This window comes from Malania oleifera, chromosome 5 (assembly GCF_029873635.1).
Source record: "Malania oleifera isolate guangnan ecotype guangnan chromosome 5, ASM2987363v1, whole genome shotgun sequence".
In the NCBI taxonomy this organism is placed as follows: Eukaryota; Viridiplantae; Streptophyta; class Magnoliopsida; order Santalales; family Ximeniaceae; genus Malania; species Malania oleifera.
Window position 1 is genome coordinate 29129543 of NC_080421.1, and position 72089 is coordinate 29201631.

Consider the following 72089-nt stretch of genomic DNA (forward strand, 5'->3'; position numbering starts at 1 on the left):
GATTGCTACTTCGTCAAATCGGCTCCCTCCACCCAGTGAACTTGGGAGTTGCATCCACTCCGAGCACAGTTTGACGGTATCCACACACTATCTGAGATATGTGGTTGTACTCTATTCTGTAACTAGCAACGGTACCGGGCTCTGTAACTGTATCTGTCTGTAATATTTTCTCAGGGATCTGATACTGTGTAAATATATATATATATATATATATATATACTATAATTATATTTGTTGTTTTCTTCATGTTTTCAAAATAGCCATAACACTATAATTCTGTACTGTAAATACTGTAATATCTGAATATCATAATTGTAGCATCTTGATGCTTATTACTGTATATCTGATTGTATAATCTATTTGTATAATCTGTCTGTATAATCTATCTATACAATTTGTTTGTATAATCTGAGTGTTATGGTATTAGGAAACCTGACATTCTGTAAAACTGTAATATAATGAATTGAATAAAATCTGGCTATATTTGTCTATATAAAAATATCTGTGTATATCTATCTATGGCTATGCATACTATAAATCATGATATACTGAAAAAAGTTGTATAAATTTTATATCAAGTAAATATCTACTCAGGCCATATAGACATTGAAAACTCTTATTCTATAATAACTGGATAATAAACTGGAATACATGGATATACATAAAATCTCTGATAACATGTTTAAAACTCCTAGCATAGCATATTTCCCTTACCTAAATTTTGAAAAGTCCCTACTATATCCTGGCTTTGTACCCGCAGGGTTCCCCGCTCAACACCCTGAAAACAATATCTCCCAGAATAAAATATCCTTATTTTCACGTGTACAACATTTTATATAACTATGGGAAAAGCAAATTCTAAATAAAATGCCTTACCCTGAAATTGTGATGGAATTCGAACCACTCCCACCAACGATCCGCTTGGGAAGACTTGCAGAGAACTTTACCAGGAGTGTCGTGGTGGTCTCAGATCGTCGATCTGGAAAGAAACAGGGTCGAGTTCGAAGTGAGAAGGAGAGGGAGACATTTCGAGAGAGAGAGAGAGAGAGAGGAAGGGTTTTGAGCCAAATTTCACTAAAAAAATCTGAGTTTTAACTATTTATAGCCCTGGATTCATTGATGAGACATGTCATCTCATCGACGAGTCCCTGAAGAAGTTTGTCGATGAACCTTCACTCCTTGTCGATGAATTTCAGACTACCATAAACCCCCTCTCGATTTCTCGTCGATGAGATCCTCATGTACCCTCGTCGATGAATCCCCTGTGTTCATCAACGAGGCCTTGATTAATTTCTAGGGTTATTACAGTAGGCAAATCGTACTTGCAGATGAGTTACTTTGACTTAGCTTGGTGGTAGTCCAGCGAAGGTTAAGTCTAGTCTTCGGACCACACAACCCGTCATGGAGGTTAAACACGTCATTAGTCCAAATGAGGAGTGTTGACTCTACAAGTTCAATCCGGTTTTGATAATGACAAATCACTTTGTATTTGATCTGTGCATTGAGTTTGTGAACATGACCTATATTAAGCATGCATGGAAAGATAACACGTCATGGAAGCCATAAAGTAAAGCTGACATATCTTGGCAAGATCCATGGAACTCAAAGAGCACGAGAATCAAGATGCAAGTGGCAAAATTCAAGAACATCTTGGGAATGAGTATTTAGAACTCAGGTACTTACATTTTCGTATGATTTGATTTGAGACTCAACATAACTTAGAATGACTTTAGGATTTATGCATTTCATGTATATCATTAGGGGACTTTCATGGACTTAGAAATACTTTTAAAATCATGGAAAATATGTTTTATAAAATACCCAAGAAATAGAAAAAAATAGATTTTTAAATTAGAAAAGAAAAATTGAGAAAAGGGCACTTCGGTAGCCTGAACTCAACTTCAGTTGCCTGAAGAATTTGTTTAGGAGCCTGAAGATTAAGTTCGGTAACCTGAAGAAATAATGGGAAAAACAGAATCTGGTCGAGGCACTTTGGTTGCCTGAGTTGGAACTTCGGTCGCTTGAAGTCACCACTTTAGGAGCCACTTTAGGACCCTGAACTTCACTTCGATTGTCTGAAGTCGCAAGAAAGTTTAAAATTCAGATTTTTATTAATAGAACTCGCGACCTTTTTCTTTGATCCAACGGTAGAGATCAATCCTAAGGGTAAGACGCTATAAATATTGAATATCTAAACCCTAGAACGAGGCTGAGACACACAAGAAAAGTAAAACACATCTTATTGAAAGAGAGTAAAGAAACTTGAGCTGATTGATATACGATTGCTTGCACTTCATTCTACATACATCTACTTTGGTCAAATCTACTCAGAAAACTAAAAAGGATTTCTCTTATACATCTTGATCTCATCTTAGTATTGAGGTTTGATGATTCAAGTTATTTTTGTTCAAAAGCTTCTCATCTCATTACTTGCGATTGAATATCTTTAGAGAATTTTATCTTAAGCATTCTTAACCATATAGAGATTTTGTTTGACAAGTTCATTACTTAAAAAATTTTACTTTGTCATTGAAATATATATTTTTCAAAGAACCACTCATTTAGAAATCTATAGTTAAATTGTGCTGAGTGATAAAGAGTAAGTAAATGTTATATCTAGATAATCTCACTGCTTGGTAAAAGATTTGTTTTTCTTAATTGGTTAAAAAGATTTGATTCTAGTGTGTGGTTGTTAAAGGATCTATATTTTAGATATATTAACGTTTGATTAAATATCCTTGGTTGTTATAAATATACATTTTGTTGAGGGATATTTTTCTGAACAACAATATATTCAATTTGTGAGTGTTGAACATCATTATATATATGCATACTTGCATATAATAAAGATTGTGTTGAGATTGAATATTTGAAAGGAACCTTTTTGATTGTAATTGATACAATCTTCAAAGCTTTTTGATAAGTTCAGAAAATATATATTTGTGCATTTTAGCAAAGTGAACTCGAACCCTAATATTCTCCAAAGTATTGATTTATAAAAATATTTTTGGGAGATTTGATAAATTGGAATTTGTGTGTTGAAGCATATCATACATAAACGATTGTATTGTTTTCCTACATTCTGAGTTTCAAGTTATATCATATGATTATGAATTAGGAATTTGAATTGTACTCATGAGCTTTTGTTTGAAAGCATTTTTGAGTGTTTTTACAGATTCTATTGTATTCACGGTTCGGTGTGTGAACCAGGGTTTGAGAAGAGAGCTGTATCTCTTGTAAGCAGCGGAGTATAAGGGAACTGTGCCTTTTGTAAGCAGAGGATTGTAAGGGAAGCTCCATCCCAATTTAAGGAGCAGAGATTTTAGTGAAATCCTTGAGTGGTTGCTCAAGGCGAGGACGTAGGCCGAGTTGGCTGAACCTCGTAAAAACTGCGTTTGTCTTCTCTCTTCCCTATACTCCTTACTTTCAACATTACATTTAAATTGGTTGTATTGCATGTGTAGGTTGAATAACATTGCACACAATTAATTAGGTAATAAGAACTCATAGGTAAATTAAATTTAATTTTGTAATAAATCCCTGAAGTTGATTAGTTAAATATACAAATAGGGATTAAGTGGTAAATAAATTCAATTTTTTTTAAAAAAAAATACCCAATTCACCCCCCCTCTTGGGATTACACCTAATTCAACAAGAAGTTCTTCTATGCATATTTGTAGGTTTTTTTAAATGGGCTATTATTGAGATGGAAATTATGTTTTGAAGGAAAAAATGTACTTTTAATTATATAGGTGTGAATTACAATTTATAAACGCAGTTTTATTTAAAGTTAAATTAATGGTTGTATTTTGCTTGCATTAAAACTCTTATTAGCCACACACTGATAATAATCTATTCTGTCTTACTGAGAGGTGTCTCACCCCAATAAATATTTCAACTTTTCAGGACCTACAGGAAATCAAGCTTAGCTAGCTCTGGGAAGGGGTTAGATATTATAGTTTAGAGTAAGTGTTTGTAAGATACTGTATTATATATATGTTTTATTTTTACTTATTGGATTGCATTATTGTTATTTGGAGATACCTATATGTTTGTGGTAGTTTAGTACTTTGGTATAGTATTAGAGTTTAAATTATTTCCGTTGTTTGCATTGAGTTGATTTTTAGGAAGTCCCACCCTAGACCCCACTAGGTTCGGGGTGTATGAATTGTGGTATCAGAGAATATATTTATTCTTATGTGGCACTCTAGACCCCAATTTTGGGTCTAGGGCATTACAATTGTGGTATAAAGCCAAGGTTAATAGGTTCTGTAGACTTTAGGGATGATTATTATCAGAGTATAGGTATGAATTATGATGAAGGTAGGAATCAGTAGACTAGGTGTTGTAAGGTTGATTGGGTATAGGATGCATTGGAATTTTTGAATTTTGTCTCGTAACCTGGAAGTAGAAATCTAATGATGGCTTTCTATGATTTTTTTGAAGCAGTCGACGGTTTCAGAAAAGTCATGGCAAACCAACAACGATTTTGTTTTGGGGCAGTGAGATTGAAATGCAAAATTTAAACTTGAACTTTAAGTTGATTAAGTTGTGGGAAGAAGTCCCTAAAGGAAAGTCTATGTAACCTTGTATAGTGTGTTGAGTACTTTATAAATTCCTAGTGAAATATTGTGCCGATCATGTTACGACATTAGGATTCCAAATTAGTTGTTTGTCCTATCTTCAGGATGGATCCTAGAGATAAGAATGTGGACGCTGGAGGAAGTAAAAATTTGGGGGCTTTCAATGAAGAAGGTAGTGATTCTACTTCATTGCTACGTGGGCTAAACCAGCGGGTTATGGCAGAGATTATGTGGAATTCTAGGAGACAGAACTGCCCGCCCCTTGACCAGGGTTGCACTATCAAGCAATTCACCCACATGAACCCTCCAACTTTTACGAGAGGAGTTGATCCAATCATTGCGTGTAATCATGATTCGTTTCATAAAACTATATAGGACATAAGCTATACATAATTTTGAAAAAATATCTGCTAGATACTAACTTGATAAAAACCAGCGTATCGTATCTGTCATAACTGGCTCGATAAAAATTGACATTTCATAAACTCAGAATTTATCCGTCATATCTCATATCTTGGCATATAGCCATCATATCTCACATCTTGACATATAGCCATTACATTTTAGTATTACACGAAACCTACTCATTTAATGCCAATTAAAAACTATACTAATGCCACACAATTTTCATCTGGTAACTCATAAATAAATCATCCACTTGAGAACGCAAATACTGCTGTTAAAACTGGGGTATGAATATCTACAGGTTGTTATTTTACTAAATATAGATATATAGATCAATACGAGAAAAATGGAGATAATCAACCCTACTGTCTTTGGTTGATTTTAAAACAAGCCTATGGTTTGATATAACAATTTTTCAACTGGTGAAAATGTTTAGAAAGTCCAATACTATACTTTAAAAATATCATATTTAAATTTGCATGGTTGGTTTCGAAAATAAAGTCGGTTAACCGAACCCTAGGCTCAGAAATCCTAGAAAAGCCATATCTGTATATATAAAAACCATTTTAACATTCCATTCGGTTAGAACTCATAAACATAGCTGACATAATATAATTTCCTTACCTATTTCCTGAAAACGACCCCAGACGCTCGAAAGTCGAACCCTAGCTTTTCCTCGAGTTCAAGAATCCACTCCGCTAGACTTGTAAAGATTTGCCCCCTGATCCTCGTGGTAACTTTTGATTGTCGATACGGGCAACAAACGGCGAACGATCGAAGAGAGAGAGAGTGTGGGCGCAGGTTCTAAAGAGATATAGATATATATATATATATATATATATATATATATATATATATATATATATAGTTTCCTTAATGAAGAAGCAAACTAAAATCCTATTTATAGCCCCCTTGACCCGGTTAAATTTGTCGACAAAATACAAAAGGCCATTCGTCGACGAAAGAAGGGCTTCGTTGACGAACCCTAAGCCTGATATTTCGGTCTTTCTAGATCTCTTTGTCGATGATGCTCTAAATTTCGGCGACAAACCTCAGAAGGGCCTTCATCGACGAGAACTGGGACTTTGTTGACAAAGCCTGCTGAAATCCCATTTTTCCTTTTTCTTATTTAATTTTCCTTATTTTACTTATTTTATTTTTGGGTTCAAGTCTCTACAGGGGTTAAATATGTCGTTAGTCCAAATGAGGAGTTTTTCTATGCATATTTGTAGGTTTTTGTAAATGGGCTATTATTGAGATGGAAATTATATTTTGAAGGAAAATGTGTACTTTTAATTATATAGGTGTGAGTTACAGCTAATAAATGCATTTTTATTTAAAGTTAAATTAATGGATGCATTTTTCTTGCACTAAAACTCATGTTAGCCACACACTGATAATAATATATTCTGTCTTACTGAGATGTATCTCACCCCAATAAATATTTCAACTTTTCAGGACCTACAGGAAATCAAGCTTAGTGAGCTTTGGGAAGGGGTTAGATATTATAATTTAGAGTAAGTGTTTGTAAGATACTGAATTACATATATGTTTTATTTTTACTCCTTGGGTTGTATTATTGTTACTTGGAGATACCTATATGTTTGTGGTGGTTTAGTACTCTGGTATAGTATTAGAGTTTAAATTATTTCCATTGTTTGCATTGAGTTGATTTTTAGGAAGTCCCACCTTAGACCCCACTAGGTTGGGGGCGTATGAATTGTGGTATTAGAGAGTATATTTATTCCTATGTGGCACTCTAGACCCCAGTTTTGGGTTCAAGGCATTACATCAATGGCCATAAAAGGCTATAGTGATTCACGCCAGCGCAATAATGCACTCATAAATGTCATATTACACAGGGTCAAACTCCACCACTCTAAAAGGGGGTGCGGGGAAGAGGTAAGGACATATCATTCAAACCCATTCTTTATTGTTGCAATAAACCTCTCGACAAAGTCTCTTACTTAGGTATCATAGCAATCCCTTGGAGTACACCCCGGGTCCTCTAAGCCATTCATAGTCTCTCTCTTTTTCAGGTGGTTGTGCTCAAAGAGCGTCTCAAAGATCATTCAATTTTATTTAGTAACATATATGATAAAAAAATATTATAAATTTGAAGTATAGGTATGGTACTCCTATTATTGATCATTTGAATAAATTGCAGGTATTATAAATCAATTGACTTCTATGAAATTTTTTTTTTGCTGATGAGGTGCAAGCTTTATGGCTCCTTGGTTCCTTACTAGATAGTTGGGAGACTTTTAGAGTTTCTACCACAAAATATGCCCCTAAAGGAGTTATGTATAGAAGTTTGGTAAAAAGAAGTGTATTGAATGAAGATACAATGAGAAAAATTACAAGTTCTTCATCCTCTCAATCATAAGCTCTTATTGCAAAATATAGCGGGAGAAGCAAAAAAAAAGGTCATGGATATTGTAATAAATTTAAAAGCAAGTCTCATTAAAGGAAAGACATTGAATGCTTTGTTTGTGGTAAGAGAGGGCATGTAAATAAATATTGTTAAATGTATAAGAAAGAGCAATCAAAAGGAAAATAAAAAGATGATAAGGCAGATAAAGGCAAGGATAGGGTTGTCACTACTTCTGATGATTTTATTATTGTTAGTAATAATGATGAAATTAATCTTGTTTGCTAGGAGACTAGTTGGGTAATAGACAGTGGTGCCTCTATTCATGCCACTTCTAGAAGGGATTTCTTCTTATCATATACACCAAATGATTTTGGTGAGGTGAAGATGGGGAATTATGATTTATCTACAATTGTTGCTGTAGGAGATGTATGCGTGCAAATGAACATTGGAAACATGTGTTAATTCTTAAATACGTGAGACATATTCCAAATGTTAGACTTAATTTAGTCTTTGCAGGAAAGCTTGATGATGAGGGATACAATACACCTTTGGTGATTGGTGATGGAAGCTCACTAAAGGTTCTATGATTATTGCAGGAGGGAAAAAGTGTTTTACACTTTATTTGATGCAAGCAAAGCTCTCCAAAAGCATGGTTAATAGAGTGGAGAATGATATAGTTTGGAGTTGTGGCACAAGAGACTTAAGCACATGAGTTAGAAGGGTCTTGAATTTCTAATTATAAAAAAACTTCTTCTAGAAATAAAAGATATGTCTCTAAAGTCTTGTGATCATTGTTTAGCTAGGAAGCAAAACAAAGTTTCCTTTAAAAGTGATAATTCATTTAGAAAATTTTATGTTTAAGATTTAGTGCATTCAGATGTGTGTGGTCCTATGAAAAACTAGAACACTTGGCAATGCATTGTACTTTATTAATTTTATTAATGATCATTCTAGAAAAGTATGAATGTATACAATGAAGACCACATACCAAATGTTGGATGTGTTTAAGCAATTTTTCAGGCTAGTGTTGAAAGAGAGAGGTAGAAAATTGAATTGCATTCGATCAAATAATGGTGGTGAGTATTTAGGGCCATTTGACGAGTATTACAGAGCTCAAGACATTTGACATCAGAAAAGTCCTCCAAAAACTCCTCAATTGAATGATTTCGCAGAAAGGATGATCAAAATCTTATGGAGACTTTGGTAAAGAGAAAGGAGGACAGAGAAGTGTACCTAGCAGATACAAAGGGAACCTTTTAGTCGAGACAAGGAAAAAATAAGCAAGTGAACGCTTTTATAGAGAAAAGTTGGCTCGAATCTCCAAAAAGCACACATCTAGAAAAGGCGAGAAATCATTAATTGGTTCGCGTCTAAAAAATAAATAAAAATACAAGTCCCCGTACAAGCACGCAGTCCAAAGAAGATACATATCTTGCCAGGTATAGAAACTGAACAGATGCATGTTGACAAGACCCCGTATAAACACGCATCCCAAACAGATGGGATGCCAAACAGACGTGACTATAAGCCCGGAGAGAGATCTTGAAACTCTGTAAGTATGGCCCAAATAACAAGAAATCTTAAAGCACTATAGGTACGACCGAAATAATGAAAAATCTCGAAACTCTGCAAGTATGACCCAACTAACGAGCAATGCTTGTGAGGCTCATAGACAGCCCAAAAGATGAGCACAACTCATTAGGCAAAGAAGAATCAGACCAACTGATGAGCAACGCTTATGAGGCCTGAAAACAGCCCAAAAGATGAGCACAACTCATTAGGCAAAGAAGAACCAATCCAACTGATGAGCAACGCTCATAAGGTTTGAAGATAGCCCAAAGGATGAGCACGACTCATTAGGCAAAGAAAACTGGCCCAACTGATGAGCAACTCTTATGAGGCCCCAATACAAAAGAGCTGGCTGGGCGTTAAAAGCCCGTTCGACTTAAAATGGCCTATGAAGGGCTGCTCGGCAAAAATGCCACACTGAAATTAGGATAGCTTCCCAAGAGGGGGGGGGGTTGAATTGGATTTTTAAAATTATTTCAAGTTTAATTCTTTATTTTATATCAACAATCACAACAAGTAAATACAAAAACAATTCAACCACAACCAATCAACAAAATAATCAAAATCTTGTTCTTTGTATCAATAGCCCTGTAATAAATTGTAAAGCACACTGAATTTATGTAAGCCTTGTGTTATTCCAAACTCACATTTATTCTTTGTGTTTAGTTTTTAAACAAACTTTCAGATCAATAGGTTTAGGATGATCAACCAACGTAGTCCCTTTCGGTTTCCGCAATCAATGCTGATCAAGCCAAAACGTATTATCCTCCGGTCTATTTAACAACCATACACTCAGAATTTAACAATTTAAAGTATACACGCAGATTGTAAGTATTGTTGAAAAATAAATAGTAAGGAAGAAGAGAGAGACACAAGGTTTTATGAGGTTCGGATTATACCCAGCTTACGTCCTCACCTTTGGCAAACCACCAAAGGATTCACTAGTTCAGTTCCGTTGACGGGTGCAACAATACCGATTACAATCACTCATTCCTTTAGGCTAGAGCCTGCCTCTCCAAACGATGTTCCCTCGTTTGGTCCAAAGATTCTACAACCTTGAATCGTCTGTAAACAAGAATCAAGATATAGAAAAGTTTGTGTACAAAAGACACTCTCACAGCATAGTAGGTTAGTACAACATTCAGCATAAGTATACTTCAAAGTAATTCAAATATAAAAATATTGAAGCTCAATACTGAATTTAGATCACCAAATATCTTCCAAGTATTGAAAGATTCAGACTTTGAAGGCTCTACTTCAGAATTTGTATCAGCAGTAACTCAGTAGTTGAAGTAGGATGAACATAAGAGAGTTTGTGAGCTTTTTGAGAACTTTGATTGCTGGAAAATTTCTTGGTGTTGAAAATCTTTGAAGTTTGGGGCTATTTATAGAAGTTTAAAAATAATTCCTTGCTCCCCAACTTTACTTGGAGTAATCCCCAAGTTTTTTAAAAGAGTAGTGTCCAAGAAATCCATTTAAAAAAATCTTTTTGTTAGAAAATTTTAAACAAACGTTCGAGTGGCATTCGTCTGCCACGACCTCGCAGTAGCCTGTCATAGAAGAATTTTAAAACATAGAACACTGGCAGTCGCCTTCCAGAACCCAGGCAGTCACCTGGCATGACCACCCAGGCGCCTGGCTATGTTCAGGTAGTCGCCTGGCATCCTATTGCCTCTTTGAAAATTTTTCATTTAATTTGAGCAGTCGCCTGCCACATGAAGGCAGTCGCCTGACCCTTCTGTTTTAAAAAAAACTTTTCTTTTTAAAACCCTTCTTTTCTTTAATTTGAAAAACATACTTTAGGATTTTTCTAAAAATATATTTCTAAATTTCTTTTGATTTTATGAGAGTTTCAACTCAGTTTATATTTGAAATTTACTTGAAGTACTTACATACAAACATCCTTAAAAACATATTCTTTTGATCTTCAAGTAAATCCTTGTTATTCTATCATCTTTGAGCTTTTAATCATCTTTCTTTCTTGATCTTTTTGGATCCATAAACTTTATCATCCTTTTGAGCTTTGTCACTACCTTTAAGCTTTGAGCTTTGTCACTAACTTTAAGCTTTTCCTTTTTCCTGAAAAAATTTCACTTAAAATAAACCATATTAAACATAACATGATTTGTTATCATCAAAATAAGAATTGTAAGCCTTGTTAGGCCAACACACACAAGGAGTTGTTTAGCATAAAATGCCTCATGAAGAGCTAGTTAGCACGAATTGCCACACAAGGAGTTGCTCGACATAAAATGCTTCTTGATAAGTTGCTCGACATTAAAAACCTGTTTGGCATAAAATGTCTCACGAAGAGCTATTCGACATTAAATGCCACACAAAGAGCTGTTCGGCATAAAATGCCTCACAAAGAGCTGCTCGGAACAAAATACTTTACAAAGAGCCATTCGACATAAAATGCCTCACGAAGAGCTGCTCGGCACAAAATGCCTCACAAAGAGCTGCTCGACACAAAATGCTTCACGAAGAGTTGCTCGGCATAAAATGTTTCCTAAAAAGTTGCTTGACGTAAAAATGGCGAGCTGTTTGGTATAAAAACACTTTGAAAAGCTGCTCGGTCGTTATCGGGTTGATCCAATGAAGGCCCGGAAACATCAGCTCGAGTGAACTAAACAAATGTGTTGACTGCGGCTCGGCAGGCAGCAGTGCCCTTGAACCTCGACTCAGTTCAGCCAACACCTTCACAAGTTCGCTCGACAATGCCACGTTCATGATAAATTTGGCTCGGATCTGTGGCCCCCCCATGATCCCATCTCGACAAAGCCGTGAACATATGAAACTGGCTTGGGTTAGCCAACTTTCTAAAGAGTTTCACTTAGCAAAGCCATGCACATGATAAACCGGCTCGGATCAGCTGACACCCACACTATTTCGGCTTAACAAAGCCACACACACAAGAAACTGACTCGAATTAGCCAGCATGATGATGAGCTCGGCTCGACCAAGCCTTGTACACATAAAACTCGGCTCAGATGAGCTGACAACACACCCATGTCGGCTCAGCAAATCATGCATGAAAAAATGGTTCCCAAAAGATGTTCCCAACAAAAAAAAAAAAAAAAAGAAAAAAGAAAAAGGGAGAGACAGGACAACCTTCGAACTTTGAAAACAAGTTTCAAAAATTTGAAACTAAAGGGGGGGGGGGGGAACTGATATACCCCAAATATATCAAACATCGTGAGTCAAAGGGAGATTAAAACCCAACATTGATGAGGGCAGTCACCACCCAAGTTAATTGCTCGAATAGAGGAATTGGCACCAACCCAATAATGACTAGAGTGATCCACGCCGATGTTATAATGGCCAGAGTGATCCACGCCAGTAACATAATGACCGGAGTGATTCAATTCTAACACCATAATGACAATCTCCCAAGGGTCAAATGTTGTCAATATAAAAAGGTGTATTGCGAAGAGGCAAAGATATCTCATTCTAACCTATCTTTATTGTTACTTACAACCTCTCTGGAGCAATCCCTTACTTAAGCATCAGAGTGATCCCCCGGAGTACACCCCGGGTCCTCCAAGTCATCCTCATTTTCCTCTTTTTCAGGCAATCGTGATCAGAAAGTTTCCTCGGAGGTCACTCGACATTTCTATTTAGCAACATTATTATTATTATTATTATTATTATTTAAAAAAAGGCAAAAAATATATTATTGATAAAGCTAAAAGCGAACACAGTCATAAAAAACAATAAGGAATAGTGCATTATTATTATTATTATTATTATTATTATTATTATTATTATTATTTTAAACTTGGAGTATATGGTTTGATTCAAGAAAAAAATTGTTTAATTTATGCACACACATTAAGTTATGTTTTATATATAAATGTTCATTTAGAAGCTGAAGCTTAATTAATTTATTTTTAGCTTAGTCTAGTTTAGGAGTACACTCATGTCTACAAAATTCATTATACTATTTATAAAAACTTTTTTAAAATTCAACCTCCAACTATTACCTTATATTTGGAGATATTTTGAATTTAAAGTTGTATTGAATTTAGATAAGATATAATACAAAATTATATTAAAATTTGTTCAAATCTATTCAAATTTAAATTTAAGATTCAAAATTCATGCTTCCAAATACTTCATTAGTGTATAAGGTATACGGTGTAAAAAGTTTCACCAATCAATCAAGTTGAGTGCAGACAATATTTGCTCTCTCCCCAAAGATGTTGAGTGTAGACAATATTTGCTCTCCCCAAAGATATTGCTCATTGAGATTACGTCTGGGGGGTTGGTGGGGGTGGTAAGAATTGTCTACTTATCTTACAATTTCCCACTTATCTCACCTAATAATATTATTTATTACAAAATTAGGGTTGAAGTCTTGACGAATTCATGCTGTCCAATATAAGATTGCATAAATAAATTAATAGATAGCGTGGTTATGTGTGATGTGTCTATGTGTGTGTCTACATATATATATATATATATTCATAAATTATAGAGTATACATTTAGGTTTTAAAATTTGATTTTATATAAGTTTACACAAAAAAACATTGTTGCGGGATAAAAGTGGTGACGACCCGCGACGTTACTCTCCGACTTCCGATGACCTGAAAAGGATGAAAACAAAGTAGGCTTAGAGGACTCAGGGTGTACTTCAGGGGTTCACTCCGATGTCTAAGTAAGGGAACGCTTCGAAGAGGTTTGAATGCAACATTGAGATTAGATTAAGAGTGAGTTACCTTTGCTTGTTTGCATTACCCCACTTTATAGTGGCGAGATTTGAACTTAGGGTGATCTATCATTATGACGTGGGGGCGTTGATTGCTCTGGAAGTTTAAAGTGCCAGCGTGAATCACTCTAAACTTTTAAAGCACTAGCGCAGATCTCTCCCTTCATTGTTAGATTAGAGCTAATTGTTCCTCCCAGAACATTTGATTTGGGTAATGATTGTTAGGTTTTGACTTCCTTTTATAAGTTGATATATTCAGGGCAAACATAATACAAATTATATTACTCCAAATTACCTATTACTCCTTTAAAATTCATAAAAAATTAAACTTTTAAATTCATATTTCCCAGCATGAGGATAAGGAAAATATATTATTTGTGAAAGTGAAAGTTGGAAACCTTTCCTTACCTTTTTCCTTTGTTTACATTATTTCTTATTTACACAACAAGCTCCTCACCCATCTTCACTTGCACATTCTTAATTACTTATATTGTATTTGGGAGCATGGATCTTCATTTCTATATTTTTACGAGAAAATTAATTGAGCAAACCTAAACTATCACGTCAATAATATAGTGGTGGTTTCAAATCACTCTTATTTGGACAAGTAAACATCTTGTTCAACTAATAAATCAAAAATTTTCTTGATTAGATTTTAAGATTCAAGTCTTGTTGCTTAGCCTTTTCAATTGAGATAAAACTTTAGTATTTAAATGAAGAATGATAGAGAGTGAGTCATTTATCTGGATGGATCAATTGAATGTCGTGGGTGGATTCACATATGTGCTAATATGACTATAGCCTCCACTCAATTGATAAAGAGTTCCCTTTATTATATACTTAAAATAACGATAAGGAAATCCAATTGCGGAAAAAAATTCAATTTAGTGAAAAGTTATTTTTTCATTAAGATTCTAATACTATGTTTAAATTGAAAATATAAATTAAAAATGAATAATTATTATTTATAGAAATCTCAATCCTCAATTCTCAATTTAGTAAATTTTGCTTGTTGGGGATTTAACTGGGTTCATTTAAGCAGTAATGACGAAGTTGAATTTTAGTAATCTCAAGGTTTCAGGTTTGATTTTTTACTTGTCGGTTGTCAAGTAAATTATCAAAGATATGTTAATGAGCGAGCGATAATATTTTCATTCTTTCGATTTAGTGCTGCCTAAGTGTTGGTGTATTTTAATATTATTATATTATTTTATTGTTATCTTGGAAAAAATCATGTACCTTGGATTGGGTGATGCATCCACATTTAATTATGGCAATTCATTCATGTATTTGATAAATGCAGAATTAATTATATGAATTTACCTTGGATTTAAGTATGTATTTACTTAATATATACATATCATATTTATTATGTACATGGAGAATGAAGGGTCATTTTGTGCCTATAAATAGACCCTCGAAGTATTAACACAATGCACAAATTTCTTCTCTTCATTCTCATCATATAATTTTTATCTTGATTCTAGAGAGTTTGACAAGTAAAGAAAGATATTTTTTTTGTGGAGTTTTGGACTCCTCTATTTGTGCAGAATTGGAGAGAGTTATACGATTCAGATCGGGCTGTTATATCATAGGAGAGATAAGTCTTGAGGAAATCTGCTGTACCGGTTCGTGGGTTACACCAATAAACTGCGGAGGGCTTGAATCTTCTTAAAGAGACCGAGATATTCGTGCCTCAACCTACTTGTGAATTGTGATTTATTTTTTTATTTTTTATTTATAAATTTATCATTTTATATTATTAGTATTTCTAACACTAAGTGATTCGAAAGGTTTGTCTAAGTTAAATGATATATAGTATAATAAAGTAATGCAGTTCTTGTCCTGGCAACAAAATGCAATGCAGCTTTTGACTTCCTTTTATAGCTTTCTGTCCAGAGTCAATATTATTCCTACACATCAATTCCAGCCTTCCAGGAATTGTACAGAAAAAATAAAAAAAGAAAAAACTTTTCTAAAAAGTGATTTGTTTTGATTTGGGAATAAGTCCTCAAATCACTTGTTCAATTATTTTAGGATTATGTTCCCATACAGCCACAATTGTTTAATGTTAAGTCTCTCCTTATTATTATTATTATTATTATTATGGTAGGGGGGAAATTCATTAATTAATAAATTTTTATATATGTACCTCAATAGTTAAGATATGTTAGTTGTAAAAAATATTATTTATTTTTGTTTTTAAATTTTAAATAATCTCAAAATTAGCACCTTATTTTTTTAGTTCTATATAGGAAAATTTTAAAATCATAACTAAATGTTTTCCTAATTTATTATATAATTTTATTTAAAAAAAATTCTGAAAAATATCAACAAATCAAATTTTAAGTCCACTAAATAGAATCACCTAAAATTTAAAAAGAAAGCGAAATTTTTGTAATTATTTTATAAATTATAAATATAAAGTAAAATTATTACCTTAATATTTTGATCTTTCAAAATGCGTATTTATATCTTACCCTAAATTGAGAAATGAGCGGAGGTATATGGATTCTACATATAGAATTTCATTAGTGAACTAAATAGTGAATATCCATTAATGAAATAATAAACAAGAGTAACAACAAAATGTATAAAATCATATGTTTTTTTTATTCTATTACATAGTGTTGCTGAATAAAAATGTTGATGACCTCCGACGAACTTTTCGATCTTGATCACTTGAAAAGGATGAAGAGAAGATTGACTTGGAGGACCCAAGGTGTACTTTGGGGGATCTCTCCGATGCCTAAGTCAGGGATTAACTTTAAGAGGTATGCAGTAACAGTAAAGTATGGTTTAGAATAAGATACCTTAGCCTCTCTGTAGTACCCCTTTTATACTAGTGAGGTTTGACCCTGGTAGATCTGTCATTTATAGCACTTGGCGTTGATCACTCTGGTCAAAATATGGCCAATATCAATGGCTCTGGTCGAGCGATTGTCTTGGTTGGTGATTTCCCTCATTAATGTTGGACACATGCCTTCTCTTTAGGGTAGGTGATATATTTGGGGTATATCACATAAATTTATGATAATCAAAATTTTGAAAAATCGTAAAGGATGTGAGTCTGTGATTATACAGATCCAACATGTTACTATACTTTCTATACCTGACACATGAACCCATTTCATCGAGAAATTATACAGGAGACTTCCTCCTCCACGTGTCTTTGTATCTGTTTCCTTTGTTATATATTTATTGAAAATGAGTTCCTATTTGATACTAATGAATATGAGATCAATTTGTCACACGTCCAATACTAAGGAAACAAATACACAGACATGTGAAGGAGAAGGTCCCTGTATAGTTTCTCCATATCATCATGGACCTGCATTGCATACCATTTATCTCTACAATAAATAACACTCATCTCCAACCTAGCATTCCAATAGTTCAACACTATTCAATTTCTCTCACCAGTGCAAATACAGCAACCAGATATATATAATAGAGAAACAAAATATTTTGTTGCAACAGATTTCAGCCATAACAAATGAAAGCTTTCCACGTGTATAATTGAAATTATTCTTTATCATTCTGACTTAGCACATGGCCAAGTGTCACGGTCCGACTATTTTCACACCCTTTTGAAGGGCCATGCGGCATTAGCTAAAACTCTATTGCTTAACTAGCCAGCCTATCGTTTACCAACATTCATCCATGAAACACTTTCATTAGCATTCATGCAAATAGCAGCAAAAATAATAATCAATTCATGAAAGTTGTGGCAAGCAAGTAGTAAACATTGAAGCAAACATAATTCATTAACAACGCCTCCGTTGACATTGTGTGCTTAGCGAAGGAGGCAAGTAGGCTAAACACGTTGACAAAAGCTCGTGAGTTTTACAATGACTGATGAACACTCACCCTCCCCTAAAGAGGTTTTTATGTAATCATCATCTTGGCACTGGGAAACATCAAAGTGACCGAGGAGTCATACTACCTTATTTGGCATACAAAGACACTACTAGCAGAAAATAACCTTACACTAGTATTTACATGATGGAAACCCATCCCGAGGACACAAGACAAGCGGTCACAAGCAAGCATAATGCCTTGAACAATCTTAGCTCGTGACATTATCCCCCACTTATGCGGTCGACGTCCTCGTAGACTTTGGCGGTAGGTTCACTTCCCTTTTGTCCACGAATGGTTGCATATCTTCCGTTGAAATCCAGTTGATTTCTTTGTCATCAAGGCATTTCCACTTCACTAGGAACTTCTGGCTCTTCTTCCTTGAGGATATGAACTTTTTGGCAGCAAGGATCTCTTTAACTTCATGTCTGTCAGGTGGCACTATCTTCAATTCTACTCTGTTTGACTGACTTCTACTCAAATCTTCGGTGTCGGCATTGACTGGCTTAAGGCAGTGGACATGAAACACATGATGCACTTTCATTCGGTTGAAGTGTTGTGGTCTTCTTCTCCCTTAATCTTCCCACTTCTTCATCTTCTTAGAAGCTTTCTACAGATAGACTTGGGCAAACTATGCATTCTATCTCCATTCTTTAGTGAAGATGTACGCGCTGGGACTCTTTCGTCTGTATGGCTCGCCTACTGTGTGAGGTAACAGCGGAAGCTAGCCTGTAATAAGCTCAAAAGGGCTCTTGTTGGTTGTTGAGCTCCTTTGGGCATTGCCACAGAATGGAGCCACATCAAGTAGTTGCACGCCATTCTCTCGATTGTCATTGACAAAATGGCGCAAGTACTTTTCTAGTGGTTCTCTGAATCTCTTCATCTGTCCATCTGTCTGTCGGTGATAACTCAAAGAGATGTCAATATGTGACCTGAATATCTTGAAAAATTATGTCAAGAAGTTGTTAGTGAACATTAAGTCTCGGTCACGAATAATAATTTGGGGAACACCCCAATGTTTCATAATAGTCACAAGGAACAATTGTGTCATCTCCTTTGCCAAACAGTACTTTGGTGCGGCCATGAAAGTACCATACTTCTTCTGCTCCCCCTTTTCTTATTGGAAAGTGAGACAAGTTCTAGTATAGTCATCCACATCATCCCGTGTGTGTGGCCAATATTACCTCCCCAGTAGTCTTGTCATTGGAGTCATTCTCCGCGAATACCCTTCAACGCACTTCCTGCAATATCTAGTAAGGCCAAGAAAGGAATGCAACTTCTTCACTGTCGTGAGGATCTTTCATTCTTGAATCATCCTTAACTTATCCATATCCCTTCAAATACGACCTTGTTCAATCACATGACCAAGGAATTTTTTGCTCTACTGAGCAAAAGAGAACTTCCCTTTCTTCACATACAGAATGTTTCCCCTCAGATTGTCAAATGCCTTTCGTAGATGCTCTTCATGTCTCCTCTAAAATGACACTGATGCTCCCAATGGTGCTTTGGAAGGGCAAACACATCCCGCTTCCAATTTATCAAGCTATTTCCCCAACTCTACTATTTCTAGAGGCGCCATCCGACATGACCCTTTAGCAGGTGGTTTCACTCTTGATAACAACTCGATCTCATGCTCCACAGTCCATTGTGAAGGAAAATTGTGAGGCAGCTTATCTGGCAACACCTCCTTATACTCATCCAACACCGTTTGGATGGTCGTAGGCTCTTGGCCTACTTCTTTGTTTACCACCACCGTGGCTGGACATGTCTGCTCACACTGACCTAATCCCTCATTGAGTTGTATGGCTGAAAGGGACTTCCCGTCGTCTCCTTTCGTTACAACTACTTGAACCATGCACGAGTGATCTTCCATCAAACACAGGAAACCAGCCGAAGGCATTAGCACTGCCCTCATCCCCCTTAGGAACTCCATTCCTAGAATGAATGGAAAGTCATCTAATGGCACCGCTGTGAAATTCGCATGACCTTCCCATTGTCCAAGTTTTACAGTCACTTGCTTGGCTACTCCCAAAGTAGGATGGGCTACATAATTAATTGCTTTTATGCGTCTTGTATCCTTCTCTAAGGATAAATTGAGTCTCTGGGCTTCCAACTGTGAAACAAAATTATGAGTAGCTCCCAAATCCACCATAGCACGGGTACTCTTTCCATTGATCCTCAAGTTCACAAACATTAACCCTTTTGCTTGTGTAACTTTCGGTGCTTTTGTATGCTTTTCCAATGTGCTCACGAGCCGCACTAAACCTACCCTCGGGGCATCATCCTCTTCCTCCTTGCTTTTTACCACCTTTCCCAAAGTGGAAGCTTGTAAGGCATTAAGTAATCCCTTGTGTTGGCACTCACTCACTTTGTGAGATCCACCACACAAGTAGCATGAAATTTTACTCTTCTCCTTTCCATTGGGTGTGTTGAACCCTTGAGATGACGAAGCTTCCTTTGAGGTAAATGATTTAGAGTCGGCTCCGCCACCCTTGGGTTTTCCTTTCTTGAAATACTTTCCACTGTTTCCCTCTCCGCCAAGCAGTTTGGGCGAAGTGGTATCGCCACCAACATAGTGAGTCAAGCGTTCTGCAGTAGCTTGTGTAATTGACAAGTCTTGGACCCTTTGTCTATAAAGTTCAGTTCTTGCCCACGGTTTCATCCCTTCTAGAAAATAGAACAACTTGTCCTTCTCCGACATATCCCTAATATCCAACATCAAAGTAGAAAATTGTTTCACGTATTCCCTGATTGACCTAGTATGCTTGAGGTCTCTTAGCTTTTTCCTTGCATTATACTCAACATTCTTAGGAAAGAATTGGGCCTTGAGCTCTCTCTTCAAGTCTGCCAAGCTATTCATTGCACAACTTCCAGTTTCAATCTCTTGGTACTTGGTACGCCACCACAGTTTGGCATCACCAACCAAGTACATGGTCGCAATATCCACTTTTTCTTGTTCTGATGCCATCCTCACAGAGCGAAAGTACTGCTCCACATCAAATAAGAAGTTCTCTAACTCCTTGACATCAAGGGCACCCCCATATGTCTTGGGTTCTAGTACATTGGTTTTGCTAACTCTTGGTGTAAAAACCCAAAAAAAAAAAAAAAAAGAAATATAAAAGATTAGAGGATTGATTTCTAAAAAAATAAAAAAATAAAAAAAATAATAAAAAAAAAATAAAAATAAAAATAATTAATTAATCGAATTTAAAAGAAAAAGAAAAAAAATTAATTAAAATTTATTTTTATTTTATTAATAAAATATATTATTATTAATATTAATTAATTAATTAATTAATATTATTATTATTATTATTATTATTATTATTATTATTATTATATTCATCCTCCTGAAGCTTGTTGAAGCTTCAGGAGAGTCAATCCAATTTAACCTTCTTCTTCTTCTTCTTCTTCTTCTTCTTTACCTTTTCTTTTCTTTTCTTTTCTCTGCAACCTGCAATCACTCTCTCTCTCTCCTCACGTTCTCTCTCCCTCTCTCCTTGATTTCGTGACGGATTTTTGCCCGATCGAAAATCCGAAGATACCACTGGACTCCATTCGCTGCTGCCGTCATTTCTACCGAAGCGGATCGGTGATAGGAGCGGCGTAGGCATATTCCCTGGGGTAAGCCATTTCCCCCTTTTTCCTTAATTTCTTGCAAAATATAAGCCCAATTGACGAACGGACACCACCACGAGAATCTAGGGATGATTCTCTACAAGTCTAGTGGGACGGAATTCTCATGGGGGTGTCGGGCCAAAACTCCAAATTTGGGGTGCGGCGATTATTAAGGGGCTTATTTTTAATTAATTAGCATTAATTTAGAAATGCTAAAATATTAAACATCTGCGACTGAAATAGGATTTCCGAAATTTAGGGCTCGGGTGAGCGCCGCGGGTGTAATTTTGGGACCCGCAGGCAAAATTTGAAAAATTAAGTAGGGATATTAAATAATAGTTTAAATATTAATTTGAGGTATATGGAGCCTAAGGAAGGCTAGATGAATATTATTTTGGAGAAATAGATTAATTAATCTGGGGAAAAATGTAAATTGCAGGAATTAAATTTCGGGCGCCAAGGGCGTGAAATTTTGGGTCCTAAGGAATTTCTTAATAGTCAGGTAAGGGAATAAACTAAAGCAGTAATTTTTCATACAAATTATTATTGATTATGAGTAAATTTATTTTCAGAAAAGCATATGTTATATTGTGTATTACGCATGAAATGTACGATTGAGAAAAATACTGCTATGATGATTAAAATGTATATGTATGTATGAGATGTAAATAATTCACGTTTTTAGAATATGAAGTATGACTTTTAACAGCATATGTGTGGCATGAATATTATTTTATGTGAAATGTATTATGATGTGAAAGATTTTTTATGGAAATATGAGTTATGTTGTGATAAATGAGGTATTTTCAGTATATATATACCTGAAACAATTTTGGCGCGAGGCCATATATTTATGTTATCGGCAAGAGGCCGTATTTATGTTTTTGGCGCGAGGCCATATATTTATGTTATCGGCACGAGGCCGTATTTATGTTATCGGCACGAGGCCGTATTTATGTTATTGGCGCGAGGCCACATATTTATATTTTCGGCACGAGGCCGTATCTATATTTTCGGCACGAGGCCATATACCTGAAACAATTTTGGCGCGAGGCCATATATTTATGTTATCGGCACGAGGCCGTATTTATGTTTTTGGCGCGAGGCCATATATTTATGTTATCGGCACGAGGCCGTATTTATGTTATCGGCACGAGGCCGTATTTATGTTATTGGCGCGAGGCCACGTATTTATATTTTCGGCATGAGGCCGTATTTATGTTTTCGGCACGAGGCCGTAATGATGTTACGTATGATCATGTATTATATGTTTTCACAACCAGGATGTTAGTTTAGTTCAGACCAGGAGCTCGGTACCGTAGCTATGGGTTCATTTTGGCACGAGGCCTTATTAGTGCTACCGTCCCACGAGGGGATGGGAGATGGATAGTCGATGTGGCTTTCAGTAGAGTGTGGACGTCCACCTGGCAGTCCGGACCAGGGTGTGGCGGGCTCATCGTACTTACAGACATATTTGATTCGGCAGTGGTCGGCCAGCCATTGTCGGGTCCCGCCTTCGGGCTGCACAACCCGTCATGGGGGGGTAATACATGACACCAGCTAGCTAGTCATCCTGTGTTTATTTTTAGTACTACAGTTATAACAAATGATTTTATGTATGATATGAATTATTAACAGATGTGAAAATATATGTTTACCCAGTACGATATGATGATGTTTATGGAATTATGAAATGTACTATATACGTATAAATGCATTAAATATTCATGTTGCCACACAGCTGTATTTAGTTTATTTTCCCTTACTGAGAAGTGTCTCACCCCCAATATTATTACATTTTTCAGGAGTCCCTGAGAGACCGGCGGGTCAAGGCCGCCGTTGAGATTAGTGAGATTATCCCGTGAGGAGGGTAAGATTTTGTACTAGGGTTAGAATTATTTTGTGTTTGACCCTAGAGATATTTTGATGTATGTGAGGATGTATAGAATGCTCTGGTATTATATTTTATGACTGGATGTTTGAGATTTTATGTGTACTGTTGCTAGGTTTTCCGCTGTGTATGACAGGTGTCCCCGCTACCCACGGGTTCGGGTTGACCATATTATTTATTATGTGATATTTTATGTTAAGAAATTGAGGGACGTTACACTTGGAGTGTTGGAGTTCCCTATAGTAAGAACCGTCAAATTCAGCTTTACATCTAGATACACCATCCGAGATTGCAAAGTTTCCACTATATGGCGAAAGCCCTCTGACATCTCACTAGCACACTTGCTTGATGCTTTTGTGATCCCATCACTTCATCAACAAGTTCTCTCATCTGGGCCACCTCCACAGCCACAGTGTTGGTTGTTGCCTCAACCTGTGTTTCCAGCATGCTGATCCTCTTAGCATTGTTTGGTGCCATGGTCACTTACCAAAACTTTCCAAATCCCACAAAGAAGGTAACTGAATTCCTGTAGCAACTCAACCATGGCTCTGATACCAAGTGTCACAGTCCGATTATTTTCTCACCTTTGTGAAGGGACGTGCGGCGCTAGCTAAAGCTGTAACGACCTGCTTAGATATTCATATAATAAAAGAAAAATAAATAAAATAGCCAACCCGAACCCGTGGGTAGCGGGGACGCCTGTCATATACAGCGGAACCTAGGCAATAGTAAATGTAAATCACATTCATCAACCAATAATTACATAATATCAGAGTCTACTATATTCTCAAATATTTGTGTTTAGATACAATCTCCAAAACATCAAAATAAACTTAGGATCTTATAACAAAAATCTCCTCATCTTGGATCAGAACTTACCCTTCTAGCAGGGAAGCTCAGCACACTTAGCGGTGGCCCTGACCCACTGGTCTCTCCGAGTTTCCTGAAATAATTTAAACTTAGGGTGAGACACCTCTTAGTAAGGGTAGATAAATTAAAATCAGTTGTGTGGTAACATGAATATTTAATGCTGTAATACATATATCGTACATTTCACATACTATAAAACATAAATCGTAACATGGTTAGATAAATATATAATTTCATACTTCCAAGTAATCATACTAATCATGTATTATCTGATATAAACTATAATACTGAAAACTACCTACGATGAATAGCTAGCTGATGTCATGTATTACGCCCCATGATGGGTTATGCAGTCCGAACGCGGGACCCGACAATGGTTGGCCGACCACTGCCGAATAAAAAATGTCTGTAAGTATGATGGGTCCGCCACGCCCTAGTCCGGACTGTCAGGTGGACGTCTACACTCTACACTGAAAGCCACATCAACTATCCATCTCCCACCCCCTCGTGGGGTGGTTAGCACCAATCTGATCATAGATATCTGATCTATAAGCTATGGTACCGTGCTCCTGAAACTGAACTAAACTAACATTCGGGTTCTGATAACATATAGTACATAAACATATACTGTTTATCGTAAATCAAATAACAACATGTTCTGAATCTTATATTAACAATAATTACAACCTCGCGCCAAAAAACATGAATAAATGCGGCCTTATGCCGAATAACATAAATAATTGCGGCCTTAAGCCGATCATCAATTACGGCCTTGCGCCGAACATATCATATATTCTGAAATCATAATTTACTGTGGTTATCATGTTATTCCTGAAAATATTTATGAACATGCTTTATCTTGTAAATCTAACTTAACATGGTATAATAATAATAATAATAATAATAATAATAATAATAATAATAATAATAATAATAATAATAATAATAATAATAATAATAATAATAATAATAATTATTATTATTATTATTATTATTATTATTATTATAATATTCATGCCACACAAATTGAATGAAACCATATATTCTGTTCTGAAAACACATTTCTTGTACAATTGCAGTATTTTCCCAAACTTACATTTTCTCAATTATAGTCATATATAATCACATACTTTCTGAAAATTATTCTACTATCAAATAATAATAATTTCAATGAAAAATAACTATTTTAATTTATCCCCTTACCCGACAACCGAAAAAAGCCCCATTATAATACTGGTTTTACACCCGTAGGAAACCCTAAGCAGTACCCTGCAATCAACAACTTACAAACTAAACTTCAATATTTTCATGTAAGTATCATTTCCTATAATTGCGAAAAGATCAAATTTGACATAAAAAACTTTACCTCAACCCAAGGATGAATTTCAACTTGCTTCCACCAACGATCCGCTCCGACAGATTTGGAGAGAACTTCTTTAGGAGCGTCGTGGTAGCCTCAGATCGTCGATCTGACAAACGATGGAACCAAAATTGAAGAGAGAGGAGAGAGAAACCGAAGGGAGAGAGAGAGGGAGTGATTTTTCTTAATTTCTGCGTTTAAATCTGGGTTTTGGGTTATTTATAGGGTTGGATTCGTCGACGAAACATGTCACCTCGTCGACGAGTCTTGTAGAAAGTTCGTCGATGAACCTGTACCTTTGTTGACAAATTTCAGATTTCCCCAAAATCCTCTCTCGGTATCTTCTCGTTGATGAAACTTGTCTTTGTCGATGAGACCCTCTTATACCCTCGTCGACGAATCCCGTTGTTCGTCGACGAGGACCTGAAAAATTTTCTTAGTCATTGCATCTCAAAGTGCAACATCGTCGACGAACGCTGTTCTTCAACAAAGTCTGATGCCTCATTCTGTTTCTGTTTCCATTTCACTTCCTCTCTATTATTTAAATATCATTATTCTTCGAGTCATTACAAAAACACTCTTGTTTAAGTAGCCAGCCTATCATTTACCTACATTCATTCACGAAACACTTTTATTAGCTTTCATTCAAATAACAGTAGAAATTGTAATCAATTCATTAAAGCCATGGCAAGCAAGCAGTAAACATTAAAGTAAACGTAATTCATTAACAACATTTCCGTTGACATTGTGTGCTTAGCAAGAGAGGTAAGTAGGCTAAATACGTTGACAAAAGCTAGTGAATTTTACAATGACTGATAAACACTCATCCTCCTCAAAAGAGGTTTATATGTAATTATCATCCTAATAGTATGAAACATTAAAGTGATCGAGAAATCATACTGCTTTATTTGGCATACAAAGACAGTACTAATAGAAAATAACCATACACTAATATTTACATGTTATAAACCCATTTAAAGCACACAAGACAAGCAATTACATGTAAGTGTAATGCCTTGAATAAGCTTAACTTGTGACCAGGTGAAGTTGTTAAGTGTCGCGGAGAGTTGTTAAGAGGCAGTGCTAATAAACACCGCTCAATATCACCAAATGATGGGACCTCGTTGGGTAAAATTGAGGATCACTCATCCATGCAGTGTCTCTCACCCACTCCTGATTTTTTCCCGGAAATAGTCTAATGAGCACCGCAGGGTACAAATCACACGCCACCTGTCCTCAACGCCTCCAAACGCAACGCCCTCGTCTCTTCTATATAACCACACCACTCCCACGCCACTCCAACCCCACCCCACTCCACGCTCGGCGTTAGAATCTATACAGTCGCCCCTGCAAATTTCTAAACAGATCAGATCGCGAACGAAGCAAAGCTCAAATGGGTTTGAAGGTATGATCACGATTTCCCCGTTTTTTCTAGTTTTCAATTTTCAATCTGTTCCATGCTTTGGTTTCATTGCTTTTTCTCGATTTCTGTTTCTGCTTGATCTGTTTGTATTTTACTGTGTTTTTGAGAAGTGTTTTTCTTGCTTTTTTTTGCCAAAAAAGTTTGAACTGGTCCTTGGGCCCTGAGAAAGGAAGAAAAGAACTTTCGAGACGCTTGAGCATGTTCTACAGGATTGCGTCAGATCTAGGCAGCATGAATGAGCTAGGAATGCGTTGAAAGTTGAAACCTTCTTTTCTTTTGATCTCTTGCATTTCTTATAGTTCGAAATACTAAATGAGTGTTATTGAGTATTGCGAGTGTTTTTAGATAGCTTTGTTCAAAGAAATAATAATAATCCTATCTGTTTGGTTTATTTTTATCTTGTCTATTGAATTTTGATATGTGATTCATAGTTTTGATTTGTGAATCATAGTTTACGACTATAAGCCCTGTTTCATTCGTTGGAAAATGGTTATTTCTGGGTTCTGTTTATCTGGGCGGAATTCCCAAGGCCATATAGTTTAAAGGATTTAATTGGCGTTAGATTGCTTAAATGACTTTTTGGAGACTCCGAAATAATGATTTCCTGCGGATTGATCCAGGTTAACCTTATTTGGAACCTGTGCTAGGTAGTATTGCAGCTATTGCTAGCGCATTCAACTTATATTTCATTTGTTTAACTTGCTTGTGCAGTAAAACTGGATTGAAACCCAGCCCTCTTACATTTCTGTTCAGTTTTTCAGCGATGGACTTTAAGCCCTGTTTCATTCAATGGAAAATGGTAATTCCTGGGTTCTGTTTATATGGGCAGAATTCCCAAGACGATATAATTTAAAGGATTTAATTGGCGTCAGATTGCTTAAATGACTTTTTGGAGACTCCATTAAAGATTTCCTGCGGATTGATCTTGATTAACCTTATTTGGAACCTGTGCTAGGTACTAGGTAGTATTGCTAGCGCATTCAACTTATCTTTCACTTATTTAACTTGCTTGTGCAGTAAAACTGGATTGAAACTCAACCCTCTTACATTTCTGTTCAGTTTTTTAGCGATGGTCTTTGGTTTTACTTTTTAAATCTATCAAAAACTGGTTTTTTGTTTTGGTTTTAAATGAAAAGCAAATATATATTTAAATATATAAATTTTATTTATTTTTTTAAATTTTTTGTTGAATTCGATATTCATTTTTATTTATTATTATCATCACTATTTGCTTTTATATTGTTTATTAATTTGTTAATATTTTAGAGAGAAATTTTGAGGGTGGTGGTGTGATTTGGAATAACACTGAACCAGCTGACTGACGGTTGGTGTTTTGAAAAAAAAATAATAATTATTGGTTCGGGTCGGTTCTCAGATCTAGAAACCGATCAGTTCGATTAAATGTCTAGTTTTGTCCATTGGGCAAAATCGAACTAATTAAATCCCTAGTATAGAATAGGCAGCTAGTGGCCTTGGGTAGTTAGTGTGCAACTGCCAACTGGTCGAGCATTAAAAATGAATAAGATAGGTTGTTCAATTAGTATAATGTCTTTTTCATTCATCAGAGAACTTGTTTTGAGTTGTATTTTGGGCCACAAAGTCTGCAACAGGCTGGTCGCTTTGGAGAGCTTTGACCTTGCCCCTAGGTTCACTATAATAAAAAAAACCATCTCTAATTCATAAATAAGTGATTGAAATAACAGAGGACCAAAAGAGTGGGATGATTTAGGGAGCTTTGACCAAGCTCCTAGCTTCACTTGGTTATTAGTTTGGTGCTTAATTCTTTCTTACTACTGAGGGCAAAAGAATCTGCACCTGAATGGTTCTACTGGAAAAACAGTTATAGATGATAGAGGCAAAATATGGTTAGTGGGGTTTATATCATTTTGGTTGGTCCATTGTTTGGATTGGTCCATTTGTATGGATTAAGTTTATTTTCAGTAGATTTTGTTTTGATGTAACTCTGTCATCTCTTTTGACTATATTTTTGGTAGCAAATGTTGAACAATATTTTAGCCTGCTGGATTCATGATACTATACACTAATTGCTAAAATAAAATACAGATGATCTTTCTATAGGTGTTTCATTGTAGGTTTCAAGATGCTGAATGATTTATGGTATTTTAACATATCTTAGAAATTCAAGGCCCATTATGCCCACATTTGGAGCAATGGGATTGGACCAGGATATGATGGTTATACGAGGAAGTGTGCATCCTCAGATATTTAATTCTGAAAGTATTTCATAGGAGTTTGTAAACAAAGTCCGGGTTGGATAGAAGATTTAATGCAGTGTTGAGTTCATTATTTTTCAGAGTTCTAGTTACATGTATTTTTAAAAAAAATGAAAAACCTTTCCTAATGAAGTTTTTGCATAATTAATTGAGTGCAGCTTTTCTTCTTATACTACAAGAAGATTGATGCTTTTAGGAACTAGAGGACTGTTCAAGACCCAGCTGTCTCACAAATACCATGAACTCTGTTAACATTATTTGTAAAATGTCACTCTGCCACTATGGATCCACTTTGGGGATGTTGTTAGCATATGAAACTACGTAAGAAATATCTTGAATAGTCTTAACACTCATTATTGAGAATTAGTTTCTTGATCTGGAGCTGTTAATGGTGTGAGGTCCTAACTGTTGAATGACAACTTTGTCAGCCATATATGCAACACATTTTAATGGCAATAAATTTGAATTGAAAAACTCATTTTCAGCAGACTTCATATTTAGCTGAGCATCTGTTGTTTTTCCTCTGCTTTTAGAAATTCTACTATTATATTGATACTGTACTTGGATGGTGTTATGGTTTTGCAGGAGGAATTTGAGGAGCATGCTGAGCTAGCTAAGACACTGCCTGAGAATACCACAAATGAGAACAAACTTATTCTCTATGGGCTGTATAAACAAGCCACTGTTGGACCAGTGAACACTGGTCAGTGTCTGGATCAACTAAATGATATTTTAGGAACGACAGTGATGGCCTTTACCATTAGTTGAATCACTTAGTGCGGTCCATCTTACATTTTTCTTGCTGTGTGGAATACATTTACATTGCTGAAAAGGGGTCCATTTGTATCAGAGCCTCTCCAGTTTTATACATGTAGAGCCCTTTCATCAATGCTATTGAATTCAAGTAGCTAGAATTGAATTGCATAGATGCAGAGGCTGCATAATATGAAACAAAATGAAGCTCCATGTGACCTTAGTAGGCAACCTCTCAATCATTCTCAACCATGTAACATGTAAGCATACCGTCACATGAGGAACCAAACCAATCACCAAAGCTGTGGATCCTCAAAAAATTCTAAAGAGTACTGCTTTTTAAATATGTGCTCTCAACTAAAAAGCAATATAGATGGACTTAAATTCTGTTTTTACCTTTTGCGTATTTGCAAATGATTTGATATCTCTTGCTGTTTGGTTCTGAAATGCAGCTCGTCCTGGTATTTTTAATATGAAGGACAGAGCAAAATGGGATGCATGGAAGGCAGTTGAAGGTATGAAATTGAAAACCCAATTCTAAAACATGTATTTGCTTTTAAGCAGAGCAGTTTTTTGGTCTTTCTATAAAAAATCTGTTTTCTTGAATTTTACGGACTACAAGCTAAAGTCTCCTGACTCTGGCAGGAAAATCCAAGGAGGAGGCTATGAGTGATTATATCACCAAGGTCAAGCAGTTGAAGGAAGAAGCTGCATCTGCTTGATGGGATGGCAACCTCTATTGCTCTATGACAACCTCTATTGCTCTGCTCGGGTTTGTCTTCGAAACAGTTACAGACAACTGATAAGAAAAATAAATGTATTTCTACTGATAAGAAAAAAATAAATGTATTTAGTTTATCTGTTGCACATTTCTAAAAATATTTATGTTTTGTTTGCTTGAATTAGCAGTAGCAAGTACTTTCTCTTATTGTGTAGCAAATACTTTCCCTGAATACAATCATATAAAAGTGCAACGAAATCATTATGCTAAAATACATCCCTTCAAAAGAAAATGTTTGGAGAATATTAGAATGCCTCGGGGTTTACTAAGTAGGGCTATTGCCAGACAACAACCTAAGGTGATCGGTAAGTCTGTATCACTTTGTTAATAGGGTTTCTTCCAAAGGGGATGGCTTACAAAGATAACCCTACTTGCCAGAAAAGAGCGATACATCACAGCTCCAATCTGACAAGTTGTAGAGATGGTTCCCACTGCCCACAACTCAATATTGGAGGTGGATTGGGATCAAGGATGGGAAAGGAAAACAAAAACAAAGAAAATAAGATGTGGAGTGATTTGTTAGGGTTGAATGCCACCATGTGCGAGATTGGGACCATATTCTCCTTGAGTGATATCTTCAACTGTGCTGGCATGGCTCATACAGCATAACATTCATTACATTACCATCACCAACCTTACTTGCAGGATCTCCATGCAGTGTTGTAGCAAGAACCAACAATCCACTGATCTGATTACCTATTGAGAAGAACTCAGGATGAGGGGCCTGAACCAAATTCATAATTTGACAAATCCACGAGTTACCGACCAGAGAACTGAGTGAATGATGCAGTGGCATTGGATGAAGACCCAGTACATGTGGATGTGTCTCCTCGAATTCTTTGATATGAATCAACAAAGATAGGTCGAGTTTGGGGTGTTCGACCTAAAGAACCCTTGCTTAATAGAAGGACTACTACTTCTGACATTGTTGGCCTCAAAGCTACTGATGACTGAGTGCACATCAGAGCAATCTCTATGACTCTCTTGACATCTTCTGCTTTGTACTCATTTGGGTCTAAGCTCTTATCAACCAGCCCTATGTGCATGTCCTTCTCATAGAGTTTCCATGCCTATTATTATCCATCATGCAAAAAAAAAAAAAAAAGGATTAATAAATTAAAGGATCATAATTCTAGTAGATAAATTCCAAGTGAATCTGTAATGCATTAAAAATGCAAATGCAGAGTTGATTTCTCCAACAATGTAGAGGGAGATGAGTTGCAAGCAATTACCCTTTCAAGAAGGTATTCAGATTCAGGATCAAGCTTTGACTCGTTGCTTTTTCTGCCACTAATGGTTTCGAGGATGACAACACCATAACCATAGGTATCAACCTTCTCGGATAACTGTCCATGAATTGCATACTCAGGCGCAGTGTAACCCCTAATAGGCTAATACATGAAAATTAGTTATCACAAAGGTGGTTATTGTTATTCAAGGATGGCAATAAGTTCATAATATATTTTTACAGCATTCAAGTGAACCATAAATAGTTTATGAATTACTAGAGTATGGCATTCTAGATTTTTGATGTATATATTATTTCTGTGTGACTTTTGAGCATCTTAAGCGCAACTGTACTCAGAACTTGTATGTCTAATAATATAGAAGACAACTGATTTGATTCAATTTGCTTTCGGGATCTAAATAGACTGTATTACCCATCCCAAATAAACAAATTCTTACAATTTATTTTAAAGATGAAGAATAATACTGGATGAAGAAGTATTGGGCTATCATTCTTCTGCAGATACTGTGCAATTCATTAGGTCAAAATGATTCACTTATAATACGTGATGCCAAGTGATTTTTCCATTCTTCTTCCCCTTGTTCGGAGAGGGTGTACGATGAAATTTATATGACTTCAAAAGAGTTTGAACAGCAACAAACGAAAACATAAGTGGTGCATCGAAAGAGAGGGAAAGATTGCTTTCAAAAGCAGGAAACAAGGATCCAAAACAGTAACTAGACAGACCATTACTTAGGATCTATTTGAATTAAGGATGTTGTTTGAGTAAGGAAAAAGAAACGAAAACAAGAAGAAAATTCAGATTCCACTATTCTCTTTATATCAAATACCATTAAAAATGAAAAATTGCTATAATATGATCAAAAATTAAGGAAAAACAAATGTTAAAGACGTGTAAAATTAAGATTTTGTTCTTTCTCACTTAATAACCAAACATAAAAGGGTGGACATATATTCGTCTCCTTTTCCTAATATTTTCCAAGCTCAAAACTAACTTTACTAAAGTTTGTCTTAGCCAAACAACTTGCACATGGAAACATGATTTCTATTTTCTCGTGGGGTCAAGGGAAAAAAATACCAATGTTGCTTTTGACAATTTAAATTTCAAGCCTTAAATTTAGGTTTGTATGACTTTTGTACAAACTCATTTTAAAGTTTTTATACAATTTCTTATCCAAGTCCCAAGCAAATCTCGATCTAAGACCCAAAATCAGAATTCTCAAACACAACTAAGGAGACAGCTGACAGCCATTATTAATGCATGAAATGCAAATTTATCAACCATGAAAGGTTTTCAGTGCATCATGTTTATTATGACTTACAGTGTGCCAGCAAATTTGGTACTTAGATGACTTTGATCCTCAGGCATCAGCCTTGCCAACCCAAAATCTGCAATCTTGGCTTGGAAATCATCATCCAGAAGAATGTTTCTTGACTTTATGTCTCTGTGTATTATGCGGACATGGAATTCCTCATGCAGATAGGCCAGACCCCTTGCCATGCCAACAATTATATCAAAACGCTGTTCCCAGTTGAGACCCCCGTCTTTCACCTGTTAAATGCACAAGAATTTTAGGCAGAACATAAGAGTGTGGCAATGAATTCTTAAAATTTTTCCATACCAAAAAAAAAAAATAAAATCAATCCCAGTTTGCTTTCATTCACTGATTCAAGAAAGGAACAAAAAAAGGCTAACAATAATCATAATAATCACAATAATAATAACAATATAGGTTGAGGTGGTCAGAAAAGGTTATGATCTTGTTTGATTGACTTGACAGAAAATTGACAGAAAATATGACACTTGAAATAGGAGAGATGGCCAAAGAAAACACCATGGATTCATATATGCCAAACTTAATAAGGTTAAATTAAAGCTTACTTAACAAGTCAAGTTTTTTCAATAGCGTCTGGACAGTTTAAAAGTCAAAACTCAAATGACAATTGCTACAACAATAGAAGGCTATCTCTGAAATTTCTTCTGATGAGCTCATAGTTCCATTGCCAGCAATATTAAAATGGAAGAAACTACCTAAAACAACTACAACTGTGATTATATCATATTATATGATCAAATCCCTATAGTGACGAGTACATATGGTATTGTTAAGCTGAAGATTTGATCCCAAAAACAAAGCAAAAGGAATAATTAATATTGCTAGTAAAACTTGTTCCCTGTAAATGAAAGATTATGAAGCAACTATGCTTGAATAACTCAACATTTACCTTGGATCTCCCAATCAATGTTTCTCATATAACTTGGACACAGCAAAATGTGACGCTATATTCAAAATCTGAAGTTTTGCCAATTTGTCATCTATTTGCATGCTTATGATTGGAAAAAATGAGCTTGACCTACCGAATAAAAATTTATCAAGGCTACTATTTGCCATGTATTCATAGACAAGCAGCAATTCCGGCCCTTTGCTACAATACCCAAGAAGACGGATGAGTTTACGATGATGAACATTACTTATAAGCTTGACTTCTTTCTCGTGATCTGCCTTTGTCTTGCTGGATTGGCTTATAGTGAGTTTTTTCACTGCAACTATTTTCCCATTTTTAAGAATGCCCTGTTAAAGAAATGAAATGGTACAGAGTGATCGCTCGCCCATTAAACTATCCAACAAAGTACTAGACAGAAAATGGATTAGAAATGCTGAATGGCAAACGTGATGCATAGTGAATTTTGCAATGCAGACGAAGTAAGGCTGTGGGAACCAATGCAAAGGAAATCCATCTGATGAGGCTTATCATTCTTGTGGACTCCACAGCCACAATTTGGCTATCATTATCAACAACAGAAAAAGAGCATAGTGGTAGATGTGCTTTCATAATTTTGATGAAACACCCAAGCACTATCATTATCAACAACAGAAAAAGAGCATAGTGGTAGATGTGCTTTCATAATTTTGATGAAACACCCAAGCAATCACCCCCTTCTCCAACCCCAAAAATAATAAAATAATAATAGTGTGGAGAAGAAGAACAAGAGGCGAATGTCACCTTGAATACACCACCAAAACCTCCTTCTCCTAGTTTGTTTTCTTCACTGAAGTTTTTCGTTGCAGATTTCAAATCCTTATAACTGTAATTCACTGGGCCTCGCAACTCAGTTGCACCTAATATATCACCTTGGAGAAAAAGAGCAGCTGCAATTTGTTAATGTTTGCAAAAAACTAGAAAGGAAAACGAGAAAATATGAACGTAGTCTAAAGGGGTTAACCAAATAAGAAGAAGAAGATGATGATGATGAAGAAATTGTCCATTTTGGAAATTAATCAGTATGGAAATATGTGGAGCAGCTACCTAAAAATTTGACATTGCATTTTCATTTAGTTTAGAAGAAAATAGAGACAGAAAACTTAGGAAAATTTTGCTTTACCTTTAATAGCTGACTTTGGCTTTCTTGACAGCCGATACCACACAAACAAAGTGAGGATAATTAAAATGAGGCCTACACCTCCTACCACTACTCCAATAATGGCTTTCTCCTTGCTTGAACCCCCTGCAGAAATTCAACATGCCCGATGAACAATTCTAGTAGCATTGCACATTATAATAATATTCGTGGATAAGTGCTTGTATGTTTGTTGGTCAAGTGCTCAAGAATGAGGAAGAGATGTTACGACCACTTCCAAAGAAGGGTGTGAGATTGGTCGTTTGGTTGTCGACGAAGAAGGATGTTTGTGAATACCTCAGAAAACACCCAGCATCAACAGCCCTACCATCTGCATTAGGAGGACAAATCTGTATGTTGCTGTATGCCACTTTCAAGCAGTCCTGGCAACCGCTCTTACTCACCGTTTCAGCACACTGTGCTACCCCATACGCTACTGCATCACCACCATCACCTACCACTCTTTTCTTAGAAGCTGCAAAGAAACCACTAATGGAAGGAGTTGCAACTTCAAGATCCATTAATAGTGCATTCACTGCAACTTCAAAAGCACTTGTCTGTGATGCAGTTCGGTTCCCACATATTGCTTCATTGCCAGGAAGAGTATAGAAGCTACTGCTCTCGTACCTCAACGACAGAATCAACCAGTAAGAAATTGAATTGACAAACTGAAAGTTAGTAGTAATTAACCAGATTTTCTGCCTCCCAAACTTCAATTCAAAGTTCGAAATTGTTAGATTACCCCCTTTATCTAAAAGATTAAATGTTAGATTGAGAGCCAAATATATATATATATATATATATATATATCAAGCCATAACACTCCCCACACATACAGCCGCACTGCACCTAAAGAAATAAATAAACCCTAAATAACACCCATTACAAGAAATGCGATAATTTTTAATAGCCAAATAATAAATATGGACACAGGATTATGACACAGGACCTCTTGACAACCATTGCTTTGATGTCATGTTAGATTACTAATTTATATAAAAAGTTAAATTATTAAACAAAAAATTAAAGCTTATTCTAGTGATGAACTAATCCCACATTCATGCAAAAGCTACTGCATCTAAATGCCAAGTAAATTAATGGGTATTTGCACAAAAAGGTTAGATGTCCAAACACGTTAGGAATATCCAGGTCACAAATATGTACCCTTTATTAGATTCACAACCAGTCAAATTCTATAATACCTACTTACTGTTAAAAAATATATAGAAGATCAACTTATAGCTCTTATTAGTATGGGAGAAAATATGTTAAATCACACACAAAAGTTAAGATGGTGAAAAAAATAAAATCTGTAAGTTGTCTTGATTTTAAATTTGTGCAACAAATGACTGCCATTAAAGCTGTGGTACCTAAAATAAGTTTGTGCAACAAATGACTGCGTTAAAGCTATGGTACCTAAAATAAGAATGGCATGAGTGAAATAATTATGCAAGTGGCGACCCAATTCAAGGATTAAGAATTTTGATGGAAAAGGAAAGGAAAGAATAATAGGAAAAAAAAAAATTCATTTTTTATTATATTTTCTTTCTATAAAAAAAAAAAAAACAAAAAAGGAGAATTTATTCTAATATAATTTAAAATTAAGAAAAATCAAATATTCTCAGGGGGACCGAAATATGTGCAGGAGATTTGATCCATTAGACATAAGGGAATTCTATATATTAACGGCAAAAAGGTACACGAGTCAAGTTAAACTCAACTTTAAGATGAGATCCTGCTTGAAAAATACGAAAGAATACATTTTTCATGTTTCGTATCAAAGAAAGTATGTTTCTCTCTTTAAGCACTTATAATTAAATGTCATTGCCTCTCATGTGCATAAACCTATGATTGGTAGATCTAAGAAGTCCCAAGAGAGAGAGACCTAATTCTAAAATATGAAAAAGAAAATCTAACTTTGCGGTGCATATATCATAGAGACCTTCTTTTACTCTTAATAGAAGAAATGTGCATTTTATCTAATTAATTATAAGTTACGAATTCATGCAATACATGTGATATTATTTATTTTATTCTTTGTTCGAGTTTCTTAATAATATAATCGGGTTGTTCCTTTTAAAAATAATCGTAATAGTAAGTTACTACCAACTAAATAAAATAGCGACCAATTCATTAAATTTCATCAATTGCCTATCATTATGACCATTTCTCTATATTATTGACGTCACCATGTGCCCTTGAGTATGCAAATTACGAAAAACTAAAAATTAAAAGAAAAAATAAAAGCTTGTTCATACTCAATAAGGAAAAAAATAAAATTGAGGGAGATTTTTTTAATTAGTTTTTAGGTTTTTAGGTCATTAAAATATGAATCAAGTTGAGGTCATCAATTGGTCAGGCTACATAAATTAAAATTTACTTTTAAAAAATGGAAATTACTCTTCCAAATTTAAAAATAGCTTTTAACACATAAAACATAATTTTTTTTTTTTTTCCAAAATTAGTTTTCAAATTTTAATTATGCAAAAAAGTGGTATTTTGAATATAAGTGTTATGATATTATGATTATTTTAGTTTTATCGAAAAATAAATCAATGGTTTGATTCAATCAACAACTAGAAATGTTTAAACTTTTTCTTCAAAAATTAACCCAAAAAAAATCAAATTGAAAATTTACACAACTAAGCTCTTTAAAATAACTATAAAATAACCAACTCAAACATAAATAATGCTGAAAATTGAAATGGCTCATAATAGAGGAAACTCGAGAGTAATGAAAATAACTAGAAAGCCTAGTTAGAGCAACTCAAGTGGTAAGGGCGACTTGTGACTTAGGTGATCCCAATGTCACATCTTCGATTTCCCCTTGAGGCATTATGCCGACGAATTATCAGTAGTGCATCAATGAGTGGATGACTTTCACTTCCCTGGATTTGGTGCCGCACCATAGTGTCCAAAATGGTGCAATGGTGGCTCGAGCTTCCGGGTTATCAAAAAATGAAAACAATTGAGAGTGGTTGCATGTGTTATCTTTCTAATTTTTATTACTAAAATTTGAAGAATTATAAGGACACTTCTATAACTCCAAATATTATTTCTTCATATTATTAAAAGAAAATAAATGAGGCTGAAAGAGGAGAGGATATTAAAGTTCCCTAATCTCATTTTATTTGAAAAAAAAAAAAGGAAAAAAAATATAGCACCATATTTGAGAGCCCAAATCTTAAACTTAAATAAAATAAATATAAAATTATGCTAAATTTGAGAGCAAGTTCAAATTTAAAAGTTAAAATTCGTACATCCAAACACAACCTATGGATAACAAATAGTGTAAGGGCATTTAAGAATAATTGTAAATAGTTATAAGGATATTTTGGTTCCACTTCCACATGCAGCTTCTCTTCTTCTCTTCTTCTGCCGCACTCGCCAACTAGGGTGACAACCAACCCTTCTGAATCTAACCGGTGGCGATTCAACACCATCAACACCGACAATCTTTTACTTATTTTTTGTTTTTTCTTTAACGCTTGCAGTAATTTATGAACTAATTATTTAAATAATGATTGACCAGCGAGCGGTACCTGAGGAAGCACCATCGCAGATGACGCGAGCGCCGTTCGCGGGCGAGCAGTTGCGGATTCGGGCCTCCGCCGCCGCGAAGCACGCGAGGCAGTCCACGGCGGAGAGGTACTTCTGGCACTGCACCATCGCGTACACGGGGTCCGAGTTCCCCCACCGCTCCGCCGTCGCTAACCGCCTGTCGCCGCCGTCTGCCGCCAGCTTGCTCCTGAGGTCCGAGAATGTGCCGTTCAGGTTGGCGAAGAAGTTCGGGAGGTTCGTGGCGTTGTACTGGTTGCACCCCGCGTTCAGAAGATTGGCCTGCGGGTCGGAGCGCGCGGAACTCGCCAGCACCGCCATGGCCGCGACGGCGGCAGCGAACCAAAACTCCGCCGTCGGCCTCATCGCCGCCGTCAATGTTGATGGGATGGGACTGAATCCGACATTGGGGTGTGTAGAAAATGGAGAGATTTTTGGAATAGGATGTGGGTGAGACGAGAAGAAGATGAAGTTTGGTTGCAGAGGGATGCGAGCTTGGGCTGTGCTCTAATGGTGATTAGAAGGAAGAGGGAAGAAAAACATGAATGCCGACAAATTTTTGACATCAATTGCGGACTAGGAATTCGATATATATAATATGGCTGCTTGAGATCCCATGATTCGAGACCTTCCTGCGGAAGAGATTTGAAAAGCTTTAAAGTTTGAAGCCGGGCTTATACCGACTGTCAAGCAGCCCACCGCCAGAGTAGTTTTGATTTTTCAAGTCCGCAACATTTATTTATTAATTTAATTGATATTTTATAATAAAAACAAACTTTTGGAATGCCTGTTGATTCATTTTATGGATGAACATTTTTTGAAATTTAATCGTAAATCAATGCATAGAAAGTTGTAAGATGGAGCAAATCTCACATTAAATTAGAAAAATTGTGGTGGCCAAGCAAATATACATCATATTTTTCATGTGATTGATCCATCAAATTTTTATAGGGTTGCAAAAACAAAAATATGTGTGATATTTTTGAGCAGATTTCAATTGAAATCCTACAAATCATTTTTGACTCCATAGAAAAAACATTTGTTGGAAATATAATAGATGGGATAAATAAAATGTGAATCCTTATTAGAAGCCCAGGTGTGGAAGGATCATGTTCTTAAATTCAATTTCGTGCTTACGAAGAAAATATCTTGCTATATATGGTCATTGTGTGTACCATTTTCAGGATTACTCAACTGACATGATTTTGTATGATGCCATTTAGTTACCATCAAAATGTAAATCCTAAGAAAAAAAATAAAAGATATAGTTGTTTTAAAGAGGAGAAATGAAGAGAAAGTTTCTTAGGTATGAAACTGGATCACGCCTTATATGGACAAAATTAAGACTAATTTCCAGCATAATAAATACAAAATCATTATTTAAAAAAAAAAAAACAATTTTTTTTTTCAAAAACAATAAAAAAGGAATTTTTTTTTGAAAAAAATATAAAAAAAAAGTTGGCGCGTCACTTAACCAAACAATGTTGTTTTGGTGCATGAAGAATTTTTTTTTTTTTTTTTTAAAAAAAGGGAAACAACACCATTTTGGCGCGTTCCCCCGGTCTTCTTCCTCCTTTGCTTCCACCGTGCGTCACTGGCTACCCTCGCTAAAGGGGACTAAAGAAAAAGTCAAAGAACAGAGGATTTGTTCTGAAAAAAAATAATTTTTCTTATTTCAATGAATGACAACGTGAGCACTAGGCCATACAATGAGAAGAATTGAAAAGGAGTTACATCATACAATTGTTAATCAAATAGATATTATGAATCACATAAAATCAGCTATGTTAGCATATACTTAGTAGATTTTGCAATTGATATCGGATCTTTAATAAATATTCAAATAAGAGGATCCTCAGCTGATTTAGTAATAGCCAAAATCATTGACAATTTGATGAAACAGTTGACGGTGTGCTTAAATCTAAATTTAAGATCTAAAATGCATGCTTTGGAACACAACATTAGATTAGTTTATAGGAGATTTGCACAATGACTCAATGAGGTATTAGCATTGCGTGGGGAAGGGGATGCAGCGAATAAATCCAGTCGGGGACACGTGTCCATTAGCATGCTTTACTGTTTCGTAAACAAGCATTATTGCTCTACTTGAAATAAAACTCTAAACAGTGATTGTAGGGTTTGCAGAGAAGGGAAATGAGAAGATTCATAGAGAAAAAGGTCATGAAGTGGCATGAGCAAGTCTGTATCTTTTCAAGTCTTAATGAGAAAATATTAGAATTAAGTAAAATATGTTAGTCAAATGGACATGAAATTGGTCATTTGTTTGGTAGCTGAGAAAATCATGGAAAATAAAATATGGCCTAGGCACTTTCATCAGTGATCTCGTGCATGAACCATTTTTTTCACTTTTTTTTTTTTTCTTTTCTACAGTGACATTGCAGCCCATATGTCCAGATGAATCCCTAATTTGTGTAACATCTTAGCATTCCTACGGATTTTCAAAACTAGAAATTTGAAGCATAGATGGAGGGAGGGTGATTGTGGTTACATGGATAATATTTACATTTACCTATTCACTTGTTAGACGAATCTAACTTAGAATTTGACTTTATCTGTGCAATATTTTAATTAAGGACTGATGGAGATGTCAACCCAATCATTATTACTTTAACATTCATTTTATCATAATTATCGGTGTTCATGGTTTTTTTTTTTGAAAAAATTTTAATGAAAATTCAACAACATGTCATCTGTAAATTAGACATTTTCCCATAAAACCTATACGTGATAGGTTCAAATAGATCATTTATAAGAAATTCAAGGCACACAAGAACCTATATGCACTACCAACATGCAATACACATCAACTGCATCCGCCATGCAGGAGGCATTCTAAACTAGTATACAATCATGTAGCATTCAACAATTCACGACAGTAATACATGTATCCATTAAATTCAGAATATAAATAGTAGAGAATAATGGATATTATTGAGTTCAGTGTAGTATTATTATTCATCTAGGCATTTGGACATGAACGTTATGAGATGATGAGAGCATTTAATTTAAATAATTGTGAAAATGATGCTCCCTCTGAGTTATGTATATATTCAACTTATGCCTTTTTCAAATTTTCAAATCCTTAGCCAAGTGTTTATAATATTTTCAATGATTTCGGCTCGGCAATGAATGCTTTAGGCTTACCGGATCAAAAATATATAAATGAATGCTTATTTAAATGAACTAAGCCTATATTACCTCATTTCTTATGATTCCTAACTTTCACTCATCCTTTCAAAAATATTTTAACATTGAAGCTTATCATAATGATCGGTGTACATGGTTTTCTTTTTTTTTTTTGGAAAAATTTTAACAAAAATTCGGCAGCATGCCATCTGTAAATTAGATATTTTCCTATAAAACTTGTTTCTAATAGGTTCAAATAGATAATTTATAAGAAGTTCAAGGCACACGAGAACCTATATCCACTACTAACATGCAATACACATCAACTGCATTCGCCATGTAAGAGGCATTCTAGACTAGCATTCAATCATGTAGCATTCAACAATTCACGACAGTAATACATGTATCCATTAAATTCAGAAAATAAATAGCAGATAACAGTGGACAATATTGAGTTCAGTGTAGTATTGTTATTCATCTAAGCATTTGGACATGAACGTTATGAGATGATGAGAGCATTTAATTTAAATAATTATGAAAATGATGCTACCTTTGAGTTATGTATATATTCAACTTAGGCCTTTTTCAAATTTTCAAATCCTTAGCCAAGTGTTTATAATATTTTCAATGATTTCGGCTCGACAATGAATGCTTTAGGCTTATCAGACCAAAAACATATAAATGAATGCTTATTTGAATGAACTAAGCCTATATTACCTCATTTCTTAAGATTCCTAACTTTCACTCATCATTTCAAAAATATTTTAGCATTGAAGCTTATCATAATGATCGGTGTACATAGTTTTCTTTTTTTTCTTTGGAAAAATTTTAACAAAAATTCGGCAGCATGCCATCTGTAAATTAGATATTTTCCTATAAAACTTGCTCCTAATAGGTTCAAATAGATAATTTATAAGAAGTTCAAGGCACACGAGAACCTATATCCACTACCAACATGCAATACACATCAACTGCATTCGCTATGTAAGAGGCATTCTAGACTAGCATGCAATCATGTAGCATTCAACAATTCACGACAATAATACATGTATTCATTAAATTTAGAATATCCAACAAGTAAAGCTATCATCCGTAAAAGATGAATAGCTATCATATGAAAATTTCCCAACTGAACAAGAGATACAACTATAATAACAATATAAAAAAAAAATGTACGCATTATGCAACCATATCAAGTAATTAGAAATGACAACATCCAAATGCAGGATGAATCCATAAGGAGGATGCATTTAGAAGGAGCACATATCCAAAACGACGGTCCGTTTAAAAGGAAACCGCATCGAAAATGTAACGACCTCAAAATTCATACCATTATATATCCATATCCATACCTAGGCAGCGGAAACAAATATCATGCAACCATTCACATATTTACTATGCAATACCAGAATTCTATATATATACAAACCATGGTCACAAAAAAAATACCCTTCCAGCTTCATCTACTCAGAAATATACAGCTCTATCAATAACTCACCCTATAAGCAGGGTAATCTAACTACTTTCTATCTGCGAGCCTGATCTGCTTTTTTAGCTGGCTCACCTGAAAAATGGTAAAGTAATGGGGTGAGTCGACGTTCAGTAAGTGGAAATATGTTATTACTAGTGTGTGGCAGCTAATTTAAGAATACTTTTAAAACATCAACTTAATTGTAATGCAACAATCTGTAAAAGTACATCTTTCAAGCATGTCTATCTTTCTTAAATTAAAATATACTGTATCGCCTGTATTTTCTACTTTCATACTGATAATATCATACTATATTCATTATATACTGTAAACTGTATACATATATTTAAATGTACTTATTCCTTGAGACTCTGTACGTCATGATTTGACCCCTCATGATAGGATTGTGCGGCCCGTAGGCGGGACTCTATCTGGTCGGCCCTTTAGATAAGTCAATATACTCTACACTACCTCAGCCCGGCTAAATTGCATCCTCTCCTAGGCGCGGGACTGGCTGCTACCTCATCTAACTGGCTCCCTCTACCCAGCGTACTGGGGAGTTACATCCTCTTCGAGCATAGTTAGACGGTACCCACACGCTATCTAAGATATGTGGTTGCACTCTATCTATATATAGCAACGGTACCGTGCTCTGTTAACTGTATCTGTATTGTGTCTGTCTATAATCTTTCCAAAGGGATCTGATACTATACATATCTATGTATAAATAAATATATATATATATATATATATTCTTTTATTGTTTTCGCCATATTCCAAAATTACCATAATGCTATCTTTATGTACTGTATATATATATATATATATATATATTTATATATATTTATATATATATATATATATTGTATACTGCATCCGTAGCATCTTGATACTACCTTTGTATCTTTGTTTGTATATTCTGTCTATATACTCTGTCTATATACTTTGTATGTTATGGTAATAGGAACATGGCATGCTAAAACTCTGCGTGTACTGTTCTATAGAAAACTGTAATATAAATACTGATCCGGATAAAACTATATGCGTGTATACATATACATGTATCTATTTGTTTCATGAAATTGTTCATAAGAATACTGTATATGCATGTAAATCTCTCTGTATAGTCTCTGTGAATATATCTATATCTACACTTCTATATTCTGTATAATTTCATATACTGAGAAGAATCATATAAACTGTACATACTATCTACTTCCATGCATTCCGTATAGTATGATATATGTATTATAAAAGCTATATAGATTACTTCATCTCATGAAAATTACTTAGGCCACACAATCATTTAAACTCATATTTGATAAAAATTGTATAATAAACTAGCATAAATATACATCTATAAAATTGCTGTTAACTTTGTTAAAGCTTCTAGCATAGCATATTTCCCTTACCTTAACTTTGGAAAGCCCCTATATAATGCTGGCTTTATACCCGTAGGATTCCTAATTCAACATCCTGAAAACACAATATCCCAGAACAAAATATTAGTATTTTTCCGCCTACATCATTTCTTATAACTGTCACAAGGCCAAAAACTGGATAAAAGATCTTACTCTGAATTTGGGATGAAATTCAACTTTGTTTTCCCGACGATCTGCTCTAACAAACTTGTAGAGAAATTTTCCAGGAGCGTCGTGGTAGCTTTGGACCTACTGGTGGGCTGGAATCGAAGAGAGAAGGGAGAGGATTCGTAAAGAGAGAGAGGAGAGAGAGTGGAGCGCTGAAAAATGGATAAAAATCCCGATTTTCAAATATTTATACTGCCAGATTCATCGACGAGACACGTCATCTCATCGACGAGTCCTTCATTAAATTCGTCGACGAGTCCCTGTATTCGTTAACGAAATTCAGGCTGCTCCATACCCCCTCTCGGTATTTTCTCATGGACGATGCCTTGTATTTGTCGACGAATTTCCTTATATACTCGTCGATGAAGCCTACTGCCTCCTTCTATTTTTGTTTCCATTTTCCTCTCTCTTTAACATTTGAATATCAATATTTTCTAGGTCGTTACAGAAAACGATGGAACTTTCACAAGGATGATGCATCCAAAAAGTGCAACACTGATGGAACTTTCTGAAACAAGAAAGATTAAAAAATAATATTATTCTCAAGACATATTTGTTTGTACTATTAATTTTTTGTAGTAATCATGCAAACTATCTATAACTACATAATATAAAAATTGCCCCAAATATAAGACTTTAGTTCTTCCTTGAATTTGTACTTTTCCTAGAGAATACATGTAATGCTATCTCCCCTCCACCCCCAAAAAAATTGGACCCCATTATTGTCACCCCCTAACACTCAACTTAATGGGTTTTAGCGTCCAAGTTAGAATAATGTATGAAGCTCTTCAGAGTAGCTAGTATGAGTATTCGTTAATCATTAAAAATTTCACTATATTATAACACAAAAAAAATCATAAAATACTTTTGCACAAGTACTATGTTAAGCTATAAGTACCATACATACCTTCTAATAAGAGGAGCCACCCACATCATCTGGTCAATATTGGCGCATTATTTCTTTGAACCGTTTGCCTATCCATTATGGCTTGCATATGGGCTTGAAAGCTGGAGACCGTGTCTCTTAGTTGCGTGTTTTCCATTTCCATCATTTGCATCCGTCGAGCCATCTCCTGTTTATCATACTTGGCCTCTCGACGCAGTCGTTCCATCTTTGCACGAGTCGCTGCACCTATGGATGATGATGCGGTTGGGGCGATGTATCCACTTGCAAGACCTTTCACCTAGCCCCCCGCTCATTGCCCAAGCACTTGGGAAGTGATCTCGAAATCTGTCATGTGCTGACTCCCCTCTAAAACAGGTGCATCCCTCAGCTTGACCATTCGTGCCTAATTTTAGTCATGAAAATAATAAAAAGGAATAAGTAAGACTAAAATTGTGATGTTTTGAATAAAGTAATAAACTAAATCTTTTGTTTCACTTACATGTCTGTCCCGTGCACTCTCGCACCACTCCCCCGATTGCCGTTGGTGTGTTCTCTGATAAAGATCCGGCAGTGGCTCCTCTGCGCCAGTTTTGAGATCACGCTACATTATCATATAAGACATCATTAGTATTATGTCTTGTAATGGTCAGATAGTTCTATATATAGAAATTACCTGGCGATGATTTACGAATAGCCTCGATCCATCGCAATGCGTCATAGGGAGTTTGCTGTGGTTCGCAGCATTTGTTTCACATATGGCCTATATGGAAGATGTAATGACAGTTTATTAGCGACATCATTGTGAAAAATTAGTGATTATAATACAAACACATCACCTGATAGCGTGGGTTGTGGAAATGGCGACACACCACCTCCTAATCGTATAGCCATGCTTCTGCTTCATCTCCCATTGCTCGAAAATGGGAGCTCATTTTTGAGCGATAGCTCTTAAATTTATTGCACAATTGGACATTGACCGCCCTCCTCACATGGTCATCCTCGAGGATGTCGATATCAAACTCCTCTTGCATATATAGGTAATACAATTACAATGTTAGACGGTTGTTAATTGGCTAGTATATTAAAAGTAAAAAAAAACATTTAAATTAAAAACAACTTTATAGGGTTTGGGAACTTGCCAAAATGCGCATGTAAAGAACCATGCGCTGCTCCCGAGTCACCTACGGCTAGCTGAATGCAGTGTCTGGAGCATACTGTTGGCATATAATGCCGAGCTTCTTCGTCCACGTGGTGCACCAATCATTTAGCGGGGTGGTGTATCCTGGAGGAATGTCGATCTGAATCCATTGTTTTGTCCTATCCAGGTGCTTTTTCAGCGGCATGTTCTTCATTACACCACGGCCTGACCTAACCGTGGACGTAGATGCTGAAAGCAGAGTTAATTTAAGAAGAACATTATAATCATACACGTGAATAACTATCATCAATAGTTGACATGTAAATAAATTAATCGTATCCATACCAACACTGCTAATTACGGTCGGCAACTCACCCTGCGTATAAGTCACATAAGTGGTATCCATGTCTGGCTGAGGTGCCGGTGGCTCAGATAATGGTGACGCCGCATTAGGACCAATGGGCTCCGTTGGTCTCGAGGATGTCCAATCATCCTCATGCGATGTACTCATGTGCTTGAAAGGAAGTCTCCAATGTCGGCCTCCTGGTGCTATATCTACAAATTAGTAGACAAGTAAATATAAGAAGTACGAATATTAGATGGATGCATCATACATATATTTTAAGTTATTTACACATGTCAGATACATAGTGACAAAAATAACATGCTTACCCCCTATATGTCCTCAATATCGGTATCATTCTCACTTTCTAAAGTGTTTTCCTCTTCATTACAGTACTCGACCCCTGTTTCATCTTCCCTATCAGTTTCCTCATCGTCAATGAAGTGAACGTCTACAGAATGTTCAATTGTAATGTCAGCAGTCCCTACGTGTTCTGCTGTGGCACCATTCCTATGCAATGGTATAGGATCTGCGCCTTCTTCAATGACATTTGCAACAGTTTGCGCTGCTGCACTGGCAGATGGCTTATCTTCTTGGAATGCAGTCTCACTGGCACTCATCTCACCAGCTGCAACTTCTGCAATAATGTACAAACTTCGGGGAGGAATCTTTTGGGCCACATGCCATTCACCCTTCAAATTTGGTGTCTTTAATGTAAAACACTTGTTTTGCCTGCGTTGCAAGCATGAAAGGGTCATTTTGATACCAAGTCTTACTAAAATTGACACTGGTAAAGTAGGCATCGATGTTTATCCTAATCTTTTTATTATCGATGTCTCACTAGGTACACTTGAACAAGTGGACGAGTCTGTTTACTCCATAGCTAAGCTCTATAATGTCGTTTAGTACACCAAAGTAGTTAATTTCTTCATCTCCTTTTGTGTCTAGCACCACCACCCCACAATTTTGGGTTCTTCTATGCAGTTCCAGGGACTTTGTATGAAATCATTACCCATTGACAATGCAACCGCTGTAGCGGTTAACTCGTTGATCGGGGTCACATGCCAACGCGCACAAATCTTTACTTGCCGTTAGTTCTTTATTGTAATACATGACTTTCATCTATTAAATAAACAGGAGTTTAGAAGAATAAACTGTCAATAGTGAAAACATACATTGCTTCTCACTCAAGCAGTATTTATTACTTACACGACTCCCAAACCAATTGATAAATTCCTTCTTATGTCTTTCGTCAATATTTAGTTCATTTTAGGCCAGGAGTTCAGCTTTATGTTCGCTATATGCAATAGTAGTACGTGTTAATGTCAACTAAGTATATAATTATGCATATGTAAATACAATGCAGAGTAAGGAGTTTGGAACCATATACTTGATATATGGAACAGTTTCATCACAATTATTGAGGACGTAAAAATGAGCCTTTTGTAGGTCGTCCATATCAATGAAATTGTAAACTCGTGCACTGAGAGGCCGAACATTTTCTCGAAATATAGAGCTCCTGGGTTCTTCATCTTTGACATTAATAGCATGAACGTCTGCATTTCGCTCCTCACGACTAAACATTGTGTCAATATCATGTAGATACATTGAGCAAAATGCAAGACATTCACTGTCAATGTATGCTTCAATGATTGAACCTTTCGGCCGTGTTTTATTGCGCACGTACCCCTTCAAAGTGGACAAGAACCTGTGCATTTTACGTAGCATTATAGACTTGTAGACACAATAAAGAAAAATAAAACAAAAACATCTGAAGTCACGTGATCATTATACAAGGACTTTATAATTTACCTCTCAATAGAATACATCCAACAATATTGAACCGGTCTTCCAGTTATGGCCTCCCTTGGTAAATGGACGGCTAGGTGGACCATCATATCGAAGAATGCTGGTGAAAACATTTTCTCCAACTTGCATAGTATGATCACGATGTCATCCTCTAACAGTTCAAGTACGTTTATACTCAATTTTTTGGAGCACAACTGTTGAAAAAAGATTCTCAACTCAATTAGCATTGAGCGAACATATTCAATCAAGTGTCTATGAAGGAAAATGGATAGAACCCATTATAGAAGGACATGACAGTCATGACTTTCATTCCTAGAATCTTCCCTTCCTTCGTGTTTATGCATCGAACTATGTTCGATGCATATCCATCGGGGAACTTCACCGATTTTAACCATTCGAAGAATTTATTCTTCTCATTTTTTGAAAATGTGTAACAAGCCGATGGTATAAGAATTTTGTCCCCATCATGAAATAGGTGCAACTCAGGCCGTATTCCCATATCTTCCATATCCCGGTGAGCATTTGCGGTGTCCTTTGTATTCTCATTTATATCAAGCCATGTACCAATGACATTCTCACAAATGTTCTTTTCGATGTGCATGACATCCAAGTTGTGGCATAGTAGAAGATCTTTCCAGTATGACAACTCAAAGAAGATGCTTCTCTTTGTCTAATTCAACTCCAACTCAACGCGTTTTCTTTTCCTATTGGTCGGTGGTTTCCCAAATTTCACATCTCTGATCAACCTTAGCTGGTTTAATATCTCTTCCCCACTTAGTCGCTTTGGTGGCGACCTTTGTTCAGGTTTTCCATTGAAGCTTCTGACGCCATGAGTCCTCTAAGGATGTCCAATTTGTAGAAAACGACGATGACACATAAAGCATAACTTGCGAGTTGCGGCCATGCTTCAAGGATAAGGACACAACATCCTTATTACATACTAGGCATTCTAATTAACCTTTTGTGCTCCAACCTGATAGGTTGCCGTATGTGGGGAAATCATTAATTTTCCACAAGACTGCGGCATGCATCCGAAATGTTGTCCCTGTTTCCACATCGAATGTCTCCACTCCTTTTCCCCATAATTCTTTCAACTCTTCAATTAACGAACGCAGGTAAACATCAATATTATTACCAGGTGCTCTCGGTCCGGGAATAAGTAGAGACATATAAATGAAAGGTTCTTTCACACATCACCATGGTGACATATTATATGACATCATCATAACTGGCCACATGCTATAAGGGTTGTTCATGCTACCGAAAGGATTGAACCCATCTAAAGCAAGGTCAAGTCTGATGTTGCGAGGATCACTAGAAAACCACGGATACATTTTATCAAAATCGGCCCAAGCTTTAGAGTCCACTAGATGGCTAAGGGTGTTTCCATCTTGAAGATGTTTCTTTTGATGCCATCTCATATCTGTAGCAGTCTTTTTGCACATATACAATCGTTGCAACCATGGGATTAATGGACAATATCGCAAAACTTTTTTGGGGATCTTTTTACCCTTCTTCTGATTAGTTGTATACCTCGGTTCACCACATTCTGGGCACTCGTTCGCATTTTCATGTTCACCATAAAAGACTGCACAGTCATACCTACACACATGTATTAGAGTGTAACTGAGACCCAATTCACGCATGTATGTCTTCGCCTCATAAAAAGACTTGAGAAGTGTTTCACCATCAGGAAGTGCTGCCTTAATGAGACTTAAATGCATGTTGAATGCGCTCTGAGATAACCCATGCATTATCCTTGTATGAAGCAACTTTATTAGAAACTCTAATTTTGAGAACCTTTTATAGTTTGTATATAGGGGCACTCGTGCATCTCTCATGAGATAAGCAAATGGTTTACCGAGTCAATTCAACGTATAAGAATCGCAAGGTATGGTACTTGCTGAAGTAGATTCATCACCAGTACGCGACACAGGCATATCGCCTGTGTCCATTGCAATCACCCTTTGCAAGTCACCTAACATTTCAATTACCCTTTCCGAACAGGTATCACCACCAACTATATTTGCCTCCTCATCTTCATCGTTATCATCATCGCTCTGAATTGCGTAATCTTCACTGTGGAACACTCATGTTGTGTACCTTTTCTCCATTCCAAAGTCTAATAAATGTGAATGGACCAAATCAATGTGTTTGAATGTTATGTTCTGACATTTCTTGAAAGAACACCTTATTCTACTGGTTTTGTCTGCACGAGGACGCGCGAACTCTATGAAATCATGTACCCCTTTCACGTATTTTGGAAAAAACCTACCCTGAGCATTCATCCAACTCTTATCCATGTTCATTAATTACCCTATAACATGTTCGTTCATTACATTCTCATAATGTTTATAACGCATGCATCGTGAATCCTATAATCAACCATCATACTCTAAAGGGTACGGACACTATCCCATTTAGGAATGTTGCATTTACATTGCGATCAATTGCTTAAATTCCTTTGTCGTAGTCATTATAAATTTCGGTAGCGTCTCCTCATGTCTCTCCAAGTACACGAGATGGGGGAAGTGAACATGTTGTTAGTTTTCCATCACTAACAAATTGTCATGACACCCCACTATGCACCCAGAGAACACAAGTAGAGACGCGCTCGAAATATATAATGACAATTGACAAAACATGAACGATGACAATAATGTAAATACAACTTCCTGAACTGTCCACATTGGACAATCCAAGAATGGTTGAAATACAAACATCACTAATCGTAAGTGAAATAAATAATTAACATGTTCAAGTGATTATTAGTCAACATAGTATGACTAATAATCAATTGAAATATAATAATTTATTTGTCTCACATGTACGATTAGGTATGAATGTATAGTAACCGTTCTTGGACGGGTCTAAACTTTAATGAATACATGAAATGGTAGTAATTAAATGGTAGTTCCAGTATCTCCCAAAATACAGGTCGAAATCAAATGTTCCATGTTTTTTCATTAATTTTAGAGGCAATACAATATAGATAGACACATCGAAGCACGCGTACAACCATTCAAAACCAAGTAAAATTATTAGTTACTTGTTCATGTGAGCGCTTCATTTTAATATATATATAGCTTTAGTCGGACTAACATCTTCATTAAGTTTGAAGGGAATGTGGATGAAAAAGTCTGGGTTTTTCCAGAGTGGATGATCATTTAAGTTAAACATTTAAGTTGTTTAGGGTGAGTTTGATGCCCCTATTTTGTCTTGTCGTTTTTTAAAGATAAAGGTAGCTCTAATTTTGGTATAGTTTGTTTAGTTTCTAAAAATCAACTTTTAGTTTTTTAGAAGTTACAAAAGTAAAAATTGAAAAGCTAAAAACCATTTTTTTCACGAACAATTTATTTTTTCTATTGTTGTCCTTAATTTTTTCTAACACTATAACACAGTCAATGTATAAATTATATTTCCTAAAAGACCATATTCTTTCTAGCTATTATATACTTTTAAACACCTTACAACTGTTTTCATCATATACTCAAATCTAACTTTTTCTTTCTAGCAGCGCTTTTTCATAAGGAGACCAATAGAGAAGAAATAAGTTGAACTCTAGTCATACTCCTCAAACTTTAAATTTCAATAATTTAATTAGTTTGCCTGTGTGGTTGGTGAAATTATTTTATGTTTCATTCTTTAGTTTGTTTTCTAACTATTTAATTATTTTTTATATTCTCTTTTTAACAAATTTAATTATTGATCAATGTTACTATTAGTGTATCCAAATGGTGTTTAAGTATCTAATTGGAAAAAATGAGGTGTCTACAATAATAATAGTAAAATAAATAATCAAAATACTCTCAAACCAAATAAAGTGAAAATTCCAAAATGCTATATTTTATACACAAAATACTCATAGTCAAATCTTAGTAAATTGTTCAATGCACAAAAATCCAATGTAGGTATTAACTAATAATCAATAAACACTTCCCTTCACTCCCTTCAATTTTTTTTTTTCTTTTCATGTTGGACAAACCCACCTTCTTTTTTGAGTTAATTAAACCACAACCCTCAAATCACTCTCTGAATGAAAATTTTGGCTTATAAAAACATGTGAATCAAAATGAAACAATTTCAAACGATTAATTAATTTTTAGATTAATATTCAATGGTTGCGAAACAATATATCCAAATTAATATTTTTTCTTCCATAATAATTAGCAAGTGACTTTTCCTCATAAGTCGTTGTGGGATTCTTTAATTCCTTCAAAGGTTATTTTTAAGTTGATATATATCAAACTTTAACAATGACATTTTGGCATAATGATAACTATAAATCATTTATACACGACCAATTATCCTAAATTTGAGAATATATATTTCATGATTTAGATTTGTGTTTATTTTTTGTTTTGTTGATTTAAACAAAATATAATACAAAATTATATCGAATTCAACAAATATGTGCACAATTTAAGGCCAAGCCTTGAGATCCACAAATACGAAAACCATCTCAAGGTTCTAAGATTAAGGATATAATTCACAATATTTTATATAATTATATGAAAAAAACTATCAATAATTAATTTAATAAAAATTCACAATGTAATAATATTGTACTATACACACATTCACAATAAACACCCAAATTTTAATAAAAAAAAAACATACTAGTTGGGGTTGGGAGGCAGAGGACTCAAGCGGCGGCGTGGCTGGGGCTGTGGCTCCGAGTGCAGCCAGAGGCCGGGGACTCAACAACGAGTGGCGGGTAGCAGCAGCGGTGGCTGCGGTACCTGCTGAAGGCAGCTGGAGGAGGAAGGAAAGGAGGGGAAAGAAGGGAGGAGGGAAAGCCAGGGGAAAGAAGGAAGAAGGGTGTCAAATCTGTCACTAATATTAGGGCAACAGTGACGAATTGGGGTATTCGTCACTAATACTTGAAACAAAAAAATTTATTTATTTTTAAAATACTAGTAGTGATGGTTATTTATTCGTCACTAATAACAATCTTTTAGTGACGGATCTTATTCGTCACTAATACTTTACAAATCATCACAAATATTTTCCCCAAGTAATTTATACACGAAAACTATTTCTTGGGATTTTTTTTCGGTTTTTAGTGATGAACTTATTAGTAACAGAATAAATTTCGTCACTAATAGTCCGTATTAGTGACAGTTCTCAAATTCGTCACTAATACCCCCTTTAGTGACGAAATTGAATCTGCCACTAATAAGTTCGTCACTAAAAGCCAGTTTTTTTTGTAGTGTCACATGCCATAAACTCTTGAGATACTACTTATTTGAGGATTTTTTGTACAAGTTAATTTTGGGAAATGTCCTGTTTATAGACGATATGCTGCCAATTTTTTTGTAGACATTTGCCCAAAAGGATTGAAATGACTTTTAAAATTGAAAACATTGTGTGCAAATGAAACTTGAATCTTGGATTTTAAATATTTACGCTTAGCTCATTTACTTTAAAATGTTGAATTCTCTAGAGCTGGTTGTGCGTACATATTTAACTTGCTTTGAAATTGGCAAGTTCTTATAGATAGATCACATTTTCAAACAAAATGCTGCCAAAATTTTTCAAAATTATTGCGCATAACTCTATATCATTTCTAAATGCCAAACTTCTTAAAACTTGAGTTGTGCTTTTAAAATAATTTTTGAATAATACTCAAGTTGATTTATAAAGAAAATGTATATTTTAGGGGGAGTCGCTTAATGTTAAAATCATTTGGCTTTGAGAAAATAAAAATGCATTTTACCTTCAATTTGTATATCCTTTGGAAAATACATTAAAAATTAGTAAATCTTTTCTATCACATAGTTATAACAATTGGTATCAGGTCCACATGTTTTCAGTATACTATACCTTATGAAAACATATGTTTGTTTTGGCAACCAAAGATGACTATGATAAAATTAACTTTAAAATATTTTTAAAAGGATGAGTGAAAGCCAAATGAAAAATTAATCTTTATCCTTGCATAGTCATCCATTGGGGGAGTATAGAACATTAAGATTGTTAATATACTGCATGCTACTTATACATCCTTTATGCACATTATATTTGAGTTAATTGATTGAAATAGGCTATATATTGTTTATTGAAACTCCAAACATGTCACTTAGGTACAAGGTTATGATTGGGAATGGTCCATTTTCAAAAGACATGTTACCGAATTTTTTTTAATTCCTCCTAATATAACTTCCGCATCTAAATGACATTTTTTTTTGCCTTTGTGTAATATTGCTGGGCTCTTTTGGCTGTTGCCAAAAGGGGGAGAAGAGACAAAAGTGGGTAAAACATTGATTAATCTATAATTACCCATTACTTTAATTATCTTTATGCATAAAGTTAGGGGGAGCCTGGTTGTACCCACTTTTGTATAAAGTATTTGTCATCATCAAAAAGGGGGAGATTGTTGACCTGATAGGTCATACCTAGTTTTGATTATAACAAATAGTCTTGGTACTGATGATTGTACTAAGGCTTGCATGCAAGTTCACCGTGCACGTGTATTCAGACTAAAAGACATACCTTTTGGCGTGCGGTGTTCGTGTCGATGAACGAAGAAATAATTGTTGTCTTTGTAATCATTATTTCATTTCTTCATTTATGGGATGTAAATTTAATTATGGACTATGCACCCTGCGGCTTGTAATAATTTGCATCATGCATGGTAGGTGGGGATTCTCAAATCGACTTTAGTTGGACTTTAGGTACCTACATTTAATACACAAGCCCCCAACAGCACTTATCATATCAGGGGAATCAATTCAGGATAAAAATGAACTTAATTGAGAACATTGAGAGGGTTCGGGTGACCGAACCTATGCCGTGTTAAACTGCTCGGGCGACCGAACAAGTCAATATGTTGACTTAGTGTTCGGGCACCCAAACCACTTTTGAGCATATCTCCCTCGGGCACCCGAACCTGTCTTAGGTTACTTTTCAACAACCTGGGCACCCGAACGATTACGTTCAAAATGGGCTCGGGTGATCGAATTGGTTAGTTCGGTTAACCGAACTTTGAGTCGGGCACTCGAACTAACGAAAAAATGCTATTGACTTTTGCTTAGACGACCGACTCACTTTTCGGGCACTGGAACCATTAAAAATTGGATTTTTGACTGTGTTTATTCGGGCACCCGAACCTCAGGCCTGACACCTGAACCTTACGAATTAAAATAGTTTTTACTAATTTTTAAATGGGGTAAACTGGGTTAATTTTCTTAATGGCTTTTGAAACAAATTTAATTATACCCATTGTGTCCCCAACGATCAAAAAATCCTCCTTGCCTATAAATACTCATTTATTTGTCAAAATCAGTAAAGGATTAACATTTTGATTAAGGAAAAAATTCTCTCAATTTTCAAAATCCTAGTTTAGCCTATACTACTCCAAAACACTCACACACTTCATATTTCTTGATCTTTCAAGTGTTACGAGTATTTCTAACTCTATTGTGCTTAATCATACTGGCTAGAACTCTCACTTGTCTTATTGCTTGATTGATTTTATTTGAGAGTTTAGCATTTCATAAATCTTGTGTGGGAAGACCTTAAGGGTTGTGGTTCTTGCATTTTCATTTCAAGATACCTAAACCTATATTTTTGGTGTGCAATAATCCTTTTCAAAATCTAGTTTCTCAAACAACTACTTTGTGCTTGTATATTGAAATATCCTATTGAGTTTGTTTGAATCAACTTGCTTAGCATATTTGAAACCCTGATATGATATTGTATCATTAACGTATTGTGTTTCAAATCTTGCTTGGTTATACACTCTAGATCTGGACTGATAATTTACTTGATTGAGTGTTTAGCACACATGAAAGCACTAATCACATTTACATATCATTCATGCTTGCAATACTGTTTGAGTTGTATTGGTGCACATATATGCTTGTGTAGAAGCGTATTTTCATGTACAAGTTTTATACACATTGGTTGTATTCTAGGTGCGGACCTGAAGAGGAGTCTAGCCCTGTGGAATAGTCTCGAACTGGCTTAGATTCGGTTAGGAAAGTTAGGTGCGCCATCCTGTTAAGGTGTGTTGGTTGAGGTCAGTCCCTTGAATTGACCTGATTGTAATCGGTGTCGCTCCACCTGTTAAGTGAGCTTTAGTGGAATCTTTGTGCTGGTGTAGCTAAGGCAGAGGCGTAGGCAATTTGGCTGAACCTCGATAACATATTGCGTGTACTGTTTACTTTTCCCCCACTTTACTTTATTGTACGTGTATGTTTATTAGTTAATTGCATAGATTGACCCTAGGCTTGTGTAATACTAATGTTAGTGGATTGACCAAGGGGATAAGTTTTTTAAATACCAATTCATCCCTCCTCTTGGGATTGCACCAAAGTTAACAAAATGTACATCAATGCGGATATAGAAAAAATAACATAATTTGGAAAATCTCGTTTTAGTGCTTTTCATTCCAAAAATAATTTTAACCTTTTTGAAATAACTATTGACCTTATAAAAATATTTTCCAAGTATTTTAAAAGGTATCTAGGTCCAAGAAATTAGCCTAAGAGTTTCATGCATCCATATTGAAATTGTTTGAAGTACTTACATAAAAACTTCTTAAGACTTTAACATTCTAAGCACTTAAGTCTTCATGCTTGTTTTTCTTTGACTTCATCTTGTCTTCAAGCTTCAATATACTTTAAGCTTTTAGCAAGTTCTCTTTAATATTCATGCTCTCATGATCTTCAAGCTTTATTAGATCATCTTTGAATCCTTGCCTTAATATTCTTTAAGCTTCATTTGATCATCTTTCTTTGGAGTATAAGCTTTCAATGATCATTGTGAGCATTTGACCTTGTATTCTCATACTTGAGTCCTGAAATATCATCACTTAACCAAATATGTTAAGTTCCTTGGATTTGTTATCATCAAAACACGATTTTAAGCCTTGTAAGGCCAACAATCTTCCCTTTTTTGATGATAACAAATAAGAAGCAAAAAATTGAGTAAGCCTTAAAAGACTCCCCCTTACAATAATCATCAACTTAACAATATTTGCAATATCAAGATCAATTTCAAAATTAATTTTAATATCATGCTTACAAAATCACGTCATTCAAGATTAGGATCACATCATTTAAGATCAAATACTCTCATAGTTGAGCCAATATACATGCTTAGGTATACAATGTCATGCTCAATTTTTGTCCAAAACTTCTCCCCCTTTTGACATCAATCAAAAAGAGTAAGATATAATATATATATATATATATATATATATATATATATATATAAATACCAAGACATCGAGCAATCATAAGTAAAATATAGATCTAGTGAAGACTCAAAACATAAACTTTGCATTTATCATGCATAATTAGATTAACAATAAGTCTTAAAGTAGCATAAAAAAATACAAAAGATGGTATATCATAATTTTCAATGATTTCCGGTAACAAACATAAATCATGATATCATTATATAACAAGTCTAACTCCCTCTGAATAAAATGTATTTTATATTCAATAAATTCAGACTTTCATTCGTGAATTGTAAACTATGTATTCATGAAAATACCAATTGTGCTTTTAAATTTATCATGTCATGCTTTAAATATTAATTTATTTCATGTCAGTGCTCATGAATACCAATATCAAGAATAATACCAATATCATATCAATATCATTAATATCATAACATACCCATGTTTAGTTTGTTCACATTCAAATTTTGCTAAAATTTCTTCTTCTTTCTATATTAACAAAATGATTAAACTGAAAGAAATCTTATGCTAAGGTACTAAGGACCAAAAAATGTCGCATTTAAATTGCAATAACAAGGTCCATAAGCCAGTATTTATCATAATATGTTTATCCATTAGTCAATCATGCAAAAGATATATAATGTGATCCATCATTAGTATGTAAATTGATATGGTTAAGAATTAATTTCATACTCATATATCAATATCATATCAAGATTCATGCTTCATAATCATGCTCAATAATTTCATGCTTAAATGTATAGTGTGCCATAAATCATCAATATAAGTCAAGTCATTATCATGTCTTTGGCAATATCAAGATATTATACATGTCAACATTTTAGCATAGTCATAGCTCAGTATTTAGTTCATATTATCATATCATTAGTATCTCACCACATATGCATATTAGAATATTAGCATTTAGCATGTAAGTACGTAGCATATCAGCATATCATATAAGCATGGAGCATATTATTATCATTTGGGCATTGTGCTACAATTTTGCTCAAATTGTTTTTATGTTGCTCAAGTATCTCTCATTCTCAAATATCTCTCATTTTGCTTAAACACCTCTCATTTTGATCAAATATCTTTTCTTAATCAAAATACTCATGCAGTAAGCTCAATTTGTTTCAAATTTTCTTTCTTTTGATTTCATATGAATTCCAAAAATTCATATTACTTTCTAAATCTTAATACTTTCTAAGTTAAGCCTTGTACGAATCATCCTATAATTTTAGTCAACAATGTCATTTTTGTTTTTATTTGTTTCAATGTTATAGTCATCAATAAGCTTTGTTAGCTTTACTGTAATCCCAAAAAGGGGGGGGGGGTGAATTGGTATTTTAAAAAATTAATCCCTTAGGTCAATCTACTAACAGCAGTATTACACAAATCTAAGGACAATATAATGTGTATAAAATGAATTAGTATATATATTCAGCAGAAATTAAACTGCACAAGTGCTTTAATTAAGCATGCACGATAAAGCAGTAAATAAAGACGACACTAGAAATGTTATTGATGTTTGACAAACTGGCTACGTACCTGCCTTGGCTCACAAGTACAAAGATTACACTATAGGCTCACTTAACGGGTGGAGCAGCACCTAAATATAAATAGGTCAATTAGCAAAGGGCTGACCTCAACCTACACAACCAATCCTTCCAGATTGGATTAACGCACCCTCAGGCCATGCTTGAATACAATAGTATTTCAATACAAGATGTGTATAATGAAATGCTTCTCACTCAAGCATATATGTACCGGTACTAATCAGAACACACCAATCATGTAAGAACAATAAGCTCAATGGTGTATATGTGCAATCTACACTCATAATAGTGATTATCTCAAATCAAGCACAAGAGTGTATCTACAAACTAATCTTTGAAACTAAGTAATGATAAAATCTCAATCTCAGTTTAGGGTTTCAAAATTTAAATCAATAGAAATTTGGAATATCTCAAAAATAGTTTTCTGAATATCAAACACGAGAAGATATTCAAATATGAGCTTGTAAAAATATTTTTGCACACAAAAATACAAGCCCTAATGAGTCTTGCAGTGATAATGCAAAGACCCACTTAGCTCTAAGATTTTTCCCAACCAAGGATTTATTGAATAAAATCAAGGGGAAACATATTTTCTTAACCCTCAAACAAAAATCAAATGCAATATGCAAATGAGGGTTTTTAGCACACTAGGACAATCAATAAACACTCATAAGGCTTTGATTTCTCAAGAGAGTAGTAGAATATAAGTCTATGAGGTTTGTATAGAAAAATAGGGCTTATGTAATGACCTCAAATTCTTAACATAAAATGTAACATAATAAATGGAAAAGTCGACCCGAACCCGTGGGTAACGGGGACACCTGTCAATCACAGTGGAAACCTAAGCAACAACAAGCATAAAATCTCGAACATCCAACCATAAAACATAATACCAGAGTTTACTATATCATCAAAATACTATTACTATATACAACCTCCAAAAAGTCAAAATAACACTAGGATCATATAACCAAAAACTCCCGATCCTAGTTCAACGCTTAACCTTCTAGTAGGGAAGCTCCAATTACTTAACAGCAGCCCTGACCAGTCGGTCTCTCTGGGTTTCCTGAAAATCATTTAATGTTCGGGGGTGAGACACTTCTCAGTAAGGGAAAATAAACTAAATACAGCTGTATGACAACATGAATATTTAAGGCACTTATACATGTACAGTACATTTCATAACTCTATAAACATTCATCATATCATACTGGATAAACATATACTTTTAGATTTGTTAATAAATCATAACATACATAAAACATCTATTATAATTGTAATACTGAAAATATACCCAGGATGAATAGCTAGCTGGTGTCATGTATTACCCCCCATGACGGGTTGTGCAGCCCGAAGGGGGGACCCGACAATGGCTGGTTGACCACTGTCGAGTCAAATATGTCTGTAAATACGATGAGCCCGCCACACCCTGGTCTGGACTGCCAAGTGGACGTCCACACTTTATTGAAAGCCACATCGACTATCCATCTCCTATCCCCTCGTGGGATGGTTAGCACTAATCTGAACGTAGATATCTGATCTACATAATAGCTACGGTACCGAGCTCTTGAACTGAACTAAACTAACATTCGGGTTCTGATATCATATAGTACATTGTATTATAGCATCTTTCATAATTTCATAGGTACGGTCTCATGCCGAAATCATACATAAATACAGCCTCGCGCCGTTATCATAAATACGGTCTCGTGCCAATAACATAAATATGGCCTCGTGCCGATAACATAAATATGGCCTCGTGCCGATAACATAAATACATGGCCTCGCGTCAGAATCGTTTAAGGTATATACATTTTGAAAATAAATCATATATCATATATTCATCAAAATCATCACAACATAACTCATCTTTTCATAATACATGAAAACATGCTTTGCTTGTAAAATCTTTCATATCATAATACATTTCACGTAAAATAATATTCATGCCACACAGGTACTGTTAAAAGTCATACTTCATATTTTAAAATCGTCATTTTCTGGCATCTCATACATACATATACATTTTAATCATCATAATAGTATTTTCCCAATCGTACATTTCATTCGTAATAAGCAAATATAACATATGCTTTTCTGAAAATAGATTTACTCATAATTAATAATAATTTGTATGGAAAATAACTGTTTTAATTTATTCCCTTACCTGGCTATTGAGAAAGCTCCTAAAATATCTTAGCCTGACCCCCGTAGGATTTTCTTATCAATACCCTGAAACTGAAAATTCCCAATATTAAACCTCAGTATTTTCATACGTACATCATTTCCTATAACTATCGCAAGACCAAATTCGGCTTAAAAAGCCTCACCTCAACTCAGGGATGATTTCCAACTTGCTTTCACCAACGATCTGCTTCGGCAGATTTGGAGAGAATTTCCCAGGAGCGTCGTGGTGACTTCGGATTGTCGATCCGGCGTAAAACTGGCCCAAAATTAAGGAGAGAGAGAGAAAACCGAAGAGAGGAGAGAGAGAGAGAGAGGAAGAGAGTAGCTTAATAAAGAAGATAAAATTTCGGATTTTTATAATTATAGAGCAGGGAATTCATCGACGAGCCACGTCATTTGTCGACGAATCCTTCATTAATTTCATTGACGAAATTTAGTCCTCGTCGACGAAATTCAGTCGACTCAATCCTCTCTCAGTATTTCTTCGTTGACGAATCCTATCTTCATCGACGAATTCTCTAATAGCTTCATCGATGAATCCCCTGTGTTCATCGACGAATTCTCTTATACCTTCGTCAATGAATCCCCTGTATTCGTCGACGAATTCTCTTATACCTTCGTCAACGAATCCCCTATATTCGTCGATGAAGCCCTAATGATTTCCTTCTATTATTCCTTCCAAAGTGCAATGTCGTCAACGAAGTAGACTTCCTCCTTCTATTACTATTTCCCATTTCCATTCCTCTTTATTATTTAAATTCTATTTTTATTTGGGTTGTCACAGCTTAGGGTTTTTCAGAGGATTTTTGCTTAATCTCTTTTGCTAATCACCTTCTAATCCATGCAAGTGAGCCCCTATATATAGAGAAGGGCTAAATTTTGACCGTTTGGGACATAGGGGCAATTTTTAAAATTATTTTAAAACTATTTAAGAAAATTAACTCCATTTAACCCTTCTTAACCGCTGTAAAAATTAAAACAACCCGAGAGTTTCGGGTGCTTGATCCACGGTTCGGTCGTCTGAATAGACATAATGAAAAAAGTTTATATTTGAAATTTGGGTGCCCAAATCAGGGTTTAGTTTGCTGACTCAAGGTGATTTCCATTCTGTTAGTAGTTCGGTCACTTGGTCCAGAGTTCAGTTTACCGAACTCATGTGTTTGGTAGCCCAAGGCATTTTTGAATGTGAAGTTCGAGCTGCTGAGTTGGTGGGAAAAGTCAGAATCATGGTGGGAAGACTGAGGATGCTACGGTCATTTTTGGTTTAGTGGCCCGAAATCAAGTCAACATTCTGATTGGTCAATGGTTTGGTCGCCCGAAGTGTTTTGAACACTATGGTTTGGTCGCCTGAAGCCTTACTGAATTTACCCTATAAGTTTAGTCTTAAACTAATTAATTCCCCTGATAATGTATGTGATATTGGGGACAATTTTGTGTGTGTGTGTAAGGACCTAAGGTCTTTTGAGCTTATTGCATCTGCATGCATGGTATGTAGTGATTATTACAGACCCTTTCCTATATTATTATTATAGACCCAAATGAGTATAAAATAAATTACAACAAGAACAAATCTTCTGGGTCTTTAGTCTTTAAGTCTTCTCATTCCATCAAGTGATCTTGCAAATGTGAACCTGCACACAAACTTGATAGACATTAAATACCTGAGTATTTGTCATAATTAAAACTGGGTATGACCTATCAAGTCAACATTCTTCCCCTTTTTGATGATGACAAATACACCGTGCAAAAGTGGGTACAACCTAGAAAGGCTCCCCCTGACAATATGCATAATGATAATTTTTAAAGATTTGAAAGTTCAAATATTTCTAAAAAATATTCCCAATTTTGCCACTTCTCCCCCTTTTGGCAACAACAAAAAGGGCTATAAGAGATATAAAGCACATAGGCATAGGCATTGAGTATCAAGCATTTGAATACAAGATATATTTAGGAAAGTTTTTAGAAATTTCGGCAGCATATCGTTTGAAAATAGAGCATTTTTTCCAAAAATACCCATATGGAAATGACCTGATTGAGTTTTAAATTAACAGTTTATCCACAACTACTACTTCAAACAGTCCAGTATGATCAAGACATAAAACATAAATAAAATTATCAACATGCAAGAGATATAATAGCTATGCATTTCAAATCACAACCAAATTCATAATATGTATACCAATTGTTAGCTTTAAAGTGATACCAATTGTTATGAAGCTCCCCCTAAGTTTGTGCACTTAATAATAAAAAAAATCTTGGAGGCATCTATACTATGCATTAGCCTTAACTCACGTCTAATTTGTATGAATCTATCTTTAGGAAGTGGTTTGGTGAAAATATCAGCCCACTACTCATTTGTGCACACAAACTCAAGTGCTACATCCCCTTTCTGTACATAATCACGAAGGAAATGATGTCTAATCTCAATATGTTTGGTTTGTGAATGTGAGATAGGATTTCTAGAAATATTAATTGCACTAGTATTATCACATTTAATGGGAATTGTATCGTAGTGCAATCCAAAATCCATAAGTTGTTTCATGTAAAGCGTTTGAGCACAACAACTTCCAGCTGATATATATTCTACTTTGGTTATGGATAATGCAACTGAGTTCTGTTTCTTAGAGAATTAAGAAACCAGCGATTGTCCTAAATAGTGACAAGGGCCGCGAGTACTTTTCCTATCAACCTTACTACCAGAAAAGTCAGCATCAGTATAACTAATAATATGAAATGTCGTATGCTTGGAGTACCATAAGACTAATTCTACAGTTCCAACTAGGTACCTAAGTATTCGTTTGACTGCTGATAGATGAGACTCCTTACTAGCGGCTTGAAACCTAGCACACATGTGCACACTAAATATGATATCCAGTCGACTAGCTATGAGGTATAGGAGACTACCAATCATACCACAATATAATTTCACATCTATAGGGATTCCTTGCTCATCTTTATCAAGTTTGATAGAAGAACTCATAGGAGTGCCAAGAATTTTACCATCTTCCATATTAAATCTCTTTAGCAAATCCCTAATATATTTAGATTGGCAAATGAACGTCCCATATTTAGCCTGTTTAATTTGCAGTCCTAAGAAGAACCTAAGTTCACCCATCATGCTCATTTCAAATTCACTTTGCATGCATTTGGCAAACTCATTACACAAATCATCATTAGTTGCTCCAAAAATAATATCATCAACATAAATTTGAACAAGGAGCTTATCATCATTTTTAGATTTGATGAAACGTGTATTGTCAATTTTGCCATGGGTAAACCTATTTTCTAATAGAAAACCACTAAGCCTCTTATATCAAGCTCTAGGAGCTTGTTTCAATCCGTACAAGGCTTTGGACAACAGGTATACATGATCAGGATATTTATGATTTTCAAAATCGGGTGGTTGTTCTACATATACTTCTTCATTAATGTAGACATTTAGAAATGCACTTTTAATATCCATTTGATACAATTTAAAGTTCTTACAAGTGGCATAAGCAAACAACATATGAATGGCTTCCATTATAGCAACAGGAGCATGGGTCTCATCAAAATCTATTCCCTCTTCCTGATTATATCCTTGGGCAACTAATCTAGCTTTATTTTTGGTTACTACCCCATTCTCATCTTTCTTATTTCTATATACCCATTAAGTTCCAATATGTATGATCATTGGGCCTAGGAATTAGGGTCCAGACTTTGTTTCTTTCAAATTGGTTAAGCTCTTCCTACATAGATATCACCCAAGACTCATCTTCTATGACTTTCTTAATGTTTTTGGGCTCCTCTTGAGATAAGAAAGCAAAATGGCTAACTAGGTTTCTTAAGGAATACTGTGTGGCTACACCACGTGAAGGTTCTCCTATAATTTGATCCAAATGATGGTTCCTAATGTATTTCCAATCCCTAGGTAGTTCTTGAACCTCACTTTCAACTTTATCATTTTTAATTGATTTTATCATTTGTTTCTAAATTAATATCCATATTATTTTCAATAGACAGATTATCTTAATCTTTTCTAATATCAATGTCATCTTCATCATCTCTTTTAGAAAATGGATTAGATTCATAAAAAATAACATGAATTAATTCAATAACAGATAAATTTCTTTTATTAAAAACTCTATATGTTTTACTATTAAGTGAATATCCTAGGAAAATACCTTCATCAGATTTAAAGTCAAATTTCCCTAGATGTTCATTATCTCTAAGCACAAAGTATTTACAACAAAAAACATGAAAATAAGAAATATTAGGTCTATGGTTGTTCCACAATTCATATGAGGTTCTATTAAGTGAAGGCGTGATTAACACTCTATTCATGACATAACATGCAGTACTTACAGCCTCAACCCAGAAATATTTGGGTAATTTATGTTCATTCAACATAGTTCTACCCATTTCCTACAATGACCTATTCTTTCTTTCCACAACACCATTTTGTTGTGGGGTCCTAGGTGCAGAAAAGTTATGTGATATGCCCTCTAAGTCACAATAGTTTTCTATGCCATCATTTTTGAATTCAGTTCCCCCATCACTTCTTATGTGGGTGATTTTATAGCCTTTTTCATTTTGAGTTCTTCTACATAACTTAGTGAATTGTTCACATGATTCATCTTTGTGAGATAGAAACAACACCCATATGAACCTAGAATAATCATCTACAATAACAAAGGCATACAACTTTCCACTTAGACTTTGAACTTGATTAAGACCAAATAAATCTATGTGTAGCATTTCAAGTGGTCTAGTGGTAGATTTGAATTTCGTTAGATGCATCACAAATCTTATATTTCACAAAGTGTGTTTTAGGTAAGTCTTTAACTAAATCCTTTTTCGCAAGTTTGGACAAAAAATCCATACTAGCATGTCCTAAACGTCTATGTCATAACCAGTTAGCTTCATTTATTACAGAAAAACATGTAACCTGTTGAGATGCTAAATTATCAAAACTAGTTGTATACACATTTTCACGACGTTCAGCATTAAAAAGCACTTTATTATCAGTTTTACTTTCAACAATGAATTTATCATGTTCAAAATATACTTTATATCCTTTATCACATAATTGGCTAATACTCAATAAATTATGTTTCAATCCATCAACCAATAGTACATTATCAATAACTAGGGAGGGTTCCTTACCAACCTTACCTACGCCAATGATGCGCCCCTTTGCATTGTCGCTGAATGTCACGTATCCTCCATCTTTGGGGGTGATGGATGTGAACTTAGCTTTGTCACCAGTCATATGTCGTGAGCACCCACTATCTAGGTACCACTTGTCCTTAGAGGAGGACAATCTCAAACACACCTACAAGAAATACTAAGTAACTAATGCTGTTCCCCAAATTCTGTTGGGTCCACAAGGGTTAGTGTATGGATCACCTATAACTCTCCACACTTTTCTAATTTTTACATGCTTGTTTCTAAGTGGACAGTCAAAATGGATATGACCAAGTTTTTTACATTTAAAACATATCATTCGACACCTAGGATCTTTAAGTGGGATTTGGGATTTTGATTCTCGTGTAAAATGTCCCAAATAAAGATCAAGTCGTCTCAAATTTTCAACACCATTAAGTCCAAGATTTTCTTTGCTAAGCGAGTTTCTTTGGGCCCCTAGGAGTTTTTCAAAATTTCGTTGGCCTTGAGTAAATTTAAAAACAATTTTGGAGCTATCCACCAATTTTCTCTCAAGTTCGGCAATTTTCAAATCTTCTTCTTTAAGAATCGAAGCATGGGAATTCTTTGCAATTCCAAATAGTTTTGACCAATTTTCATATTTCTTTTTCAAACCATCATTTTCTTTGATCATTTTGTTTAACAATTTTGATACACGAATATATTTATATTGCAATTCTCTAAAAGTAGGCATGTTATCAGAATTACAATCATCATAAGAATAATACGAAGATAAATTACAAGAAGATAATACCTCATCATCCCATACCATTAGGCACAAGTTTACAATCTCAGAGTCGCTGCAATATGAGTTTGAATTGCTGTTGTTTTGTTTATCCCACGAGGTACCTGCTTTCATGGTTTTTTTCTTTTTCCTAAACTCCTTTTTTAGCAAAGGGAAATCCGGTTTGATAAGCTTGACTTTGTTGCAATTATAGCACGTGAGAGCATTCAAATTTTCTTTTCTTTTACTAGACTCTCCCTTCTCAAATGCAGACTCCCTAAACTTTCTGTATGACTTACTGTTCTTCCTGAAGAACCTGTTGAATTTTCTAGTAAGCATAGTCATGTCATCTTCAAATTCAGGTTCACTGCACTCACTAGATGTATTAGTAGATATCTTTAATGCTGTCACTTTTCTCATCCTATTGTGCACATTAAGTCTCTCATTAATAGCTAGCTTATAGGTGATAAGTGAACCTATTAATTCATCAAGTGTCATAGCCTTAAGGTCTCTACCCTTAGATATGGCCGTAGCCTTTGCTTCCCAAATAGGAGGCAAACCCCTAAGGACTTTCCTAATCATCTCATACATAGGATAGGTCTTACCTAATGCATGCAGTGAATTAATGATGTGTGTGAATCTAGTGTACATGTTCTGAATGGACTCACCAGTGTTTGTTGACTTTATAAGTTCAATCCTATTTTGATAATGACAAATCACTTGGTATTTGATCTGTGCATTGAGATTGTGAATAGGAACAATATTTAGCATGCACAGAAGGTGATGAATTCATGGAAGCAACAAGGATTAAAGCATATGACACAAGCTATGGAACTAAGAAGAGTAGAAGAATGAAGATGCAACCATCTTATGCAAGCATCAAGTTCAAGATCGTCATGGGAATGGGTATTTAGAACTGAATGTATTTACATATTTCATATGATTTAATTCAAAGCTCAAAATATACCCTAGACTGACCTTAGGACTCATGCATCTCATGAAAATATTTTAGGGGTAATACATGGATTTAGAGACCTATTTTAAAACTCCAGAAAAATGTTTTATAAAAGAATAATGAAAGAGAGCAAAACAGATTTTGGAAACTAAAAATAAAAAAACCAAAAAATGAACTGTTCAGAAGACCAAAGTCACTGCACAGAAGACTAAAGAGTCAACTTTAGAAGACTTAAGTTTAAACTCAGTCGTCTGAAGAATTACTTCAGAAGACCGAAGATTAAGTTCAGTAGTCTGAAGATTTATTGGTGAAACTTAGAAACAGGCAGAAGCATATTAGAAGACTGAATCCTGACTTTAGTTGTCTGAACTAGGACTTTAGAAGTTTGATCCTTAAGTTCAGTCGTCTGACTGTGTGTCCAATTCAATTTGTCATAGCTTTAAGGAACTTCAGTTGTATGAACATGAGACCTCAGTCGTCTGAACTTGCAGAAACTTGAAAAATATGATTTTTAGCGAGAGAACACGCGAGTTATTTACTTAATCAAGTTGATCCAATGATCAAGACTTAACCTAGGGCTGAGAACACTTATAAAATAAACCTCTAAACCCTAGTGCCGCACATTTTGGATAAGATTGAGAGACTTGAACATATTGCAATACGATTGCCTACACTCTAACTTATAGTCATCAAGTTTAGGCAAATCATCTCAACTTTTCGAATGAATTTCATTTACACATCTTGATAGCAAGCTCTGGTGATTGAGGTTTGGTAAACAAGGGATTGGTTTGCATTTTCAATATATAGATATCTTGAAGATTTTTCATATCTCATACTCATACATCTATCACTCTTATTGAAAAAGAAAATACCTTGTGTTGTTACATAAAAATTCATTTGTGAAAGGATTTTCTAAACATTGAATATTTGGTGATCTTCAAGTTCTTATTTTCATTCAAAGACTCAATATTTTGTTATTGCGAAATCTACTTGATTGAAAAGTCTAAAGGTTCTCAATATATATTTGTCAGAAATATTGTTGTGACAAGTAGTGTTTAAATCTTTACAATATTCAAAGTTATTTATTTATTCAAAGATTCAACTTTACAAATTATTTGATAGCAAGAATTTAGATCTTCATAATATTCAAGATCAATTTTTTTAATAAGATCACATTTGGTATTCTTGCATCTAGTAAGTTGAACTAAAACCCTAAGTTCTCCAAAACATTTACTTATATAATTATTTTGGGAGATTTGATCAAAGGGAAATTTTGTGAAACATATCATTCATATAACGATTACATCGTTACATACATACTAAGCTTCAAGTTTTATCATATGAATATGTGTTAAGTTTTCTATTGTACTTACTAACTTTGTTAGAAGTAATATTGAGTTTTTTGCAGATTTGAAAGTTTATATTGTAATCACGGTTTGGGTTGTGAACCGGGTGAGGAGGAAGTTGTGCCTCTTGTAAGCAACAGATTGTAAGGGAAGATCCGTCTCGGTTAAAGGAGCAGGGATTTAGTGAAATCCTTGAGTGGGTTGCTCAAGGCGAGGACGTAGGTTGAGTTGGCTGAACCTCATAAAATCGTGTTTGCCTTCTCTCTTCCCTTATTTTTTTAATTTTCGCTTGCATTTCTTTATCAACTTTTACATGTTTGTATGTTGATTTATATTATATGCACTTGATAAATAATTGGGCAAAATAGAATTTATTGAGATAATAATTTGAATTAATTTGAAGCCCCCTGCAATTAATTTGTTAAATATTGAAATAGGGATTAAGTGGTAAAATAAAATTAAAATTTTTAAAATGCCCAATTCACCCCCCCTCTTGGGATTACACCTGAATTAACAGTGTTCATCCTAAATGCTTCATACTCACTGGTCAACATATCAATCTTATTATCTTTTATATCTCTAGTACCCTCATATGTGACCTCTAACTTATCTCATATCTTCTTAGCAGATGAACATGCCATAACTCTCTTAAATTCATTCACATCAACACCATAGTACAAATTATTCATGGCAGTAACATTTAAACTAACAACTTTCATATCATCATTAGTATATTCCTCTTTAGTCTTAGGAACTCTAGTTGTACCTTTGGTTTTCATAGGAACATAGTTTCCCTTAGAGACAACTCTCCACACCTTTCAATCAATATTTTGAAGATAGATGCACATCCTTTAATTTCCAGAAGGTGTAATTGACACCATTGAAAACTAGAGGGCATATGGAAGAGGGTCCCTCAGGGAAAGGGGTTACAGTGCTACGAGTCTTCTAAATATTTTGCAAAATAACTATTAAGTCTAAATTACTAGGCTTTGATACCAATTATTAGTTTTACTTTAATCCCAAGAGGGGAGGGGGTGAATTGGTATTTTAAAAAAATTAATCCCTAGGTCAATCTACTAGCAGCAATATTACACAAACCTAAGGTTAATCTAGTGCGTATAAAATGAATTAGTATATATATTCAGCAGAAATTAAACTGTACAAATGATTTAATTAAGCATGCACGATAAAACTGAAAATAGAGATGACACCATAAATGTTATCGAGGTTCGGCAAAATGCCTACATCACCACCTTGGCTCACAAGCACAAGGATTACACTATAGGCTCTCTTAATGGGTGAAGCGGCACTTAAATACAACCAGGTCAATTAGAACAGGGCTGACCTCAAGCTACACAACCAATCCTTTCGAACTGGATTAACACCCCCTCAGGCCACACCTGGAATACAACGGTATTTCAATACAAGATGTGTATAATGAAATGCTTCTCACTCAAGCATATATGTACCAGTAATAATCAGAACACACCAATCATGTAAGAACAATAAGCTCAATGGTGTATATGTGCAATCTACACTCATAATAGTGATTATCTCAAATTAAGCACAAAAGTGTGTCTACAAACTAATCTTTGAAACTAAGTAATGATAAAATCTCAATCTCAGTTTAGGGTTTCAAAGATTCAAACCAATAATAATTTGGAATATCTCAAAAATAGTTTTCTCAATATCAAACACAAGGAGATATTCAAATATGAGCTTGTAAAAATATTTTTGCATGCAAAAATACAAGCCCTAATGAGTCTTGCAATGATAATGCAAAGACCCACTTACCTCTAAGATTTTTCTCAACCAAAGATTTATTGAATAAAATCAAGGCAAAAAATCTTTGCTTAACCCTTAAACGAAAATCAAATGCAATATGCAAATGAGGGTTTTTAGCACACTAGGACAATCAATAAACA

General features: G+C 35.0%; 2 protein-coding genes across 3 annotated transcripts; one reads left to right on the plus strand and one right to left on the minus strand.

Annotated features, from left to right (window-relative positions):
• The first annotated feature begins 26340 nt into the window (after positions 1-26340).
• LOC131155082 (acyl-CoA-binding protein) lies at positions 26341-30641 on the plus strand. 2 transcript variants are annotated; one of them, XM_058108000.1, is made up of 4 exons: positions 26341-26643; positions 29481-29598; positions 30101-30163; positions 30294-30641. In XM_058108000.1, the coding sequence occupies exons 1-4, from the start codon at positions 26632-26634 to the stop codon at positions 30368-30370; spliced, it is 270 nt and encodes an 89-aa protein (XP_057963983.1). In that variant the 5' UTR covers positions 26341-26631; the 3' UTR covers positions 30371-30641. The 2 variants fall into 2 exon arrangements, with proteins under 2 accessions (XP_057963983.1, XP_057963984.1); XM_058108001.1 differs by lacking the exon at positions 26341-26643 and having other exon boundaries at positions 29469-29598.
• Positions 30530-39314, minus strand: LOC131155904 (cold-responsive protein kinase 1-like). Its single transcript, XM_058109351.1, has 8 exons — positions 38608-39314; positions 35311-35705; positions 35064-35186; positions 34685-34812; positions 34029-34251; positions 33001-33223; positions 31662-31812; positions 30530-31499 (listed from the first exon to the last, which is right to left on the minus strand). Exons 1-8 carry the CDS (start codon positions 39000-39002, stop codon positions 31188-31190), a joined length of 1950 nt encoding a protein of 649 aa, XP_057965334.1. The 5' UTR covers positions 39003-39314; the 3' UTR covers positions 30530-31187.
• Between the last annotated feature and the right edge of the window lie 32775 nt (positions 39315-72089).

Bases quoted from the DNA above. Each gene is read 5' to 3' on its own strand.
- LOC131155082 (XM_058108000.1), top strand. The intron at 29,599-30,100 runs GTCAGTGTCTGG...TCTGAAATGCAG, and splicing joins TGTTGGACCAGTGAACACTG to CTCGTCCTGGTATTTTTAAT. The intron at 30,164-30,293 runs GTATGAAATTGA...TGACTCTGGCAG, and splicing joins TGCATGGAAGGCAGTTGAAG to GAAAATCCAAGGAGGAGGCT.
- LOC131155904 (XM_058109351.1), bottom strand. From the start codon at position 39,002: ATGAGGCCGACGGCGGAGTTTTGGTTCGCTGCCGCCGTCGCGGCCATG. The intron at 33,224-34,028 runs GCTCATTTTTTC...AACAGGTGAAAG, and splicing joins ATTTTTATTCGGTAGGTCAA to ACGGGGGTCTCAACTGGGAA. The intron at 31,813-33,000 runs GTAAGTCATAAT...TTAGCCTATTAG, and splicing joins ACCAAATTTGCTGGCACACT to GGGTTACACTGCGCCTGAGT.